Genomic DNA, 72,089 nt, shown 5'->3' with positions numbered 1-72,089 from the left:
GTTTTAAGCAGATAATACTTACTATACATACTGTATTACGATTCAGTTTTCATTTAAGATCCTATTGGGTCCTTCCATGTTGATCCATGTTTTAGTTTTAGTTTTTCCTGTCTTAGTTTTTCCAATGGCATATATTAATTCGGTTCTCTGTTATAGCATAATTTATTGAATAAGTCCCTCTCAATGAAAAGTTGGGTTTTTGCAAACAGTCTGCAAATGTAGCCTCTATACATATATCTTTACATTCCTATGTTCATGTTTCTGTATTATAAATTCATAGAAGGGGAATTTCTTGGTCTAAGAGTGTAACAGATTTGATGATATTTCCCTCCATAAAGTTTATACTTGTTTATAGCTCCATTGGTAGTCTGTAAGGAAGACTCAAACTAGCCTGCTCATAAGTAAAGGAACCAAAATCAAGACTTAGGAAGTTGTCCAAAGCAGACAAGACCATCAAGATACCAGGACTACTCACTGGATGGAGGATCTTCCAAAGGGGACTATAGGAGTTCAGGGCTGAATGAAGACAAGGAAGAGTAAAAGGTGTAAGGGTTGAGTGACTCAGGCCAGAAACCTGTAGCGGGCTGCCATGACAGAAGGAAAACATGCATTCAGCTAAGTTAATTAAACCAAGCTGTATTGTTTTTCTTGGCATTCTTTGCTTCCCCTCTATAACGAATCTTTCTGGAAAGCAGCCTTCACTCTGTCCCTGGTAGGAAACTGATATCTCACCTAGGAATTGGGCATAGATTTCCTCTTTTTTCCCTTGATTGGGGATTCACCCACCAGATTCTTTGGTATTTTTGTAACTGTTTTTTAATTTCATTTCACACATGCTAAAGAACATTTTTAATTTTTCATGTGTATTTTATTAAAGTGATTTATGGAAAACATGCTGAGCTGTGGCTTTTGGAAACAATAGGGGTAGAATATTGCCTGCTTCATAACCAAGAGCATGTTGATGAGTAAAATGGCAGGGCTTCCGAGGGCTGGCAAAGTGCATCATTGGAGAGGGTCCTTCTGAGCAACGCTGAAATGGATCTTATTGCATGATGAAATGATGGGAAAGACACCTCAAAACATGTATTTTCTCAAGCCCCACTGATAATTGACTCCTTGAAAATTCTCCTTCATGTACCTACTGCCTCGTCAAGAACCTACTGACAGAAATTACAAAGACTTGCAGTTTATGCTTTGTACACATGACCTAGAGTTGGTGAATGTTAATTTCCCTATTTTTTTTTTTTCATGAACATCTGTGAGTGAACAATAGAAACCACTCATTGCAACCTAGGAGCCCAGGCCGAGTGGGCCATGAAAGCCCAGGATTCTCCTATGAGGCAGGCCCATGCAATGGCTCCGAGGAAGCCCAAATGTGTAGTCAAGACCCCTGCATGGCTGCACAATGAAGTTCTCTGGGCCTTATGTCAATAATCTAAAACATAGCACCTCTTGTTTCAGAGGCAAAGCAGGATGGAATGGTGGAAGGGGTAGGAGAATGGGCAGTGAGGCGAAGGAAGGAAGCGGATAGCAGTGCTCCATGTTGCCAACTGGAGAAGTAGGAAGAGAGGAAAATGCTTCCCTGGGTTTAGTGATAAGATTACTTAGATTTTGCTAAGTGGTCTCTATTAAAAAAGAAAAACAAGTCCAAATTGGAGTCACTTGCCCCCAAGACTTACTTACAGATTCAATCCAACCCAGGAATCCCTTTCAAAAGTCGATTTGAAATTTCCTGATCAGCACTAGTGAGGTCAAGCTGATATACACCTTGCCTTTTGCTCCCTCCAAAACAATCTTGCCTAAACAACCCTTTGCTAAAAACCTCTTGCCCCATCTTCCTTCCTATAAAAACTTTCCATTTTGTACCACATTCAGGAGCTGGAATTGGAATGCTGCCCAATTCATGAATTGCTTAATAAATTGATTAGATCTTCAAATTCACTCAATTAAATTCTGTTTTTCAGGCAGTGGTTGAAGCAGGAGCCAGATGTCTCTGCTATAGCTCGTTCCTCTGTGGTTCTCATAGCCCTTCTTCCTCCTCTCCTTCATAGAGGACTGACACAAACAACACTTGACTCCAGAAGAGCCTCGCTCATATGCAGGTGCCATGAGGAGCCCAGGCCTACACTTTGCAGGTCACAGGGGTGGCTGCGGTGATTAAGGTGTCTCACCTCTGGGACTTCTGTCCCTAATAGGACTCTGTTGGGATGTGTCTCAGTCAAGAACCAGGTTTGAATTTCAGGCATGGATAAGATACATGCTATCCATTCATGACACCCCCTCAGCTCCCTCCTCTCCTGGATGCAGGCACCATCAATGCTCTGTTCCCTTTTCTCTCACTTCTTTTCTCTACTACCTTCTGCTCTCCCTGCCACAGAGGAGCATTCAAGGAGCCCACCCTGAGGGCTATCAATTTTTAAACTCCATCCAGGGGCCTAGTTAGAGAGCAGCAGGCAGCCACAATATAGGAGGCCACTCTGTGGACAGAACCCAGCTACTCAGAGGTGAGCTAGGGCCTACCCGCCAGCACACAGACCACATAGGGAGGCTCTGAGGGTCTCTGGAAGTAAGCAGGAAGCAGAGGACATGGATGGACCTTCATCATCTGGGGGTCTTAGAGAGGAAAACACTAACAATCATTAAATTGCTACAGTGCTTGATGCACACCTGGTTCTAAGCTCTTTGCACACATGACAAAGTTAAACCTCATGATGGATAGATAACCATCTCCTATCCCCACTTTACAGATGAAGAAATCATGACACCAAAATGAAGGTGACTTGCCTGAGATCTTCTAGCTACAAGTGGCTGGGTCTGTATGCTTAAGGACTTTATTAAGGAACATGAGATGGGACAGTCTTTGGAGTCAAACAGAAATGCATCTCCACCTGGATCCCACAACTTACTATATGTATAAACACATGTATATGATATACAACACATATGTGTTATAACGTTAAGATACATATGTATCTTTGCATTATAGCATACATGTGTTATATATTGTTTATAATATATTTTACCTGTGTGTGTGTGTGTATATATATACATATATATGTGTGTGTGTGTATATATATATATATATATATATATCTCAAAGAGTAGATACATTCCCACAGGTGTTGCGGTGGGAGGAGAGGCTGGATGGTAGACGAGAAGGCAAAGACGTTTGTCTTGCCCTGTGGTGTTGGGAGCTGTCTGCTAAGCAAAGTAACAACCAGGAGAAGCATCCATAGCCCACAGCCAGCCACTCACATGCCCGGGACACAGATGTGGGCTCTCCCCCACCTCCCAGACAAGGAAGAGTAGAAGGAGGGACAGGGAGACATGTTGAGACAATCAAGTTATTTCTGGGTAAGCCCAACTTCCTCTCTCTCTGCCAGGGCTGGCTCGTGTCTTGGAGGAGCTGAGTCTTCTCAGCAAACTAAAATAAACCCCCCAAATCCTGCGTTTCTGTAGGAGCCCACAGGCAGCAGGAAGCCAGAGCAGGCCTTCCAGAGCAGGCTTCCGCCCTCAGCGGCCCGTCCCCCGCCGAGCTTCCGGGAGCCCGGCCTTCCGCCTGCAGCCAGAGCCTCCTCGCGGGGCGGCCGCTCCTCATGGCCTCCAGAGGACGTCTGTCTTCCTGGCGCCTTTGATTCTGGGAGGTCCGTGCTCAGCTGCTCGGCCTGTGATAACGCCTTGTCACCAGAAACAAAGGAAGCTGCTTCATCTCTCCACGCAGCCACATTCCAAAGGGCGGCTCCGTGCTTCCGGGGGAGGCTTTGTTTCCTCAGGGGGCTTGAGTGACTCAGGTCTGCCGAGGCACCCAGGCTGGGACAGCCGGAAGGCTCAGGAGGGGGGACACCTGCCCCCAACTTCAGCTCGGCTGCCAGTCTGCCCTGTAACCTGATGTGAACCATTTTCCTTCCAGATGTTCGTTTCCCCACCTGGAGAATCAGGGAGGTAGGCAGCATCCATTCCTGCTCTTTATGCGGGCATTCCAGAGCCATGGTTCTCAAAGTCAGGCACCCGTGGGTCACCAAGGCCCACCCCCATCCTCAGAGCTACTGGTTCAGTTCACACAAAGTAGGTCATGAGAACTGTTGTTTTTTTTAAGGATTTTTTTTTTAAATGTATTTATTTGACAGAGAGAGATCACAGGCAGAGAGAGAGAGAGAGAGAGAGAGAGAGAGAGGAGGAAGCAGGCTCCCTGCTGAGCAGGGAGCCTGATGCAGGACTCGATCCCAGGACCCTGAGATCATGACCCGAGCCGAAGGCAGAGGCCTTAACCCACTGAGCCACCCAGGCACCCCCTTTTTAAGGATTTTTTAAATTTATTTGACAAAGAGGGAGATCACAAATAGGCAGAGAGAGAGGGGGAAGGGGGAAGCAGGCTCCCCACTGAGCAGAGAGCCCAATGTAGGGCTCGATCCCAGGACCCTGAGATCATGACATAAGCTGAAGGCAGTGGCTTAACCCACTGGGCCACCCAGGTGCCCTGAGAACTGGGGTTTTTAACAAGTTCCCAGGTGATGCTGATGTTATCAAAGACCTAACTTTGAGAACCAGCTCCAAGGAAACATCATGTATTTAAGAAAAACTAGACTTTTAAAATATGGATTCTAAGTTTGGGCTTGGCATCCTTGTTTGATTTTTGTCAGTTTCCAGTAGATTTTTACATGTTATCATATAAAATACAAATCTTGCCCTAATATATTCTGTTAATCTATATCTCTGCTTCACTTTCATACGTAGCTATAAACAAAAGAGATGTACAATTAATGGACTTTTCCATGAATTGGGCTGGCATTAGGTGTTAACACTGGGAAGATTGGCAGTGGCTACCCAGGCTTGAACACCCTGTGACAAGTTTCTGAAATACAAGTTAGGAGTATGCATAAGGAGAAATTGCATTTTTAAAAATTCAAAATTTTAATCCTTAACTGTCAAAGCAAATCATGATTATGTCTAGATTTTGAGTTTGTTGTAACCTGTGTGCATATTCAGAGCTTAGCATTCACTTAATCTCACTTGATCTTTATGCCAGCCCAGTGAGGGAAATGCTACTATTCTGGTCTATTAAGACCTTGGTGAAGTACAGTGAGGCTCAGAGGACCAACCCCTTGTGATAAAGAAAGATCTCAGTGCTGAGTTTGTCAGACTCTGGATCAGTGATTCTCAAAGTGTCCCTGACTAGCAGCATCAGCATCACCTGGGAATGAGTTAGAAATGCAACTATTCAAGCCTTACCCTGACCTATGGAATCAGGAAGTCTGCGGGGGGACAGAAGTCTGTCTTAAGAATAGGCCTTTCAGGTGATCCTGGCACATGCAGAAGTTTGAAAATTGCTGTCTGGAGATTAAGCCTTTAACCACTATGCAACCCACTTTTCTAAACGTGTATTCTGTGGGAAATCAGCTCATGCTTAGTCATGGTGCTTAAGGAATCATTAAGCCTTGTGTCCCTGAGCAGACTGAAGTTAAGTGCCAAGTCCACCATGGGCTTTCCGTACCCACCCGAACATGTCAATGAGTCCTTGTTTCCCCTGTGCCCTGCCAACCACACTTGGACCTTCCTCAGTGCTGTTTTCATTTGGTCCAGTTCCACAAATGGGTGTTTGAATTCGACTTGCCTTTGCCAGTGTAGATAAGATCCACATTCCTTCAGTCTACTTTAATTTATACATATGTAAGGATCAGTCTAGCAACTGATGCAGCTGTCATACAGAGCAAGCAATCTGGGGGAAAGAAAAGAGAACTGTTACAGACACATCCTCATTGTTAAACTGAAAATCGTCAGTGATGGCACCCTGATAAATTGATAAAGTAACTAAGAGCAGAAGGGAGACGACAAAAACAAACTCAGCAGATTCTATTAACCAAAAATTAATCTTTTTTTTTTAAGACTTTATTTATTTATTTGACAGACAGAGATCACAAGTAGGCAGAGAGGCAGGCTGAAAGAGAGAGAGGAAGAAGTAGGCTCCCTGCAGAGCAGAGAGCCCGATGCGGGACTCGATCCCAGGACTCTGGGATCATGACCTGAGCCGAAGGCAGAGGCTTAACCCACTGAGCCACCCAGGCACCCCCCAAAAATTAATCTTGAGAGACAAATACAAGGGAAATTTGGTAAAGATGGTGAACTCATATACTCTCATTTTATTTCCACCTCCCACTCCAAAATCTTGAAAAGTTGCACAAAAGGTATCTTACAAAATCAATAACAGAGTGAGAAAACAAATACATATCTCTATAGTAGGCAGAAACTATGAGGAATCCTTAAAAAACTAAAAGTAGGGGCACCTGGGTGGCTCAGTCGGTAGAGAATCTGACTTTCGGTTTTGGCTCGGGTCATGATCTCAGGGTCATGAGATTGAACCCTGCCTTTGGCTCCATGCTCAGCACATAGTCTGCTTGAGAGTCTTTCTCCCTCTTTCTCTCTCCCCTTCTCCCCCCAACCTATGCTCTCTCTAAAAACAACAACAACAAAAAAACAAAACAGTAAGAGTAAATGAGATTAGTCTTCAGAAGGACACTATGGGTCCAATTTACACAGGAGAGAACTTTTACCAAAGGTGGGTGCAGCTCCCCAGGTGTTTGAAGCCCAAAGGCGGTGAATGTGGGAGCAGGAAGGGAGTCTGGGAGATGAACAGGCAGATCATAGGGCAAAATAGGAACAACCAGCGCTGCAGACTCTGCCCCCCACTTCCCCACCCCCTGCTCCCTCCATCAGGTGACCGTGCCCAGTTGTATACCCCAGCCCATCAGTCAGAGTAGTGACCTGAGTGTCTGGAAATGTGCAGAAGAATAGTGGGTAATAATGAGTGGACACTTGGCCTGATGCCTGATCCTAGGTCTCTGCTGCTAGGTCCCAACAAATAGGTCCTAGCATACAGGAATACCAAATTCAAAGATGAGCAGATACCAAGAATCACCAGGCACCCAAGAAAGGCCAGTACCAGTACAGGGACAAAATACATGATTTGAGCATGTTCAGTCCTCCCCATAATAGCCTTTTATGATATTATGTGGTCAGTTCATCATTTTTCTTTCTTAAATATGAACTCTGTGGCATAGGCAAAGACACGTTAAAATAATTTTCCCCCAAGCAAGGGCAAATTCAAACTCCTCCCTGGCTGTCTTTCCAGGCATGGGACATCCAGATCTGATATGGGAAGTGAGAAGGAGGGAGAGAATTATGAGATCTGTCTTTCTCTTCCAAAGCCTGTTTGATGGAAACCATTTCATTTTTTTACAATTATAGTGAAATATAAGATCCAGGTTGTTTTTGTGTTACATTTTATTTTTACAGTCTGAAAAGTAACCACTGGAAATGAGAAATTGGATATGTAACTTGCCAAATTCTGAACAATCAAAGGGGGAAAATATTACTGGAATCAGCCCACTGAAATAAAAGAAGATAAAACAGGAATACTAGAAACATGATAAATACAAAACACAAATTAAGTATAGGACCAAACTTATCAGTTATCAGACTACATTAAAAAAAAAATAAGTAGGCTAAACTTATCTATGCAAACACCAACTACCTAAGAGTGCTTCAAAAGGCAAAATTCTTATGTACCTAAAGCAAAATGACACAGAAAGATTGACACTTTGACACTTAGGAAATATGCAAGGATCTAATAGATATATTTTATATCAGATATAGGAGGAAAAGTCTAAAAATGATAAATAGGAAAATATATTTGTATTCATAGTCCCAAATTAAGACATTATAGTCATGAATATTTGCATTTCCAAATGCTGGTTTTAGTACTGGTTTCAAATATTGAAGAAATTACACAAAAATACATAACACACTAGAAACAGTTATACTACATTGCACAAAATTTTGTAAATCAAGGAGATAGAAATAAGGATATTTATATTACTAGTAATATAATTAACAAACTTGACATACTAGTTACAAAGAAAGTCTTGTAAACCACAAAGAGATAAAACACGTTTTTAAAAAGTATTAATATGTTCGTGCGATATTTATAAACATTTGTCATGAACTAGGTCCAAGAACTTACACAAGCTCTATTTAAATAAAGCAGAAATTCCACCTACCTTATTTTCTGACCACAACATAATAAAATTAGCAAGTATAGACAAAGGATGACAAAAAAATTTAGTTACATGATAATTCTAAAACTACTCTATCAAAGGACCCGAACCCCAGACAAGGAGACTTTTTAAAAATATAAATTACTGTCCTCCACCTCCAGATCCCTTATCAATAATATAAGTCACAGTTGCTTTTATTGGACCTTGATGGGATACATAAACGTGAGGCTATTAAAAAGTTTCCAAAGCATAGGGGTGCCTGGGTGGCTCAGTGGGTTAAACCTCTGCCTTCGACTCAGGTCATGATCCCAGTGTCCTGGGATCCAGCCCCCCATAGGGCTCCCTGCTCGCTGGGGAGCCTGCTTCTTCCTCTGCCCCCATTCTTGCTCTCTATCTCAAATAAATAAATAAAATCTTTTAAAAAAAAGTTTCCAAAGCATAGAAAGCTTTTGTAAATTGTCTTGATTATAGAAGGCCAGCATCACATTGAAGCCTGAACTTAACAGTGATAACAATAGAAAGTATCCTTAGAAAAAGAAAAAAAAAGAAAGTATCCTTAGAGCGATTGTTTTTATGAATATAGATGTAACATTTATTAATGAAACATTTTTACATTAATCCCAGGAAATATTCAAAGAACAAAATACCATGAACTAGCCAGATTTATTCCAAGGGGTGTAGAAATAATTTATTAGCTTGAAATATGTTAATATAATTTATAACAACCATTCGTTAAAGGAAAAAAATCCCCAAATTATCTTATTTATTGCTTAAGTGGCAGATAATAAAATTCAAAAACTGCTCCTGTGTTTTCCCCACATTATAGAGAGTGTCTGGTAGAAATACCCTGTTTATACCATATTTACCTGGTAGGGATCTGTGGCTAAGTTGGGACTAAAATAAGGATGTCCACACTCAGTATCAAGTCTTAGTATTGCCATGGCCTCGCATTTTTAACTAGTCACAAAAGGAAGGAGAAATAAGGAAATCAAACAAGTATGGGAAAGGGAAAAAAACAAAACGCTTATTATATTTAGGTAAGACTCTCATGGTTCTCTGGAAAGTAATCTGTAAATATAACCAAAGGCCAGTTAACATCCCTACAATATGTCATTCCGAGTTTTCATCTAGAAGAATAACTGTCCAAATTAGCAACACAAATGCTGAGCTAAGGGTTCAGGCACAGACGGGTTATCTGAACAGATTTCACCCTCCCTCATCATGCCATAATGCCCATCAGTGTGTGGAGATGCTCTAGAGAAATGCCACGGAAGCACATGCAAAGACACATACGTGTAAAGATGTCTCCTTAAATGTACCGGAAAAGGAAGGATTAGCGAGGGAATGTGTTGTGACAACCTATGAACCATTTCAGGGGAAAATAGTGTTAAATTCATACCTCATACCGAAATGAATTCCAGATGGGCTAAATATTTTAATGTTTTAAAAAGGAAGAAATCATGAAGACAATAGAAGAAAATATAGTAGAAAGTTGTATGAAAATCTCTGGGTGTGAAAGTTCTTTCCAAGGATGCAAACCCAAATCTGAAATAAATGTAGGAAAAGATCAATACATGTTCATATATAAAAAAATCAAAATGTATGCTGAAATAAAACAAAAACCTGCTGGATACAAAGTTAAGAGATAAGGAAAACTAGGGGGAAGGGGCAGGCAGGAAGGCAATTGCCAAATACATATAAAAAGATTACTATAGTTATTACATGAAAAACTCATATAAAATATTAAGAAAAAGGTAAACAGCGATCTTTAAAAGTGGAGAGAGAATACAAACAGGCAATTTTAATAGAATAAAATGAAATGCAAATGACCAATAAATATGAAAATGCCTTAGTGAGATTGAATTAATAGCCCCAAATCAGCACAGCTTAAAAAAGAATCTTAAATGTTAACAAGGACTCTGGCCATTTTTGCCTATAAACCTCTGCTGCGAACAGCATTACAACCTACCTGCAGGATCACGGGCAGGAATTCAAAGCACATTTCCCGGACTCTGGGAACTCCAGCTTCAGGAAACTCTTCTAAAGTAATAATTCAGGAAACCACCATGGTACTCTTTTTCTTCACTGGAAAAGAAAAGGACACATTTTAAGTGCCTATCGATACAGGGTTAAGGGTATTGGGGAACCTCTGTTCTATAAAATATCACAAAGAAAATTACCTAGGATACACATCCATATTTACTAACATGAAAATCTACCCATAATGATTAAGTTAAAAATCTGATTAAAGGATAGCATGCATAATAGGATGAAAAAATGAGATGTGTGTGTGATGTGAAACATATGACCTCAGATGTTAATATTTCAATTTCGGCACATTCCTATTGATAGAAGGAAATACTTATTCATGTTAACATAAAATAGACAAGTTGGATGTAGAATATGATCTCTAGCCATCTCTCTCCCCTGAAAATTACCCTCTGTATACAATATGGATTTTTAGAGAAATCACTAAAATATTAACCGAAATTTTCTCTGGGTGGGGGGATTTAGAAAAAGTGTTATTTTCTCCCTTTCAGTTTGTATATAGTTCCTCAATTTTCCAAAGTGCACATGTGCCAATTCTCTAATTTGAGGGAAGCGTTAAAACAAAGGGTGGGCCGTCCTTCCTGGCACCAGCATGCACCCCCCACCCCCCACCGTAGAACCATGGCGTGATGCTGGGGGGACTGAGCAGGAGTCCATGAGTGGAGAGGGCAGGAGCACTGCCTGAGCCCACACTATGCTGGCACAGGTCTGGTGGCCTGTGCCAGGAAAGCATATGCCCACAGAGCTGACCCACATGGGGAGTCTTTTCCCAGAGAAGCCTGGCACCTCGGAAAGGATCCCTGAAGCATGCTTGGTAACAATCCTACTCTTCGGGGTCCAGCGCCTTAGGGATGTGAGCATTCAGGGTAAAATCTTTCATGTAATGGCAGGGTGACAGATTTATTTATTTATTTTGAGAGAGAGAGAGAACAGGGGGAGGGGCAGAGGGAGAGAATCTCTAAGCGGACTCCTTGCTGAATGTGGAGCTGGACACGGGGCTCCATGTGGGGCCTCGTAATGGGCAAAATCCCAGAACCCTGAGATCATGACCTGAGACTAAACCAAGAGTCAGCCCCTAACCTACTGAGCCACCCAGGTGCCCCAATTGGGATACTCAAATTCATCCCAAAAGATTGTTTTACGTGCCACATTATACAACTATGTACTCACATTACTTACTATATATATATTGTATGTGTGTGTGTGTGTGTGTGTGTGTGTGTGTGTGTGTATAACATGTATATTGTACATGCATGTATATTGTATAAAGAGAAATGTTCTGTTCATAGGCTCTGCTTATATTGCGGGGTTTTGCTAAAGTAATTTCTCTCTGCCATCCACCCATGGAGGTCCATCCTCTAGATCGGAGAGGGGTGCTGTAGGCAGAGTTCCTCCCGAGTGGGAGGCTCTTTGCAGGCCTGTCTGTGCCCCAGCTGCATGTCCACTTCCTTTCCTGAACACACGCCTGACCTGACCTGCCTGAGAGAACAAAGGCCAGGGTCTTACATCTTTTAGTTTCTGGAAGGTTGCTGGTGTTTGGTAGAGTGAGGCAATTCTCCCTTGCCAGAAGTCAAGGGAGTAAGTGAGGTAGAAGGAAGAACGGACATGAAGGAACTCATCCGGAAGTAGTCTTCAGCCCCGCCCCCACCCTGTTCCCAGGTCACATGGTCTAACTTCTGTCACAGCATTTTCACCACAGGCTATGAATCCTTGCATTTAAATCATGCCCCGGACACTGAGTTCCCTGATAGCCGTGGTCACCTCTGTAGCACAGGACCCAGCATGGGGCTTCATTCACCTTTGAGCCTAAAACTGTCCATTGAGTGAATGCATGAATGAATACGTAAATACAGAAACACACAGAGATCTTTTTAGAGCTAGTGATGCCCCTGCAAATAATTATCACTGTTCGTGCTGTGAATACTGGCCTACTTCACCAGATATTTGTCTGGCTACTTTTTCCTTGAGGAGAAGATGCCTAATTGCTGGTTTCAAAATGCCTCAGGATCTGGCCGGTCTTAGTGACAGACATGCCCTCGGGCTGGAGCCTGTGATGATCCTCTCCCTGGGGTGATGTGTGGTCAATGGTTTTAATTTTCCAGGGATGGTTTAATGACTTGTACTTCTTTACATGAGCTGTAGCGACACTAACCACCCATCATTAGTGGAGTTGAGATCCCTCTGGCCATGGTCTTATGGATTGTGATGGTCATGAGGATATTAGGAATGTGTGCTGGGGGGGAAAGGGTCTTGCATTCTATCATAGAGAAAGAGCAGCCAAAGAATGGCCAAGTCACTCGCAGCCACCTGCTTCCGGCTTCCCTGGAACTAATTAATCTCCTGGTGTCAGAAATCTGTTGGCCTTGAGCCATGTGCAGGGGAGGCTGGGGCCAGCTCAGTGAAGCAGGCAGAAGTGGTAGCCAGGAGCCAGCATGGGGAGTCGAGGCTTGGATAATGAAAAGAGAGAGTAAAGTTGAGAACCTGGAATATTTCGAGATTCTTGGACAGAGTAACAAGCGCAAATGGGTGGTGATGCTTGAGAGAAGGGTCCCTCCCAAGATTTTTTTTAACAGCCCCAAAAAGGAAAAAATAAGACCTATGCCAATGTAGGCCAAAATCATTGTCAATGTTTAAGACAGGCTATCAGGGAAATCTCTGTTGAAGGTGGGGTGGGTGGCAGGGAAAGGGAAGGGATAGCCATTGCTGGAAAGGTGCTCAGTGCCTTCATCTGTGCTGGGGATCCTTCCAGATCAAAGCACTCAATGTGCTTACAATGTACTCGGTTACAGATTCTTTCAACATAACGTATCAAGGGGAACATGGCATCAGAAAGTGTCCTAGAACAAAAATACCTATGTCGCATGACACACAAGTGCTTGGCATGACTTCAGCTCTCTGTCTTTGTTACTGTTATCAAATAAATTGGCAAGTCAAGAAATAAAGATATTTAAATAACTAGGTATTCTCTCCCCTGTCCAGCTTGTCTCCCACTCCCATCAAAGCCAGGACCCAGGGGTCTCTCATGCTGTGAGGCTAGAGTTTGTCTGAGGAGGCCGTAGACGGGAACACACTGGGTTATCTGTCAGCGTGGCCATGTGCGAAGAGCGGTTAATTGATCTGTGAAGTGTTTCCACTGCCTTCCCCAGATGGCATGGGCGTTTCTTCTACCTACAGACACAGTGCTAGTAAGGTACAGGAAGCCAAGTGTGACCCCATAACTGATGCCAGTCCAGGGACTCTGCCCACGTGGACCTCCACACCACCCCACCTGGGGACCCAGCAGAGGAGAGTGAAGGGGCCTTCCCACCAGAACTGTGAGGTGACCTTGAGCAAAACAGTAACCTCAAGCTGTTGAATCTCTCGGTTCAGCATCTGTAAAGTGAGAATAACAGGGTGGGTTTTAAGAGTGGACAGGTATACATCCCTTCACATAACATCTTGCCACGTCCACCGGCATTCCATTAGGCTGGCTGCTGGCAGAATTACTGTCATTACTGCCCTGACATTGTCATTCTTTGAACGGCAAGGTGACATAAAGTGTCATGTGCCCAAGGCAGCTTTGTTTATTGGCAACAAATATTTGAAAGACAATAAAAAAACAACTAGAACATTTTGGGATTAGAGTCCAAAAATAGAGAGCAATTTCAAACAGAGAAAAATAAAGTTAGAAAGAGGGTACTATGTATGAACAGATCGAGGTACAGAACAATCCTTTCTGAGGTGTATCAGTGTGAGTCAAGGCCAAGTATAAATAACATTTCTGGGACAGTCAAGGTTTTACTGCAAGACCAGTAAAGGGATTCAAGCGGGACTACTAAGGATATTAAGGAAAAGAAGGGATTGAATTTTATTATCAGTAAATTAGAACATTTTACCCGAGAGGGGTGGGTAATGGTGAAATCACTCCCTTTGCCCCTTTAAAAGTCACGAAATAGGACCGGAGTTCAAATAGACACATCAGAAACCACGAGAGTAAGAGCACTTAGGAGACTGGAGTGGTGGGATTTGACATGGAAGAGGCCCCCGGAAAGGGTTCCTATCCCAACCACAGGCCCATAAGACATCAATCCATGCCCAGGATGTGCTAGGAGACGCCCAGGGACAAGAGGGTCATCCACCCAGTCACTGAGCCCCCTGGAGGACAGACGACAATAATCCCCCACCTCCATGTGACCCGCATGGGGTGGGGTGGGGGGCTTATACCTTGTTTCCCCTGTGGGGTCTCATTTGATCTCACTTCAGCTCATTTTAAACTTCTAAAAGAAATCGTGTGAGGCCTCTGAGGTTGCAGGAGATCGGCTGGCTGGCTCAGGAGAGCAGAGAGTCACCAGCACAAATGGCCCCCTTGCCCTTCTTGAGACCTGCGCACAGACACTGGCGTGGGAATGAGTTGGCTCCAGTTCAAGTATAACCCACATAAGGCGGGATGGCTGAGCTGACCCGAAGAGTGGGGAGAGGGAGAAGAAACGTAGAAACGAACACCCTCCCTTTACAAAGTGCACTGGAAAAGAGTCTGTGAAAAGTAAATAGAGCCAGCTAAAGCGTGGGTGTGTTACAGGTGCACGGTTACCAACAGATGCACAGAAGTAATGTCACAACGCTACACATTTCGAGGAGCAGAGGATGGAAGGGGTTGCTTGTAGGGGAACCAAATCCTGCAGGTCTCCAGCAGAGCGTGCGGGGGCAGCTGGGTAAGGCACAAAGATGGATGGAGACTAGTGGAGGCAAAGCCCGGGATGTAGAGTTACGGCAGTGCCCTCAGAGCAATTACCAAGGGAAAGTGGAAAATCTCTGTGGGTTGGTTCTGGGCTTGGCATAACTCCAGGTCTCCGTGAGAAATGGCCACTTGGTATTATAAGCCTGTCTTAATATTTGACTCATTAATTATGAATGTGTATTACTTTAATTTAAAAATGATGTAGAACCAATTTGCTGTACTTCTAGGATAGAGATATGTCCTGTCTTTTCCTAGAGAAAATTTTAAAGAGAAATCCCTCAGGATACTATAAATACTATGCTTGCCATTTTTGACTCCCAGGAACATCATTGCTCATACCTCTTTGTTTTAAAAATATCTGTTTCATTATTATCTAGGTAGAGTAAGGCCACCAGATGAGGGGATGCCAGCCATTGACAAAGACAGTTAGTTATTTGCTGTTCCCAGAGGGGAGGACACCCACACAGGGCCACCCAGCATAGGGCCAGGGTTGATGAGGAAGGAGAAGTGGAGGGGAAAAGGGGGTTGGAGCCCTTCTTGTGGTTTCTGTCAGGAGGATTGGGCAGGCTGAATAATTTCAGCAGGCTGGGGGCAGGGGAGCTGCCCCAGTTGTCTAGTACTTGGCCCTGGAGTGATCAGGGCACACGGGTAGGGGCCCAGAGGATGGGAGGTGTTAAAGGGAGTGGGAAGTGGTTAACCCTAGGAGAGATAGGCCCTCACCAGGCCAGCAAGGCCCTAAGATATCCAAGCATCAGAGTAAAGAAAAACAAAAGACATGGTTAATATATCTTTTAAAACGGTTTTCTTCTGTTAAAACCCATCCAGTGCCCATTGCCTACGTCAGTAAAATAATATTAAAAACAAAGTAACCATTGCTAGATATCACGACCCCAGGTAGAGGCCCACAGAGGCCTTTAGCCCATTAACCATCATAGATGGGTTGGTGATAACAATCTTCTGTTTATTTGCCCAGCATTTCCCATCATCAGCCTCTCTGCCTCTGAGCCAGAACCACACACGGGGCCCATCTAGCGGGCGGCCCATCCTAGGCGCGCAGGATGAGTGATTCTTCTGGCCCCGGGCCTTGCAGAGCAAGCAACCTTCTGGTTTGACTTTAGTTAGCTCCGAAGAAGAGAACACACCCACGCCACCCAGGAGAGTTCAAGACATACCATCTCAAAAATTGCTATTTTGGCTATCAACTTTTTTGTGTTTTTGCTGTGCATGAGCTAAGTTCTGCTCCCAAGGCTTCCCAAGCCCTGGACGAGTAGAGGATGCATTCTGGGACCTTTACATAGTGGTCCCCATGAAAGCTACAGAGTCCCATCTGATGTTTTATCTGCGCGCTCTCATGTTACTTCAATCAATCGTTTGCAAGAAGGTCATCGGTAAAAGCCTAGAAATAAGAAATAGTGATGATACCGAGTGAGGGCCTCACTCCTGGAAAAGAAGCAGCTTTGCTTTGGGCCCTACCTAGCTTGGTGACGTCTTCATAGCCCGAATAAGTAAAAGAGTCCTCTGCCTTTAAAAAGAAAAAATCTGGGGTGCCTGGATGGCTCAGTGGGTTAAGCCTCTGCAGGGTCCTGGGATCAAGCCCTACATAGGGCTTTCTGCCCAGCATGAAGCCTGCTTCCCCCTCTCTCTCTGCCTGCCTCTCTGCCTACTTGCGATCTCTCTCTGTGTTAAATAAATAAATAAAATCTTTAAAAAAAATAAATAAAAATTTAAAAAAGAAAAAGAAAAAATCTGGAACCTACTAGTCCTTTTCATTTTTCCCAGTGAATGGTTGGCAGAAATCTTCCAAATTGTTTACTTAATAATTTGTTAAAAAGTATAGTTTTGCAGCTGGGCGATTTGTTTACTTTTTTCCCTCCGAGAATCAAGTGTTACATCCAGAGTTTGCTTGTTATGATGGAAGCCGTGTGGTCGATTTGGATTTTGATGAATGTCCCACTCCCCCACCCGAGGCTGTAGGAGACTTGCTTTGGAGGCCTGCCCTGGCTCCCCTCAACGTTGGCTGTCATGTCCCCTTTTCTGGCCCACTGTCTGGTTTCCGTGGCCTGCCATTGGGAAGTTTAAGGGTGCACAGGAAACAACCATGCGTGTCGGTCAGGTACACAGGGAGCTCTGGTGCTGCTCCCTTGGGGACAGCTGGCTGCCTAGGAAAAGTGAAATCAAATCAGTTTGTAACAAGCAAAGTCTAATGAACTGTGGCCTCTTTTAATCATAAACAGACCGTTTATCAGCTGAAAACATCACGTGGGCCAAAGAATCAGAGAACTTTTAGATGAATAATCCATATGGTTTTAGATGCAAGAGAGGGAGGAAGGGAGAGAAGGAGGAAGAGAGGGAGGGCGCCACTTGGCTTCCTGTGAGCTGATGTGTGTGCATGGAGTTCGGTCAGCTCTTCATCTCCCCATTCGGCCTCCTGGCCCCAGATAAAGCTGCCCTCACTCCACTTGGGATGGACAATTCACAGATGATTCTGAGTGATACAGAGGTATGATGGGGGAACACTCTGTCCAGACGAAAGCCCACAGGCGGGAGCTTCAGTACAGGTACCACCAATGCTGCCCAGTGGTGACATGCTCAGGGACGGCTGGCCTGGGGACAGGGGGAAGCATCCATGTTTCAGCTTTATGAAAGGTCCAGACATCCCTGTAAAAAGTTGGCTGCCTAGTGTGACTGGGAAAGACCGGAGACTTGGCCCTGGTAAGTTGGGTTTGGGGCTCTCTTCCTTTCATCTCTTTTTCTCCTGTGGGGAAGACACTAGAGATTGTGGACTTGGCTGAATCCATGGGAAGCAAGACACGGTGCGATTCAGGTGTGAGTCAACCGAGCTCACCCCCTGTGAAAACCTGCAGAGGAATTTTCACCTCGTGGCGTGTCAAGGTGAAAAGCCACTAAGGAAACCAGAGAGAGTGGTACCAGAAAGATGTTTTCTGCCTCAGGGAGCAAGCGGCTTCTCTTCAGCCTTTAGCACGAGGAGCCCCAGAAGTTTGTTTCTGAGCAGCCGATTCCTGGAGGGCAAGGGAGAGAGAGGCCTGTGGGCGCCCACTGCCTGTAGGTGCTCACCACGAGATCAGGAGTGTAGTGGGTGCACGAGGCCCCGTCCAGAGGGGAAAGGCCAGCCTGAAGAGAGAAATGACCCTCAGAGAGGTGTCACGGAAGACCCCCCAAACAAAGTACAAAAGTGAGCAGTGCAAAGACTGTAGCCAGCACTCCTGCTGTGCCGGGCAGGGAGAGGGGGAGACGCCACGTGGGCCCCAAGCTCTCCCCATGGCACCTTCTAGCCACCCCACTGACCTCAGCTGTAGGCCTTCACGTTTATGTCAGTGCTAGAAACAGTGGGGCCCTCGCTCAGGCGAACACATTTCTTCTCCCTTATAATTCTTTCTCTAGGGATCAAGTCACTGCCTGATCCCTTCCCCTTACACCACCAGCCAGCGCCCGGGCAGCCGGCTCTCCGTTCACCTATAAGAGCGCCCTCTGCTGGCCATGGCGTCTCCCGTTTGGCCAGCAAGCTGGCTGCTTTTCTGAAGACCCGAAGCTGGGGAGAGCACAAACCACTGATCCCTCACCCCATGCACGCGTCTTGCCTTGTGCCAAACAAGGGAAGAAACCGTCCTGCCTCTGCTTGAACACCTGCAGTGACAGGAAACTCATTAGCAGTCCATTCCATTGTTGTCAACTCAGACAATTGGAAATAATCTTCCTTACATTGAGCCAAGACCTGCCCTTTATTGCTCATTGGACTGGTCCTAACGCTGTCCTCTCAAGTCACCCTGAGCGAGCACAGTTCTGCTTCTTGTGACCACCCTTCAGGAATTTGAACCCAACCATCAGCTAATCCTAGTCCTTCCTTCCCTTCTTTCTAAACTCTCCTAAGTCCTCCTGCCATCTCAATGTGAGTTCATTTCACCAGCTGGATCCCTCCCTTCTGGACACAATTCACTCCTCAAACCCCCTATAAGTAGAGTCTGACCAGTGCACAACATGGATGTCAGTTCTCGGGTCTGGTGACTGGACGCAGAACACCCAGGTTAGGGGGGGGCGGTCACAACAGTTGATGTGACACAAACTATGTACTTCTTTTTTTTAAAGACGGGGGAGGTTAGGTTGGGAGAGGGGCAGATGGAGAGAGAGAATCTCAAGCAGAATACCCACTGAGCGTGGACCCTGACATGGACCTGATCTCACGACCCTGAGATCACGACCTAACCCAAAATCCACAGTCGGATGCTCAACTGACTGAGCCACCCAGGTGCCCCCTCACCTCACAACCTGTCCATTTCTGATACCGCTCAATTTTATGTTCAAATTTAATTCATTTTTATATATGCTGTTAATTAATCCCACCCATTAATCTGGGCAGCAAACATTTTTCTTTTTCTTTCTTTCTTTTTTTTTTTTTAAATTAGTTTCGGGGGTAGAATTCAGTGATCCATCAGTTGCATATAACACCCAGGGCTCATTACATCAAGTGCCCTTTGTAATGCCCATCACCCAGTTACCCCGTCCTCCCCGCAATGTCCCTCCAGCAACCCTAAGTTTGTTTCCTAGAGTTAAGAGTCTCTTATGGTTTGTCTCCCTCTGTGTTTTCATCTTATTTTATTTTTCCTTCCCTTCCCCTACGTTCATCTGTTTTGTCTCTTGAATTCCACATATGAGTGAAATCGTATGGTATTTGTCTTTCTCTGACTGATTTATTTCATTTTGTATAATACCCTCTAGTTCCATCCACATCATTGCAAATGGAAAGATTTCATTCTTTTTGATGGCTGAGTAATAACCCATTGTGTATGTATGTGTGTGTATCTATATCTATATACCTATATCTGTCTCACATCTTCTTTATCTATTCATCTGTTGGTGGACATCTGGGATCTTTCCATAATTTGTCCTTATTGTGGACATTGCTGCTATGAACATTGTGGTGCAGCTGCCCCTTTGGATCACTATGTTTGTATCCTTTGGATAAATACCTAGTAGTGCAGTCTCTGGGTCATAGGGTGGTTCTATTTTTATCTTTTTGAGGAACCTCCGTACTGTTTTCCAGAGTGGCTCGCAAACATTTAACTCCCACCATGTGCCAGCAGTTGCTACCACAGTCATTCAGTCTTGGTACATGTATTAAATCTCTTCCTGGTTTATTGTGTCCACAGTTCTCATGTGCCAAGATCGTTTGAGATGTGGACTGGTTTTCCATATTCAGTATATCTGTAACACCTTCCAGATCAGTTTGACGAGTGTGGCAGGCAACCTTTCTATGTCTTAGTGCTTCTGAATACCATGATCCGTCTTAATTATTTAAAAAGGCCGCACAGCTCCCAGAGAGCTCCCCTGGGGCTGCATTCATCACACCCCTTTGTGAAAGACGTTCAATCAGCTACCAAGGCTTTTATGCGGGGCCCATGAGGATGTTGTCCCGTCGTCTTTAGATTGATCAAAAAGCTTCCACATGCCACCTTGTCACATGCCTCATGAAAATCCAGAGACAACGAGCCCACCACATCCCAAATGGAGCCTAGAAAGTGCGTTCATGTTTCCTTGCTCTGCTGTGGGGTTTTTGACATATTTCCTTTAAGTGGCTCCTACTAGGGTTATTGCTCGGCTGACCAGGCTGGACACTGAGGTCTTGCTGCTGCATCCAGAGGCACAGTCACATTCTGGTTCAAACTTCTGTTTTATGCCCTTGACCCAGAAAGCAGGCTAGCACTGAAGCTTTGTCCCTGAGAGCACCCCTGGGAGGAGGGTGCTTTGTTTCTGTCCTATGCTTAGCAGTGCCTGGTCTTGGCTGAAATGTCTCGAGGCACAGCACCTCCCAGGTGTCCCCAGGGAGGCTATTTTAGTCTAATAATAGATGGCATTCTTAACAAGGACTTCCTGATATTAGTCATAAATTGTTCTGCACTGATTTCACACTATTATTCCTTCTTAAACCTTTTGTTTTTAACACAACTGAACACCCATCTTTTTGGTCTGTGCCCAAATATGTGTGTTATGTGTGTGATATCTATGCCAAAGACCTTATGCAAGATGGTTAGTATTTTATATATATTTTGTACTATGTACTATAATATTATATACCTATCAAAGTCAGAATTTTATCTCACCTTTAAATATCTTAAAGTGGTGGTTGAGGCCCAAAATGTGACCATGGAGAGGCAGAAACGTGTCTGAGAATCTGTGACCAGAAATCAAAAGTCTGCTCTATCCTGCTGTGTGACATTGGAGAATCACTATCGCACTCTGGGCCTCAGTTTTCTTGCTTATACAATGAATGGCTGGGATATCCCTCCTAAGTCTTCTGCAGTGTGTTTAGACGATCACTCACAGTACAGACCCATCGTGTCTGACACCTGTAATTTGTAATAGCAGCTTTTTTTTTTTTTTTTTTAGATTTTATTTATTTATTTGACAGAGAGAGATCACAAGTAGGCAGAGAGGCAGGCAGAGAGAGAGGGGGAAGCAGGCTCCCTGTGAGCAGAGAGCCCGATGTGGGACTCGATCCCAGAACCCTGGATCATGACCTGAGCCGAAGGCAGAGGCTTAACCCACTGAGCCACCCAGGCGCCCCTGTAATAGCAGCTTTTAATAGTACCGTTGTTCCTACTGGTACTGGAATAATAATGAGCACTCCTTGCTTATGTTTGTGACTGCAAAGTCAGCAATTTTCTTCATTCTTACAATCAGCCTAGGAGGTAGATATGCCATTCTCATTTATAGATGGGAAAGTCTGTGGTCTGTTGCACTCACATCTCTCACCGAGATGAACACACCATGATGTGACAGCTGGTAAGCCAGGTCTGTCCGAATCCATTACATTCTCCTGCCAGGGGATCCAGCATGGTGATCCTGAGTGGACAGACACAGAGAGCCTAGAACTAGTTCAATGTCCCACGTGGGAACCACAAGTGACCATAGAGTCTGTGACATGTGACCAGTCCAAATTCAAATGTATTGCGAGTACGAAATGCACAGTGTGTTTTGTGTAAATGGAAACTGTCTCGTGATAATCTTTTATATCGATAAGAGGTTGAAGTGAGAGTTTGGATGTATTGCGTTAAAGCAAATACGTCATAAACATTCATTTCATCCGCTTCAGTTTTTACTCTGTTTGTCGTGGCGACTAGACAACTGAACATGGTGGACAGGGCTCACACGTGGGGCTCTTGCTCTGCCGCCACTAGACGGTGCTGATGGAGAGCAGGTGTTTGGATCCCACCTCTGCTTTGTTGTTTTCATGGTAAGGAAGGCAGCAAAGGAAGTAATGCCCAAGGAAATATTTCCCCCAAAATCAGAAGGGAGCCTTATCCTCATGACTTAGTTTCCTCAGTCCTTTGTCAGGATTTTTTCACTATAAACATTTCAGAAATATGTAGGCCCCTGTCACTCCTCTCTGCCCGACCTTCCCCACCAAGCAGCCAGCGGCCACTCCATTACAGCCCCGCCATGCAGCAAATTCCACTCCCCGCCCCCCCATGCCATGTGTCATGAAGCAACTACCTGGAGATCAGGGCCTGGTCAGCCCTTCGCATATGGCCCCAGAGCCACCTGGCTGTCCAACAGTGATGAGGGAGTCAGTACAGGACCTAGGGCAAGAGTTTGGCATTTGTAGCCCAGTGTGGTTTCTGCCAAAGCCTTGGGAAGGATCCCAGTGTCTGGGGAAAGCCGGAATGGTTCTAGAAGTAGAAAGAATAGCGTGTCTCCTGGAGAGACTATGCGTGTTTCTGTATTTGCCCAAGGGCCCCCTTGGAGCTACTACAGAAAACCAGATAACCAGACTCACAGCCAATCACTCCTACTGTGTGTGGAAACTGCATAAAGTTTGGTGGGGGGCAGGGGTTCCTAATAAGAACAGTAATAATACTGAGGTATGTACGATTACAAAGTGGGAGAGATGATTCGTGGAAACAGTGCCTCACATAGCTAGAAGAAAACTCAGCTGGGTTAAGAAGATGGAGAGGGAGTGGTAATGATTCCTTGCTGCCCAAGTGAGGGAAGCAGAGCCAGAACTGGAGTAAAGGAGGGCATAAATTCATGATCAAGGTCATTCTGGTTGGGGGTCAGCTTCTCTGAGCCTACACCTTCTTAAATGTTGTGCCCTTGGTGGAACTCACCTGAGTTCCAGCGCTGACCAGGAGGGTCATTAAGGACCTACTTACATTAACTTATCTAATCCATGCAAAAGCACTGTGGTTCAAAAGGATTATCCCCATTTTATAGATAGAAGAAACTGAGCCTCCAGTGCCAAGTCACATGGCGATTAAGCTCGCACACATTCCCTGCCCTGCATGGCTCCCTCAATTTAGTCTCTACAATTTGCTTAAAAAGATTTCTGGGTTCTTTTCAAGCCTTAAAACAATGCTGGAGGGCACGTGGATGAATCTGGTTGGTCTCAGCTCTGCCACTTACTGGCTGTTTGACTTTAGGCCAATTCCTTAATTTCTTGCTTTTTAATCTGGATGACTTGTTTGTAGGATGAAATGGGAATACATTTCAGTACATCAAATGCTCAGCAAAGTGCCTGGCACAGCAGAGACAGTAAACACTGTCATAATCTGGAGGCAGGACAGGAAAAAAACCACACACACACACACACACACACACACACACACACGGTGATAAAGGGTGAGCCTGAGTTTTCCAGGCAGTAAGAGCCCCCCCGGGTAGCAGGAGTACAACCCTCAAGGCCTCTGGGAAGTACGAGAGGACCTCAGGATGCCTGCAGTGGAAGGAAAGGGGAGGGGCAGGAAAGGTGGAACCAAGAAGGTCTAGAACACCAGCTGAGGAAATCGTCATCATGAGCTGTGAAATGAGCACCATAGAAGGCTTTAAATGGAAGGCTAACGGTAACATTTGGGTTCTGGAACATGGATTGGTCTGGGAAAAGGCATCTCTGCCTGAGGGCTTGTCCAGACCTTGGTCCTTTGACCTGATTTACAGAGCCTCTTCTAACCCCAAAATCAGTTGGTCTAATCCTGGCCCCACAGATTATGCACTTGATCTTAGCCAAAAGGCCGAGAAGCGATTCTGGCCCCACAGATAATTCAGGGAATGCTGGGGGTCAGTGTATATCCCAGAATTTCCTTTCATGCATTCCAGGAAATAATCGTCTATCTACTTTCTTCTGTGGGGAGACAAGTAAGATTAGCTTTAAAATTGCTCCTGACCAGTCAATTGGCAGGTGCTTCTCCCACCAGCCCCCTCCCACCATCACTGGCTTCCACCACCCCCTGCCCTCGCCCCTTCAACCATCCTTGGCCCTGTTCATCAGCATTGGCCCATCCCCCCAGCAGGAGCTCGCTGCTCCATGCACTCCCACAGCTCTTTGCAGCTGGTGACTTTAGGGCCTCGTAGGACTTCTGATCTCTTTTTTGGACGCTGCTGCCTGGGATCATGGCCCCTTAAATGGAGATGGAAAACTTTGCTGCCCATAGCTGTGTTCCCCAGACCACCTCAAAAGTAAATAGGGGTTTAGCTGACCCTTAAAAGTTTGAGAGGCTGGGAGTGGGGTAGGTAGTGAAATGCCAGTGGCATATAGTAAACATATAAAACTGAATGTATACCAGCCTGTATTTCAAAGTATGCAGCCACCTCATGCCTCTGGGAATTTCTCACTGAACACATTTCTCCTAAGTGGTCCATGTGATTCTCCCCTCATTCCTCCTCCCCCCGCTAAAAAGCATCCATGCTCATCGCTCGCCTCCTCCACATCCATATCCTCTTTGATTTCCTAGACAACATCTTTTAGCTATCTCTTCCTTTTGCTCTTTCCAAATAACTTCCTGGGAGCCTCCTCTTTCACAACAAAGACTCTACTCTGTAGCAATAATGCTTTGCTAACTCAGGTTCAGAGATCAACAGAATGAATTTGGGTTTTGTCTGGTGTTTTTCGCTTTGCTGCACACTCAAAGACACAGACCAGTGCTTTACTTTGGACTGGATCTAGTAAGGGCCAGGGTGAGGCTACCAGCCAATATGTGTCCCATCCTGCATCCCGCTGGTGCCTTGGTCCCCAGGGATGTCACAGGGGACATTGCACCAGGACCCAGTGCTCCGAGGATGGGAGACAAGGAAAAGTGAGTCTCTTGTTTTCTGAGGCCGTTGGCTGTTACTGTGCCAAGACTCTTATATATCTCACTTTTGGTTATAGGAAGTCCACTGGCTCCATTTTTAATTTTTTAATTAATTAATTAATTTTTTTGAGAGAGAGAGAGAGAGAGTGGAGGGCAGGGTCAGAGGGAGAGGGAGAGAGAGACTTTTAAGCAGGCTCCACACTCAGCACCGAGCCTGACACAGGACTCGGTCTCACGACCCTGAGATGGTGGGCGAGGCTGAAATCAAGAGTCGGTCGCTTAACCCACGGAGCCACCCAGGCGCCCCAGGCAGCTGTGAGTGTTGTAACTAGAGTGACATGCCCCTGACATCTTCCAGATTTACTCTTAAAAAATATTTTTTCAGTTATAACTTGAGTTTATCATTTTATCATCAAATCGTTTAGTAGAAAATGCTACATTTGGGTCCCATCATGCATAATCACCCCAAAGAGAGGGTTCATTCCAGGAAACACCAAGGTCAGCAAAGCTCTTGGTAAACTTCCCGCTCACAAGATGAGCTGCCATGGCTGCTGAGCACCACGTGGTCGCCCTGAGACAGGCAGGCTGGAGGACAAGCACTGTTTCTCTCCGGGTCTGTTTCTGTGGCCTCCGTGTCTGGAGTCAAAGAAGAAGTGCTTCCGCTCCCTTTTCCTTCGAAGCTGCAGCCTCACGACATGTTGCCATGGATACCGTGGGGTAAGGGGGAGAAAACCTGTGGGTCCCTCTCTCCCCCCTTCTCATTATTGTAGCGTTGTCGTGTTATCCTCTCTTCTGCCCCTGAGATCACTGCCCGTTCTAGGCATCCTTTCTCATACTTGATGTCCCGCTTCAGTTCATGGTGCTATTGGTCACGTGGATGCTGCAGCCGGAATATGAAAACCGTAAATTGAGAGCAGAGCTCCAGGCTGGGGCAAACTGGACCTCTGTGTTTCCTATCTGCTCTGCCATCCTCATCAACGTCATCACCCTCTGAGACGCACAGTGCTCTAAGATCACCTTGCATTTTCATACCCATTTTTCTCACTTGCCAGTTATTTCCCTGGTTAGAAAGTCAAAGTAAAGGCAATTTCCCTCCATGTTATAGAGGGGATAATTCATGCTAAGCCCAGGCAAGTACCTTTCCAAACAAGAGCGTGGTAGGTTTGGTGTAGGCTATTTCAGCTTTTCCAGAATATAACAAAGAAAACACGTTTGCCTGTTGCTAAGGTGGTAATATAGTATATAGATATAATAGGAGGAGCTGTCATCTGTAACTCTGATGACACCAATAAGACTTCAGACGTCTCCCGAGGTATGTGATGGCTAGAAATGAACGTGACTAGTTGTCGGAACCACATACAAAGCTAATTATATAACTTGATAAAGGACATCCATGAAAAGCTCACAGTAACATCATACTTAGTGGTAAAATACTAGATATTTTTTCCCTAAGATCAGGAACAAAGCGAGGATGTCTGCACTTGCCACCTTTTTGAACATTGTACTGGAGGTTCTAGCAGGATGGCATTAGGCAAGAAAAGGAAATAAAAAGGATCCAGATGGGAAGAAAGAAATTTAACTATATGCAGATGTTATGATCTTGTGTACAGAAAGTCCTAAAGGATCTACTAAACACTATTAAAACTATTAGAAATGAATCCAGCAAAGTTTCTATATTCAAGATCAATATGCAAAAATCAATTGTATCTCTATTCACTGGCAATGAAAATCTGAAAATAAAATTAAATAATTCCATTTTAATAACATCAAGAAGGATAACATACTTAGGAATAAATTTTACAAAAGAAATGCAAGACCCACACACTGAAAACCACAAGATATCATTGAAATAAAGAATTAAATTAAATAACTGGAAAGACTTTCCCTATTTCCCATATTCATGGGTTGGAAGACTTAACATAGTTAAGAAGGCAATACTTCCAATAATTACAGATTAATGCAATTCTTATCAAAATCATAACTTCCTTTTTGAAGAAATGAACAGGCTGATCCTCATATTTATATGGAATTGCAAGGGGCTCTGAATAGTTGGAACTATCTTGAGAAAGAAAAACAAAAGGTAGACAAAGAGGTCAATGATCTAGAACTGAGAGTCTGTACGTAAATCCTCACACTTACTATTAACTGATAGGTGTCAAGGCCGCTCAGCAGGGTAAGGCATAATCTTCTCAGCACCTGGAGCTAAAACAACTGGATATCCATATGTGAAAGAATGAAGTTTAACTCTTACCTCATACCATATAGAAAAATTAACTCAAAACAGATCAAAGATACAAACGTATCTTTGTAAAAATCAAAGCTATACATTTCTTTGTAAGCATTAAAACTATAAAATTCTTAGATTAATGCATAGAGTTAATCTTGGATCACCTTGGATTTATCAATGAATTCTTAGATATGACACCAAAAGCACATGTAACAAAAGAAAAAAATTAATGTTAGACTTCATAAAAATTAAAAACTTGTGCATCAAAGGACGCTATCAAAAGAGTGAAAAGACAGCCAATACGGGAGACTTTATTTACAGATCATATATCAAATAAGGGTCTGGTATCCAAATAACCCAATAAAAAGTGGGCAGAGACTGATTGATTGATTGACTAATTGATTATTAAACAGACCACATGAATGGCCAATGAACTCATGAAAGTATGTTCAACATCATTTGAGAAATGCAACAAAAAACACTTCACTCTCACTGGGATCACTATAATAAAAAAGATGGGCAATAACAAGTGTTAACAAGGGTGTGGAGAAACTGAAGCCCTTACATATATTGTTGGTAAGAATGTGAAATGGTACAGCTCCTTTGGCAAACAGTTCGGCCATTTCTGAAAAAGTGAAACATACAGTTACCATTGACTCAGCAATTCCACACTTGGATATATGCCCAAGAGAATTTAAAACACGCCCACACAAAAACTGTACTTGAATGTTCATAATAGCATTGTTAATAACAGCTAGAAATTGAGAACAACCCAACTGTCCATTAACTGTTGAATGGATAAACAAAACATGGTATATACAGGCAATGGAATAGTACTTGGCAATGAAAAGTAATGAAATACTGATGTCCACTACAACACGGATGGATCTTGAAAACATGCCAAATGAAAGAAGCCAGACACCAGATACCACACACACACACACGTATGTGTGTGTGTGTGTGTGTGTGTGTGTGTATGAATGATGCTTTTACATTTATTTTCAGAATAGGTAAATCCATAGAGATAGAAAATCCTTGCCAAGGGTGGAGTTGGTTGAAGGTGGGGATGGGGAATGACTGTTAATGGGCATGGGTTTTCTTTTGAGAGTGATGAAATATTCTTGAATTAGATAGTGGTGATGATTGTACAACCTTATGAATATACTAAGAACTCCTTAATTGTACATTTTAAAAAGGGTGAATTTTATGATATGTGATTTATATATCAATAAAACTATTACTAAAAATATGTTGATTATTTTTTCAGTGTCACTAAATTCCATACTTGTTAAGGTTGAAATTTCTGCTTACTTTTTAAGGAAGATCTGGTCATGATCACCTAAGAAAAGATCCTTTTTCAATCTGGTGACTGGGTATCCTATATATGCCTGATGAGCAGAGTTCTCATTCCTGAAATGTTAGACTTACACTATCCTGCCGAAGGAGTGCAGATGTTGTGACCTCCATGGTTATGCAATTGTCCCCAGGTGGAGTTTCCCTTGTACATGACACGGCTTCCTTCTGTTACCACAAGTGAGGTATAATATGGAGGTTACCAAGGTTACCTGAATATTGGTAAGTCCAACATAAAATACATTTCCCAGAGGAGGATCTTTGGTCATGTTAGAAAACTCTTCCCAGTGATGGGTATTATGGAGGGCACGTATTGCATGGAGCCCTGGGTGTGGTACATAAACAATGAATTCTGGAACACTGAAAAGAAATTTTAAAAATAAATAAAAAATTAAAAACAAACAAACAAAAAAACTCTTCTCCCTCCCACCTCCCCCAGGTCCTGGAAAGTTTATTATTCAGGTTCAGAGGCTAAACTTTGCCATGAATATGGACTGTCCTTCTAGAAGCCCCACCTCCTCTGTCTCCTGTTTGGAGTGGGGCAGTGTCATTCCTGCTTAGCCAATGGCAGGAGCTGCAGAGCTGCGTGCCCCCGCTTCCAGCACAGCCCACTGTGTGTATGTTGAGACCTCAGCTTGCCTCTGCTGTCACCCCTGAGGTGGCAGCCCCCCTACTGGTAAAATATGGTTTCTGTCCACTTCACTAGCACTTTAGTTGCTAATTTCAGTCACAGAATGTACCCTGAGATAATACGTGAGAATAGATCCTGCCCCATCCAAACCCTGCTGCCTTGATGAGAGGCATCATGCATTTTAGTTCATAGATGAGGAAGCATTTACCCTGTGAACAGTTAATTAAAAAAAAAAAAACAACAACAACCTTTTTTTCTAGAACAGTTTCAGATTCACAGCAAAATTGGAGATTACAAAGATTTCCCATACATCCCTGGCTTCTACACAGACACAGTTTCCCCCATCATTAACATCCCCACCAAGTGGTACATTTCACGATCAATGAACCTACCGTGACACATCAGTATCACCCAAAGTCCATGGTTGACATTGGAGTTTGCTTTTGGTGTTGTGCATTCTATAGGTCTGGACAAATGCACGATAACACGGGTCCACCATTACCGTCTCATACAAAGTATTTTTTTTTTTTAAGATTTTATTTATTTATTTGACAGAGAGAGATCACAAGCAGGCAGAGAGGCAGACAGAGAGAGAGGAGGAAGCAGGCTCCCCGCTGAGCAGAGAGCCCGATGCGGGGCTCGATCCCAGGACCCTGAGATCATGACCTGAGCCGAAGGCAGCGGCTTAACCCACTGAGCCACCCAGGCGCCCCTCATACAAAGTATTTTAAGGGCCCTAATAAGTGTCTGCTATACCTACTCAACCACATCCCCTCCATCTCTGGCAACCACTATCTCTATAGTTTTGTCTCTTTAAGAGTGTCATATAGTTGAAATCATACAGTATGTAGCCTTTTGAGATTGGCTTTTTCACCCAGTGATTTGTGTTGAAGTTTCTTCCATGTGTTTTCATGGCTTGGTAGAGCATTTCTTTTTAATTCTAATTCTGAATAACTCACCTACTGAAGGACATCTCGGTTACTCCCAACTTTGGGCAATTATGAAACAGTCAAATTTTAATGGAGGTTATTCAAGGTTATTCCCAAAATGTCCCTCTCACTCCCCAACATCTCCCGATAGAGCAAGAGATAGAGGCTGTACTAGAGGTAGACACCTGGGACTAAGTCCGTTGTTACCTGCCAAGTGGGCCACGGTGGGAAAATACAGACAGAATCAACTATAGACATTTAATTCTTCTGGCTTTCTTGCTCTTTTTTCTAACCCTAGGGGTTCCCGTTACCAAGATGGCCAAAGTTGTCCCTACTGTAAGCAGAGAAATGCACTTTGGAAGGTTCTAAGCAAAGTGTGGCTGGATTGGCACGAGGCACCCCAAAGCTGCAAAGCTACAGAGAAAGCCTGGAGTCCTGGTACAAATCTTGCTGCCCGCTCCCTCAGCCTCACTTTCCTCAACAGATCTGCTTTCCAGCACCATGCAGCTGAGTCTGGATCCAACATCAGCCTCCCCACTCTGACTGCCCCTGCTCAGAGCTATGGTTTCTCCAACATAGGAGGCCTTTCTATGGAAACTCCCATGATTACTGCTGGGCTCCATATTCTGGCCGCAGAGCCACCCTGTGTCCCAGCACTCCATATATCCATTGACTCCCTGGTGGGTGAGTGCCAAGCTGACAGCATTCCCTCCAGAGGCGGGAGAGCATATGCCTCAATGTCTGTCTGGTTTCCTATTTTCTGAACAAAAACTCATTTTTCTGAGTGGGGTCACCTCTGGTGACAAGAAATAGGAGATAGCCCTGATCCTTCAATGATCCTCGATAGACATAAGTTGTTACGATTCATAAAGCGCTTTTGGTCCATTGTCACTCTTCATTCTCTAAAACTCCTTCAGGTCAGGGATGATGGAGCACCACAAGTGTCAGGTGACTTCCCTAGGGTCACCTGCAAAGTGGGATTAATCCAATGGGATTAATTTCTGTACCACCACTTTTGTTCAGAACCATAACCTCTGATCCAAAGTTACATCAACAGTGATTTTCCTCCATGATTGATATTAACACTCGGCTGTGTGATTTTCCCATCAATCCACCCACCTCCTTTAACCTGTCCCTCGATGAGCTATTTTATTTTCTTTTAATCACATAATTGCTCCTCCTAGGTTTAGTTCTAATTTCTCCTTAACTTTTGGAAAATAGGAAGAGAAAGAATGGATGTCAATTGAGGATTGATCCCAAACTGGGTGCAGCTTGGTGGGGCCATCCTGCCTGCCAAAGCAGCCATTGTTTTAACATGGACTTAACTTTCACAGGAGGTCTAGCTAGCCATGCGGCATTGGTCTGCTTGGTAGTGGACACCATTTCAGTTGTACTCTGAGGTCATGGTTAGCCCTTACCTTTCCGGCTTCTAGCTGTTTCTGAGTTTTCTTCAAAATCCTGGGCATTTACATCAGCTCAAAAATGTGATCTCTGCAGATTGCCCTGAACTTCCCCTCCTTCTGGGCAGTCCCTTCAGACTTTCCCTCCTTAGTATCCTGGAAGGTAACTTCACACTGACTTCCACCACTGAAGGTGAGAGGGGAGCATGGTGGGAGGGGTTGTGGGAGAGAGAAAGGGCCAAGTCTTCTGTATTAGAACTGCTTAGGGTCTGGCCCCAGCTCCCCTGGCTGCCCGCCTTGATGCTGGGTTAGCCAAGCAGTTTACTCACCTGTAAAATTAGAATAATATTGCCATCAGTAATACTTACCTTGGAAAAGTGTTGTTAAGGATTTTTAAAAAATATGTAGAAAGACCTAGAATTGTGCCTGGCACAAAACCATCATTAATGTTAATGAGATATGATTTTAAAAATGCCTTCTCCTCTAAATGCTAAAAATCCCTGTGAAAAGAACAGTTCATGGAAGGATTCTGAACAGCTGTTTGCTTTGAGGAGATGTACTAGGGAAAAAGTAAGACATTGTTCCCATTTTTATGAACAGCTTTTGTAAATAACATAGGCAATCCCTCCAAACCAATCCTTTCCACTTCCTCTAAATAGATTTTGTTATTAAAATATTTATGGATATTTACCTTATTTGTTGAAATATTCATTTTAGAGACCAAATACTTGAGATCTAATTCTACATGTTTATGAAGTATTTCCCGCATAATTTTAGAGGAGTTTGAGACAGTTTATATTAAAAGCCAGATTTATAATTCCAATTAATGATAGAGTGAGGCTGGATTTTTACATGGCATTAACATTTTTTGAAGGCTATAGGTTCTCTTATATAATTAATACACATAGTACATTCATAACTAACATTTTAATGAATTGCATAAAATCAACATAAAAAGCATTTTCCACCAGACAGTAAACTAAATCTAGTTTGCTCCATGACTTTAAGTAGCTTTGTGGCTTCACCAAGCCTTACTGCTCTGAACTTCAATTTCAGCCTGGAAAACCTAGGCATCTGAAAGAGTTCTGTGATGCCAATTATCCCTCCAAAATATTATGAGAATGAAAGTCATTAGTTGAAATTGTTACAAGGATTTCACATTGTGGTGTTTACGATCTTGTTCTGAGACATGTTGTTTTCATCTCTATGGTACTGTGCCTGCACATGTATGTGTACGTGTGTGTAATTTTAGGAAGGAGTTTGATCAAGAGTATAATTCCAGGGTATGCTTGTGTAGACATCTCTGGATTTGCTGTCAAACAATCTGATTCTCAATTTCTGCCCGTATGCCATAAGGCCAAGGACTTAGTCTCCTGAGCCAATAGTGCAAGGACTCTATCTCTACCCTTCTCTGTATGTCTACTCTGTCCCAGATTTCCTGTTTCTCCAAGGCCAGAGGGCCAAAGCTTGTTCATCTCCGTCTTTGCCACAGCTGGACAAGACAAGTACAACACACACGAGTTTTCTGGTGAAATGGAATTTCACTTTCTGTTTTTGTTTTTTTGTGTGTTTTTTTGTATCAATTTATATGCTCATATGGCTTTTCTTCCCTAGCCAGCTGATATGGTGGATTACACTGATGATTTTCAAATGTTAAACCAGCTTTGCATACGTGGAATAAATCCCACTTAGTCATGGTTTATAATTCATTTTATACATTACTGGATTTTCTTCGCTAATATTTTGTTGAGGGTTTTTTGTTGTTGTTGTTTCAAAAAAAGGGTATTCATCTGTAGCTTCCTTTCTTTCTTTCCTTTTCTGGTACTGTTTTGGTTTTGTATCAGTGTAATACTAACCTGGTATAATCGGCTGGGATGTATTCTCTTTTCCCCTGTTTTCTGGAAGAGGTTGTGTAAAGTTGATGTTAATTCCTCTTTAAACATTTGGTAGAATTCTCTAGGGAATCCATCTGAGTCTGGAGATTCTCTTCTGGGAGTTTTTAAATTATAAACTCAATTTCTTCCATGGTTATAGGAGTATTCAGATTGTCTGTTTTATCCTCATTGAGTTTTGCTAGCTTCTAGTTTTGAGGAACTGGTCTATTTCTTCTAAGTGATTGAATTTATGAGAGTAAAGCTGTTTATGGTATTTCATTCTTATCCTTTTAATGGCTTCAGGATCTGTAATGACATCCTCTGTTTCATTACCTATATTAGTGATTTGTGTCTTTTTTCTTTGTCAGCCTTGCTAGAGGCTTATCAATTTTACTGATTTTTTTTGAAGAAACTTTTTTGTTGTTCCACTGATTTTTCTCTTGTTTTCCAGTCTTAGATTTCATGAATTTCTGCTCTTTGTTATTACTTTTCTTCTGCTTGCTTTGGGTTTATTTTGCTTTATTTTCAAGTTGAGGTAGGAGGTTAAATTATTAATTTGAGGTTTCTCCTCTTTTCTAAACTCAAATTTTCAGACTACAAATTTCTCTCTATGCACTGCATTAACTACATCCCACGTATTTTGATGTGTTGTATTTTTACTTTGATTCAATTCTATGATTTATTTATTTATTTATTGTTAGGGATTTTATTTATTTATTTGTGAGAGAGAGACAAGCAGGGGGAGAGGCAGAGGCAGAGGGAAAAGCAGATTTCCCACTGAGTGGGGAACCAGATAGGGGTTTGATCCCAGGACATGGAGATCATGACCTGAGCTGAAGGCAGATGCTTAACCATCCGAGCCACCCAAGTGCCCCCAATTCTATGTATTTTTAAAAAATTTCCTCTGAGACATTTTCTTTGTCCCATGGGTTATTTACAAGTGTGTTGTTTAATTTTCAAGTTCTTGAAGGTTTTCTTCTTTTCTGTTAATTGGTTTCTAGTTTGATTTTCATTATGCTCAGAGAATGTACTCAGTATGATTCTAATTCTTTGAAATTTGTAAGGTTTGTTTCTGACTCTATCTTGGTTAAATTTCAATGGACACTTTATGTGTCCAAGAATGTGTATTCTGCTGTTAGATTGAATAGAATGATCTATAAATGTCAGGCAAATCCTGTCTGTTGGTGGTGGTGTTCCATTCTGGTTTTCTGACTAGTGGTTCTATCAGTTGCTGAGAGAGAAGGGTTAAGTCTCCAGCTATAATTGTGGACTTGTCTGTTTCTCCTTTCAGCTCCAATAGTTTTTGGTTCATGTATTCTGGGGCTTTCTTGTTGGTTGCATGAACATTTAGGATCATTATGACCTCCTGGTGGGTAAATGTCTTTATCACTAAACAATGTCCTTTTTTGTCTTTATTCTTTGTTTTCCTCTGAAGTCTACCTTACTCAATATAGCCATCCCTGGTTTCTTTATTAATTGTTTTCATGATATATCTTTATTTATCTTTTTATTTTCTACCTATTTAGGTCATTGGATTTGATGTTTGTAGTCATTATATTTGTATATATATTACGACAACATATTTTTGACCACATTGTTAAATCCACTCTGTCAATTTCTATCTTTCAATCGGTATTTAGATCATTTGCATTTAAGACAATCATTGCTGTGACAGGACTTAAATCTATCATTTTGTTGTTTTCTCTATTTTCCGTTCCTTTGTTTATTTCTACTTGCCTTCCTTTGGTTACTCGAACAATATTTTAGGATCCCATCTTAATTCATTTATAGTTGTGGGGTTTCTTTTTTTTTTTTTAAATTGAGAGAAGCTGCCATCTAAATATCATGAGCTTTTTCTGTGGGAAAGACTCATTCCAGACACTGCATGTGATTAAGGCAAAATCACAGCATCCAAGCCCCAGGTTTCCCTGGAGTAGAGCTCCATAATTGGGTGCATGGGTCTTTCCACCCTTCAGCATGAGGAACCTTTGACAGAACTCCGTGCCTAAAGCAATGGAACCTCTGGATGACAATAATCACTGGGAACAACCTTTAGGGGCCAAGAAGGAATTTCCCAAATTTATCATGGGAGGGAGATATCCAAGAGGGAAGATAGAATTTCCCACATTTTTCAAAATGGGTGCTCCAAATTTAGCTCTATAAAGCTGTGTTTTGCCTTATTTTGTACCTCAAGCTGGTGAAAATTCCCAGAATGCTAATTCTTCTCTTTCTTAGCCAAAAATGTCTATCTTAACTGCAACCTTTCCCATAGTGATGTTTTGAATCCAGATTATCTGCCTTAGTTGGGGGAGAAGAATGGTGACAACTTTGACCACCCACTTCTATGCCCCACATGATATGAGAATGCTCGATCACAAGTCCTGAGGCGAGTGTTTTCCCCCAAGATGCTCAGAGCCTTCACACACACAATCTCATTAGTCCTCGAATTTAAGATCAAGGTCTTTATCTCTCATGTATGATTGGGAACAACGGATACTTGCTCAAAGTACATGCTAAGCCAGTAGTTGAATTAGTAGTTGATCTCCCTACTTGAATATATGAGATAATTGGCTCTATCAGCAGATGACCGCAATGTTGATTATTTCTGCTAATTAATTTAAAAACAAACCAGGATTTCTGCCCTCTCAGAAAGAAGCATGAAGTCTGCTTCAGGGAGATCTTGCTCATTCATAGTTTATTTAGTATGCTATGTAATGATGTGTGTGATACACGATGATAACAGCTTACCTCATCCTAAGGATTTGGGGACTCTCACAGAGATTTTTCATTGGATTTGTCCATTCATTACTTCCCTCATTCATTAAATGATCCCTGTCAAATGCCACCGGAGCCCAGAAGTGCTCCCAAACCAGGAGTTGCAGAGGTGAATGTGGTAGTCTGGTGAAGAAGGCATCCAGGGGAGCAATGAGAGACTCAAGAACACGTGTTATTGAAAAAAGAACTATGAAAAGCTAAGGCAGAGGAAACGGGGGCTGGAGAAAACTTTTCAGAAGTGGCTGCCCTTATTTAGAAATTTGGCAGGCATCCGAGAGAGTAAAAGCTATTCTAAGCAGAGAGTGTTCAGATCGAAGGAAGTTAAGTGCAAAGACACTGATGTGAGCGCTAATGTGCATCCATGAAAGGCGAGGAATTCGGTGTGGCTGGAGACCAGGAAGGCAAGTGTAGATTTATGGGAAATGAGACCAAAGAAAGCTGAGGCCAGATTTTGAGCCTCTGCCTCCTCCAAGGCAGTGCGCTGGAGTCAGACCCAGCTTCCATGCCAGTGCTGCCTTGTTTTGGGATTTCTGGCTGTCCCCTCCTCCCAGCCACCCAAATAGTTCTCCAAGGTGTCTAAGGCATTAGACAAAGAATGGATTTACAAAGCCATAAAAACACCAAGACAATGTCATCTAATAGCTTGGTTTTGTGTCTGGATTTAAAATCCACCAAGGGGTGCCTTGAAGCCACTTTGCTCTGGTTTTAGGATCTGGTGAAGCTTAAGAAATTTGCTGGCGACCAGGCTGTGCAGAGTAATTGTTTGCCAACATCTGCTTCCAAGGTACCTGGAGCTGCTGCCTTCAGCAGTCAGACTTCCCACTGCTTTCTTACAAATATCTTGGGAGCACGTTCCCAGGGTCACAGCCTAGTGTTGGGGTGCTGACATATCAATCTTGGAATAGGTTAATTGTGTCCACTGATAGCACTAGATTCCCTCACTCTTACCAAACTCTTCCCTGGGAGAAAAATGCCTGGGATCATTATCTAAGATGGGTATCTTTGTCTTCTCCCTCTTTTTTAAATTCTCTTTTTATTTCCTCCAAAGAAGATGATTTATTGAATACAGTAGCCAAAAACTGGAAAACTCTAATACTGTGTCTATTAAACCAGAACCAATGGACTTACCACTTCTGTTTAGAAAGCTGTCTACACCTAAGCTGGGTAAGAGCTGTGTTGACAGTCCTGGGATGAATGAGGAAAGTGTTATAGAGATTCAAACTGTGTACTTAAAGTTTTTCACATTTATCTACGGATAGACTTTTGATGTCCGCACACTATGTTGTACACACCTTACACCTAAAAACACACACATCACACAGATCTGCATCACAAAATGTGTGCAAGCAGCTTCCTATTTTCAGAGGGCTATTACAATGTTACCATTATGCACCTCCTTCGTGAGAAGAGGAGGGGGCTGGATCAGCACCCCAGCACTTGCGACCATGTATGCTCATATGGTAGACCCGGGGCCCTGATAAGTGGCCCTTGGAGGCAGTCATTGTATTCTTCATTCACAAGCGAGGAAACAAGGCTCAGTGAGGCTAAGTGATTGGCTTAAAGTTACACAGAAGGTGACCTACGTACGTCTGATTCTCCAGCCCATTCCCTATAATACACCAGACCAGACTGTCCCCAACAGACAATTGGATCAAAGAAAAATATGAAGGAGCCTGATTTCTGCAAAGAGGTGTAATCATCTCTTCTATCTCCCAGGCTCATCATTCATAAATGTATTCATTCATCCAATAAACTTTTATATGCAGAGTCTACTGGATGCCAGACAATGTTCATTTTGATAAGTCCATCACAGCCTAAAATGAAGATTATCAAGAAGCAGCCCCAGCTCCTCCCCATTTTTGTTTCATTTATATCTCACATGCCAAAAAGCAGAGATAATCCTGCAAGTCAGGAACTCAAACAAATAAGAAATTAGGAGTATTGTGCTGTCACCTCAATTATCTCCTCAGAGATATCTTTTCCCACTTCTAAGTATGTGTACTAGTTTCCTACGGCTGTCATAACAAAGTACCCCTGATTGTGTAGCTTAAAATAGCAGATATGTATTTTCTCAAGGTTCAGGAGTCCAGGGTCAAAAATCAAGGTGTCCACAGAGCCACACCCCCTCCAAAACCTCTAGAGGAGGATCCTTCCTTACCTCTTCCAGCTTCTGGTGGTTGCCATCAATCCTTGGCATTCCTTGGCTTATGGCAGAATAATTTCTATCTCTGTCTTCACATGGCCTTCTTCTCTATGTACATCTCTGTGTGTGCTCTCCTCTTCTTATAAAGATACCAATCATTTTGGATTTAAGACCCACCCTAATTCATTATAACCTCATCTTAACTAATCACATCTTCATTTCCAAATAAGTTCACATTCTGAGGTTCCAGGTAGATATGATTCTGGAGGGAAATTAGAGTAGGAAAGAAGTCAGAGAACATCTAGATTGGCCTCCCATGCATTCACTTCTTACCAATATGACTATTACTTACTTTCCCAAAATTTGTGCCTTGATATCCACTTTTCTCATATTGTACCTCTTGGCCTAACAAAAGTCTTGGTTACAAAATCCTTGGAATCACTCTCTTGCTCTATGTATCAAAGCCTTTAGGCAAGTCCTCTTCAGACCTATACCCAGGACAATAGACCCAGTACTATAGGACTCTTACTTAGCCATGAGAGGATAAAAGCCAGGGAGCAAGATGAGATCTGGAGTCAGATTAACATGGATTAATTTTCAGCTCTATTACTAGCTAATGACATGTTGGGACAGTTACTTAGTTTCCATAAACTTCAGTTTCCTCATCTGTAATATGGAGAATGTGTAATTCACAGGGTAATTAAGAGGATTAAATTAGGTCCTAATTTAATATTATTAAATGATAGCTATTATTAATAGTAGTAGAGTGAAAGAGGCACAAGACCCATGAGGAAGCTACAGTAAACTCTACCACTTGGTCCACTAGGAAGAGTATGACTCAAATGGAAGGAAATAGGAACTCTCTTCCACATTCAAATTGCTCCAGAAAATGGTAGGGTCTTCCGTCCACTGGAGCCAGGTGACTCATTGCTCTGTTTTACCTGCAATAAGAGGTTGAAAGAGAACTATATTAGGAACTCAGAATGCTTAACAGCTCTATCCTTGGCCTTGAGTACTACTTTTCTGGCACTTCATAGAATTCCTCCAGGTTTTGCTTTCAACTATCCCCATATTCCTTTCTTCTTTCTGTTTCCCTTTCTGTTGAAAGAGTAAAACTAAATGACTTGCTTAAATGATTCTGAAAAAGGAAGAAGAAAAGAAGCAATGTATTAAACATGTAAAATTCATATTATAAAGCTATAATAATTACAAAAATGTGGTTATTATGGACTGAATTGTGTCCCCCCAAATTCCTATGCTGAAGTCCTAAACTCTCAGTACTTGAACTGTATTTATAGATGGAGCCTGTAAAGAGGTAATTGAGTTAAGATGAGACTGTTAGAATGGTCTCCTTACAAGAAGAGTAATCTGATTGTTATCCTTAAAGCCTGACTGGTTTCATTACAAGAAGAGGAAATTTGGACACACATGAAGAGACACTAGGGATGTGTGCACACAGAGGAGATGCCATGCAAAGACACAGCAAGTAGGTGGTCATCTGTAAGCCAAGGAGAAAGGTGTCAGGAGAAACCAAACCTGCTTAACCTTGATCTTGGATCTGTAGCCTCCAGAACTGTGAGAAAATAAATCTCAGTAGTTTAAGCCACCCAGTCTATGGTATTTTGTTATAACAAACCAAGTAAACAAATACAGTGGTGTTGACATGATAAAAGACAAAGAGTTAAGATTTTTTTTAAAGATTTTATTTATTTATTTGACAGAGAGAGAGAGTACAAGCAGCAGTGAGAGGGAGAGAAGCAGGCTCCCCACTCAGCAGGGAGCCCGATGTGGGGCTTAATTCTAGGACCCTGGGATCATGACCTGAGCCGAAGGCAGATGCTTAACCAACTGAGTCACCCAGATGCCTTGAAATAGCTAAGATTAAAAAATAATTATATATCTACATGTAACCATAAAGTTTGATAATTAAATATAAAAACACACCATTTAACCAATATATGCCACAAGTCTGGTAATAATTCTAATAAAAGATATACAAAACCTCTATGCAAAAATCCCTAAAATATTACAGAGAGACATTTACATAACATGTAAATAAATGGAAAGGTCTACTATGTTCATGGATTAGAAGACTCAGTATCATAAAGATTTTACTTCTCTTTTGAATTGACCTACAATTTAAGGCAATCTACAAAAACCAAGTAGTGTTTCACAAGCTGAAAGAAAATATATATGAAAATGCAAGAAGGCCAAGAGTAGCCAAGGTAATTTTAATAGAAGAACCAAGTGAGAGGAATCCCTAAGTATCAAGTGTTACAAAACTTCAATAAGTAAGAATTTGTAATATTAGGGGAGAATATACAAGGGATAAATGGAAAAATAGCTTGTAAATAGACTCAATTAAATATGGGTACTTAATTTATGATAAAATGGAGTTGCAGAGCAATGGTAAAGAATGCCTTTTCAGGGGCGCCTGGGTGGCTCAGTGGGTTAAACCTCGGGTCACAGTCCCAGGGTCCTGGGATCAAGCCCCGCATCGGGCTCTCTGCTTAGCAGGGAGCCTGCTTCCTCCTCTCTCTCTCTCTCTCTCTCTCTGCATGTCTCTCTGCCTACTTGTGATCTCTGTCTGTCAAATAAAAAAGTAAAATCTTAAAAAAGAAAAAAAAAGAATGCCTTTTCATGTAACGGTGCCAGATCTACTGGCAGGTCCTTTGGGGGGGGGCAAACCTTCCTTACATCATAGACACACACACACACACACACACACACACACACACACTTCCCAGGTGGATTATGGCTGTAGATATAAGAAATAAAGTCTTCAGGTGATAAGAAAAGATAATATCACATAATTTTGGAGATGCAAATATTCCTTAAATGGGAGCTAAAAGCACCAATCATAAAGTAAAAGACTGATATGATAAATAGGACCTCATGCAATTTAAGAATGCCTGCTCATTGCAATGTACAATTAGGAAAATGAAAGGGCAAGTCATGGAACAGAAGCAGATAGTTGGCCGTAAAACAAAACAGAAAAAGGCTCATATCAGAATATACAAATTAGTAAGAAATAAGGCATAGAACACACCAAAAAAGGGCATAAGACTTGAACAGATACTTCACAAAAGAGAATATCCAAATGACGAACATACACAAATTGTGAACAGCATTAGTCACCAGACAAGTGCAAATAAAAACCACAGTGAGATATACGTACCAGAGGTTGGATAGAATGTGGAACAACTTGACATCTCTTTCACTACTGGTAGGAGTATAAATTCGTATAAATCACTTTATAAATCTATGTGTGACATTCTATGATAGCACTTAGACACAGATATTAAGTGAAATGAACTACTCCATATGTGTCTATATGGATAGATCTCAAAAATATTTCTGAGACAATAGGCAAGATGAAGAATAAAGCTTACAGAACAATATTGTTTAAATTACCCACACATAGAGACCCCAATAGTATATATTGGTCATGAAGCTATACGTTTGTAAGAATATAAAAAACAACGACTGGAAAACACACCACGCTCATAGCAATGGTTGCCACCGATGAAAGGTAAAGAAGTAAGACAGAGGTGAGTGGTTAAAAAATATTTTAGTTTAGGGGGCACCTGAGTGGTGCAGTCGGTTGAGCATCTGACTCGGTTTTGGCTCAGGTCACGATCTTAGCGTCTTGGGATGGAGCCCTAAGTCGGGCTCCCCACTCAGGGGGGAGTCTGCTTGAGATTCTCTCTCTCTCCCTCTGACCCTCTCTCTGTGCTCTCTCTCTTTCTCTCTCTCTAAAATAATAAATAAATCTTTAAAACAGTAGTTTATTTGAGAATATCTGCTCTCCTTAAAAACAAAAGAATATTGAAAACAGTTGTTAATCTTGGATCAGAGGAATGTGTTTACTTTTCAATTCTTAGACCTTTGCTTTGAACTTTTCCTTCAAAATATGCAAAGGAATAAGCAGAACTAGCTCCAGGTTTCTTGACACCTCTGGGATTCCCCATCCCATTCCCCTTCCACTAACTCTCCCCATCCCCATCTGAAACCTTTGCTCCGATCTTTTCTCTCCAGCATCTATTCTTTGGTGTAGAGCTGGGCCCCTGCCTTCTGGATGCGGCTCTGTGGTGAACAGTTTGGTCAGATGGTCCAAATAGTCTCTGCTCCCCAGCCTGGCCTGAGCTTTTGTGGCCTGTCACCCCTCGTTAGACCCAGGTTTCCAGGGCTTCTCCTCTACAGGAAAGAAATCAGTTCAACCAAGCAGCTTCCTCCAGCTCTCCACACTCTGCTCAGAGGAAGTCCGAGTGTGCGTGGGCTTCTCTGTGGGTGCTGCTGCTTCCATGTGGGACTGGGTCAGGTTGGACATAAGCATAGTGTGGGGCCACCCAGATCCAAATGCTGAATATCACTCCTTACAAGTCTCATTTCTCAGCTGTATTGAGGTGCATTCTCATCAGAAGAAAGATAACCTGTCTGTGGGCCTTGCTTCATCCTGGGGCACAGAAGCCCAGGTGAAGTGAGGCTAACTTATCCCCCTCTGTCCTCCAGTGTGAGGCTTCATGAGGCATCCTTGCCCCTTATTCGCTTCTCAGTGAAACGGGGACATAGGATGCTCTCTACTTGGGCCTTTCTTCTGGTACTAGAGGACGGGTTAGATGCGTGACAGCTTGGTGCTCCCCTGATCCATTGATTCTTGACATGGTAGAGGCCCCCACAGGAGGCTTTTAAAACCAGAACTCTTGAGTAACTCCCAGATTTGGAGAATCGAACTGCCATAGGAAGTGAACAGAAACTCTGGAAGGAAGTGGCCCCACAAAGGTCAGAAAGGAAAAGGGGTGGGGAACAGATCACAAAGAAATTTCTCTCAGCTGGAGTCTGAAACTTGCACAAGTGGGTAAGTGAAAAATAATGCCTGAAAGATAAACTCCGACCGGAGGTTTGAGATACTAGCACTTGCACCTGACGGGCATGAAAACCATAGGCATTTTCCGAGCAGTGGAGAGCCACCGCTCAATGCTTACTGAGCTGAGTAGGCTACAGCGAGACAGGCTACCTTCTAGGGGCATTGAGTACATAGGTAGCGGCTGGGGCACTCCGGGTGTGCCTGCTTGTCTCTGCCCTCTGAGGACTACAGCTCTGAAAAAGTGCTCATCGTCCTTAAGCCAGGTTCTGGATGGGTGTTCTTTGCCTTTGTCCTTTCTTGCATTCCACGTTTTTGTTCCACTTTCTTTTAATCATTTTATGACATTTTTAATGATGCAGAGGCAGAGATTGCTAAGTACTCATGCCCGAAGTGGTCTCAAGCTACAGAGTAGTGAGCAAGTCAGAGAAACCCACCTGCAATGTCTTCAGGACTGTCTGGGGGTGCAGGGTGCACAGGGAACCCCAAGCAGCTTATGCCCTTTGCCCCACTCTCTTGCTTTCTAGGAAGTGTCCTATAGAAATTCCCACGGATGCACGGCAGTCTGTCTATGGTGTTACTCATCGCAGTAGTGTTTATAGGAAGGGATGCGTTAGATAAATTATAAACCATCATATGACAGAATTGTGAGCCAGCTGTAAGACACATTTTTTCTAAGAAACTTGAATAACGTGGGGAAAATATGTCTGTTGAAATAAGTAAAAAATCAACTGTATATAAATAAAACTATAAATATATAAAAAATTATGTATACATGACGTCATGTATACATGATGACCCAACTTTATTAACTATATTATGTGAAGTGTGCTTCTACTAACGACTGGAAGAAGATATGCTTTCATGTTAACGTATTTATCTAAATTGTGGAAATTTAAAGACATTTAATTTTCTGCTTTACCCTTTTCTATATTTTCCACTTTATGCTTTTCTATATTTTCAAGACTTCCTACAACTGAACTTGTATTCATTCCATAATCAGCTGCTGATCTGTTTTAAGGGAAGAAACAGAGAAAGAAAAAAGGGAGAGAAAAAGGAAAATAGATCAACAAAGCCTGATGTTCTTCAGAAAGGGAAAAAAATCCTTTTATTATGTCCTGCATTATGCATGCAGATCACAGGTTGGGTTGGGGAGAAAGATGTGTGCCAGGTTGTCCAAGAGAGGCTGAGCTCAGAGGCTCAAGGTCAGGTCGGCCCCCACCCCAAAGGCATTTCAAGATGAGGAGTTCTTCCCAGTCTGCAGGGGTCCTGGCCAGCACTGGGCTGGGAGGCCGGCCTCCAGGTATCATGCCCAGCCCTGCCCCTACATCTGTGTGATAACTGGGAGCCAGTTCCTAACCCTCAGAATCTCAAATGTCCATTCCACATATGGCAAATTAAGACCCTGAGACCCTCTTGCACTGTCTCACAGCTATGAGATTCTCTTGGTTAAGAGATTTGCAGCCTTCCTTGCAGCGTGCATGGCTTTCTCCTGGACCCAAGTGTCCGATCCAGCTGTCTTCACCACCCAGGTTATAGTCCGGCTCCTAATGCTGGTGTTGTCAAGGAGGCCAAAGATCAGAAAGGGGGGATTTACTTTCTTCTTGCTCAGCTATGAACGACGCCATTCTGAATAATAAACTGGGGATAATTATTTTCAACCCCGCTGGAGCCCAGGGCACCACCACCTGCTTGATTTCCCCTCGGGGAGGAGGGGGGTGTAAGGTGATCCCCTAAGGCTCCAATCACTTCCATGTGCCCGCTGATGAGTGCCACCTACTTTCTGCATTTTGTCACTTTCCTCTGTCTCTTCATGGATTCTTTTCCAGGGACTCTGTTCTGTCCCTTCTACCCTAACCCATGCTCTGGGGTGAGCGTCTGTCCCATCTGTGTTGTCTCAGAAAGTCCAGAGGCAGTTGCTGCACTCAGATTCCGGGGCTCTGCCCCACACTGAATGGGGTTGGGTTTCCAGTCACCCCACAAAGGAGCCACCACTCTCTGTCCTTTTGGCTGGCCCTTGGATTACCAAAAGACGGGAATCCACAAAACCACCTGCTTTCCTGATGAGGCCATGAGAAGGATCAATTGGGTTTTCCCGGGTAAAAGAGCTCTGAGACTTGCGAGGTCTTGCGCAGGGGTTAGCTGTAGTTATTATTAGCCGGGAGATGTTGATGACTCACAGGATACAATTAGAGACTAATTCCCTGCTAAATCCCATGGCCCTGGCCACAGCTGTGGTGAAGACAGGCCCCAGGGCAGCCGGCATGACCACGGAATAGAGAGACCGTGCAGGGGGAGGCAAGGGAGGACAGGCAGGGCGCAGGCTGAGGGGAGGCATGAGGGTGGCCATTCGCAGCTGTGCCTGACCTGCACCACGCCTCCCGTCTGTGCAAGCTCCTGGCCAGGTGCACCCACGGCGCCTGCAAGGGATGGGCTTAGGTGGCCCGATCCTGGAGGTGTGTGTGTTTGTAAACTCTCAGTTGGAGGGTTTCTATCCCAGTTTTGGTTTAGAGTGGAGCGCAGACTTTAAGATCTGCTGTGAGCCGGCTGGAGAGGTGACGTGGGTGTCACTTTGAATCCGGCATGCCTGGTCTTTGAGGAGGTAATCTAACCTTCCATGTGACTCAGTTTCCTCATTGTAATAAGAGAACTGGCCTGACGGGATGGTAGTCTGTTGAAAACGAATTAATCCATGGAAGCCCCCTTGCCTGGGATCTGGCACAGAAGAAATATTAAGTGTCGTGATTACCATGATGCACACAATTTCAATTTAGAGCCATCTAAGAAGGTCTTTAACTACAGTCCAAGAGCCTGCAGTTCTCTTGTTCTTGGAACAGTTGCTGTGCCTTCCTGTCACTGATGGGCACAGAGCAGGTAACCAAATTAGCCAGGAGACACGAGGGAGATCTTGCAGGCACTGTGCCCAGAGCATGAACAATGAACAGTGGCGCTGGTGACCCCACCCCCTGTGGCCCCGGGCTAGGAAGGGCTTCATAGGGTGCCCATGGAAAAGCCAGATGCAAGGCAGGAGGAGCCGGTGGGCCAGACACCACCAGGCTCGGTGCTCAAGGGGAGTCCAGCCAGCACGGCAGATTTGCAACCCAAAAAACAACCTCCCTGCTCCGTCCTTGCCCCCTGACTTCTCTGGACCTCACACTCAGGTTCTGAGAGGACTGAAGTGAACCAAGACAAGGGTGAGCTTTGCAGGAAGCATTGCTTTAACCGAGTTGAGCATGTCTCCCTGGGGAGGGGCTGCGCAAGCTTCTTCTTGCTCTCAAGCCTCTGGAAAGGGTGAGACACAGTCTTAGCCAAACCGGTTTTCGGTTTTCTCCCCGCATTACTAAGCCCTAGGCGGAGGACAATGGGTTAGAAAGGCCAGGCACAAAGGATGGAGAAACCTTCCCTGTCAGCTCTGGTGGAAGAATCTGGAATGGTTTTCTGAGTTCTAGCTGGGCTTTTGTTGGGAGTCAGACATAAAAAACTTCAAGTAAAGGGAAGGGGGAAGGGCATTCCAGGAAGAGGCATGAGGAGAGGAAGGATCCAGAACATACTCAGGGAATATTTATTCATTCCTTTGCATATACGAGCACCTAATAAATGCTAGGTGCATGTGGAGATAAGTGAGCAATGGCCTCTCCATTCAAGGAGTTCCTACAAAGCAGGCAGAAACTCAGGAGAACAGGGGACAGAGGGCGCCATGGAATCACACTGTCATACTGAAGCCTGCAGGGACTTCAGGCCACAGGACCAACTGTCTGGGTTGGCTCAGTATTGACCCAGCTTTAGCATCCCAAGCCCCACATCGTGGAGAAACCCCTCAGACACCTTCAAACCAGTACAATGATTCTCCCTACTTGGGGCTTGGGGTTATGGGCTGAATTGTGTCCCCCCAAATTCCTACATTGAACTTCTAGCTCCCAGTACCTTAGAATGAGGTTGTGTTAGAGATAAGGTCTTCAAAGAAATGACTAAAGTAAGGTTGTTAGGGTTAGGCTCTAGGCCAAAATGACCAGTGTCCTTATAAGACAAGGAGGTCAGGACACAGTACACATACAGGAGACCCCATGTGATGACACTGGGAGAAGGCAGCCATCTCGAAGCCAAGCACAGGGACCTGGGACAGACCCTCTCCTCACAGCTCTCGGAGGGACCCAACCTTGCCCACACCTCGATCTCGGTCTTTCCAGCCTTCAGAACTGGGAGACAATAAATATATCTCTTGTTTAAGCCTCCGCCCCAGACCACGGTGTTTTGTTATGGCAACCCTTGCAAACTCATGCACTTGGAGAGAGGCAGCCCCAAGACAAGAGAAGGGCCATTTGTCCAAGGGCCCCAGCCTGTAAGAGAGCATGCACGTGGTGTTGTGGTTTAGTGAAATACTGGAGTAGGTGGTTAGGCATTAGATACAGGCAGAACTCCAATAATGAAGGCCATATGTGCAAAACCGGGGACTTTGGGAATTGTCTTCGGGATAGGGATTCTGGAATGGGATGTGGGGCCTGAGACATCTGAGGGGGTTTGAGTTTCAGCCGATTCCCCTGCTGGGGCAATGGGCCTAGAGAGACCCAAAAGAGAGACCCAGCTGCCGCCCATGGAGCGGAGCGGCTCAGAATCCCACAGCAAGGGCTCCGCTTCCAGCTTTGTCTCTTCCTGACGGGCGCTTTAGGCAAGTTCCTCCTAACAGAACCAGGAGGCGTTGCCTTCATGGCCCACAACTCTGGCAGGAGCAGGGTCCCAACACGGGGTTTGCATGTGGAAAGTGAGGACAGAACCCCAGCAGGGAACTCCCCTCTCTTCTAAGGAAGTGCAGGGGGAGGGTGTCATGGTGGTACTTCTGCTCTGGGAACCCCACCTTCTTCCGGGTGAAGGGATGCCCCAACATCAGGGCATGCATGCTCGGGGGCCCACAGCTGAAGCACCACGCAGGTGCAAGCCTTTGGGGACGGCTAGCTCAGCCACAGGTGCACAGCAGAGAAAGGAGGGGAAGGTCAACTGTCCTGCCACTCTGGCCCCCTGGAAGCTGAGCATATGCAGAGGACAGCTGCTCATGGGGAAAGTTCTTTGACCTTCATTCTTGGCTTGGAAAAGAAAAATTGTTGAAACGGGTAGGGAAAATGGTAACTTTGAGAAAGGTTAGAGAGAAAAAAATAGAGATGTTACCCAAGATGTTTCCAGGCCAGACCCTTTCAGGTGGCACAGAGTCTCATACCTGGGATTCTGGAAAGCCGCTCTTGTCCCATTCACTTGGTGGCCTGTGCGGGGACCCTAGTAAATGTGCGGGGCTTCCAGTTCAGGTCAGAGGGTGGGCAGCTGTCAGAGACAACTCTGATCACAGTGCATTAAAGACCAAGCTCTGCCACTTGTGCTCCTAAGTGGTTGGGAATCCACTTGGAAGGGTCTGTCTGGGCCTCGATGAGTCCTTAAAGGCCATCTGACTTCATGCTGAGTGGTGCCTAGATCATTTAGTACTAGAATAGCTAAGTTTTCAATGACCAGCTTGCAGATTTACCAAAAGCATTTTAAAAATTATTTACTGAAGCCTTCAGTGATTTATATTGGATGGATGGGCAGGGCCTATGGGGGATGTAGGAGTTGGGGCTCCAGGGACCCAGGATCTCCATAGTTTCCTGCTACCTCCAGTCCCTCACCCTCTGAGTCACTTGGTGCAGGTGGGACCATGTGCTGAGGGTCCCTTCATATTCCTCCGTTGGAGATTTCCTCCACACCCCAGTGCCCCCCAGGATCCCCACTGTGGCACAAATGGAACATCCCTGGCGATATTGATAAGCTGATAAAATCATCACGTGCTGTAAGAACTACCAAACACTCTATCAAGAGCCCAAAGGAACACGTTGCTGACAAATCTGTGTTTGATATGTTCACTGAATTAGTCATTAGGAAAATTGATTCATTATGTAACTGGCTTTTCCTGCAGTGGAGGAGAAGCTAGGCGCAGCCCAAAGAAAGAGACCAAGAGATCTGCAAGGCTGCAGTGGGGAGCGGGGCCTAGAGATAGGAGACAGCAGCACCAGGAGAGAGCAGGGTAGGAAGGAGGGAGAGGCATTTGTTTCTTAGTGCCTGAGGATACTAGCCTTTACTAGTCACAAAGAATCAAGAAAAGTCTTCCCATCCTTTTCCTCATTTGATCTTCACACCATCTGGTGAGGCCAGACCAGTCTCTTCATTGCATTTGCAGACGAATAAACAGGCCTAGAGATGTGGTTTTCCAAGATGATCAAGTGAATGCTTCCTGAACCTTAGAGCTCAAAGCCAATTCTTTAAATGCTAAGCTCCATGTTCTGGTCTGTCTCAGAGACAAATGAACAGTAGAGGATAGAGAGGAGCCGGAGATCGTCTAACTCACCGCTGTGTTCTCCCTGCCCTCTATGTGGTAGGTATACAGTAGATGTATCTTGACTAAATTCAGGATTTAAAATGATTCTGGTGCTAACAAGGACGATAATAATAAAAATAGCTAATATATTTGAGCATGCAGGAATTATCTCATTTAGTGTTCAACCATATGTGATACATCATATTATTAAATCCCTCGGCAGAGGTGGTTTAGAAAAATCAACAGGCTTCAGGCAGAGCCAAGAGACCTTGTAATGAAGCATGGGAAGCCAAGAGAAAATGCTTGACCAAGCAATGCTCTTCCCTAGGCAAACTGTGGAGTGTAGCTTGATTGCGTAACAGGAAACCGCGTCTGTAACTTAACCCCTGGGTCCTCGGTTTGTACTCAGATTCTTGGGCCACGTGGTTCAAATATTTACAGAAATTCTAAGTCACTAACTGTGCCTATGAGGTCTGTAGGGGAGGCTGCGAGGGAGGGCTCTCCTCCTACTCTAATTCCGTTGTGCATTACCTCCGTCCTGGAGACAAGTGTCTGCTCTCTCATTCCAGCCTGCCCAGGACACCGCAACCGGGGTGATCCGTTCTAAGAGCGGCACAGATCATAGCACGCTCCACTCAAACCTGCTGTGAGACTCCCAGATAGCTGGGAGGGTCTCAAACCCAAGCCTGCCCTGGAATTGCCTACCGGGCTTGTTAAAACACAGGTTGCTGGGCCCCACGCCCAGAGTTTCTGATTCAGTAAGGCTGGGGTGGGGAGAAGAATTTGTATTTCTTGTAAGTTCCCAGGTTATGCTGATGCCTCCCATGCTACGGGGCCGGAGACTGCCCTTTGCAAAGCATGGCTCTAAGTGAAAGCATACGGCCTCTACCTGACATTTGAGCACACTCTTAATCAGGGGGCTGTCCATGTCTCCCGCATTTCTTCCAAGCATCTCTTTCTGCACATTCAGCTGTTGTTAATCGGGACTGCCATGCGTGTTCCTGCCTCTGCATATCCACTCATCCTGTGCCTGCCAGGAATGCCTGTACCCCTCCACCTTCCTCCAGGACCCTGAGATCATGATCTGAGCCAAAATCAAGAATCGAACGCTCAGCTGACTGAGCCAGCCAGGGGCCTGTGTCTGTCCACTCTCATCATACACAGATCCTCCCCAGTCTACCTGCTCCAGAAAGCCCTCTCAGTGGGACATGTTCATTCCTTCCTTGCTTTTGGAATAGGCTATCAGCCCCTTTCTTCTGGCGCTTGTAAAATTTCTGTCCTACGTATCTCTGTCTCTTGTGCCCTGCTAGAACATAGGCTCCCACAGAGGCTGGGCGGCACGCTGGTTGAATGCACAGGCTTTGGACGCTGGCTAAACTGTGTTCAAGTCTCTCTTCTGCTACCCACTATCTGTGTGAACCACTGTGGTCAGCTCAGCCTATGAAGGCCTTGGGTTCCTCATTTGTAGGATGAGAAAAAGAAATACAGTGTGCAGTGGTTTCTAGACCTGCCTGAAAATGCACTGACACTCCTCTTATGTGTACATGGTCTGTCTCAGTACCCCACTTGTAGCAAATTGAATACAGTGGAAATGATGCTACATGGTTCCAAAATGAGGTCATGAGAGGCCATACAGCTTCTGCCGGGTTCTCTTGGGAGGTTTTCTCTTGGAATCCAGCCACTCTTCATGAGCAAGCCAATACATATGTTCCAGCTGACAGCTCAGCTGAGGTCCCATCCAATCCCTCATCAACAGCCAGACAGTGACCCTCAAGGTGACTCCTACCCTCCTAGATGAGCCTGGGCTCCCAGCACTACAAGAATGAATGATGCAATGACTGGCATTGCTTCACGCCCCTAGGTTTGGGGAGATTTGTGCAGCAACAGCAGATGACTACTTTATGTGCTTATTTTAAAAGTTAAAGGAGGGGCGCCTGTGTGGCTCAGTGGGTTAAAGCCTCTGCCTTCGGCTCAGGTCATGATCTCAGCGTCCTGGGATTGAGCCCCGCATCGGGCTCTCTGCTCAGCAGGGAGCCTGCCTCCACCTCTCTCTCTGCCTGCCTCTCTGCCTACTTGTGATCCCTGTCTGTCAAATAAATAAATAAATTCTTAAAAAAAAAAGAATACTTCTAAAAAATAAATAAATAAATAAATAAAATCTTAAAAAAAAAAAGTTAAAGGAGACAATGAAAGAATTTTGAGTATGACCCAGCATACAGTAAACACACTGAGAGGAGTCGTCCTGTGGCTGATGGGCTTGACCATCCCACCAATCATACCCACATTAGAATTTCAGGATTTGCCCATATGTGCTCTTCCAAATTGCCTAGGTTGACCAGATGTTTAGATCCATGGTCCACGTGCTCCAGGCTTCTCTTAAACTCAGGGCAAGGCAGCAGTTCACTTGGCAGTTGGTCCTACTGGAGACCTAGGACAAACATGACATTGTCTGTGCCCATCTTGTCTCTAAGAGGGAAATGTCTGCAGAGGCAGTGCCATGGTATCAGGGCTCTGGGAACAGATGTGCTTCTTCACCCAGCTTCCTGGACAATTGTCCGGAAACTACCCTGTCTGTGATCATACTTCTCAAAGTGCCATCACAAATTTCACAGTGTGCAGTTGCAGGACATGGGCCCATACTTCTTGACACCTCCCACCATGAATCTGGATCTGACCATCGCATGGAAGTGATGCCCTCTGACTTCTGGGGATCAGCCAAAGAAGGTCTGGAAACTTTAGCCTTCATCTCTTCCATTAAGCTCCCTTGAGGTTATCCTTCTCTGGTCCCTACATATTAGGATTTTCTAGAGAAAAAAGAACTAGATATATAGACATATATGTAAACACATATATATAGAGAGAGAGACAGAAAGAGATGTAATGTTAAGGAACTGGCTCATACTATTGTAAAGGCTGGCAAATCCAAAATCAGAGTAGACTAGCAGGCTGAAGATCCAGGGAAGAACTGATGTCACACTCTTGAGTTTCAGGGCAGTTTGAAGGCAGAATTCCTTCTTTGGGGGTGTGTGTGTGGGGGGGTGGGGTCAGTCTCCCCCCCCCTTGAGGCCTTCAACTGATGAGATGTGACCCACCCACATTATGGAGGGTACTCTGCTTTATTGAGTTTACTGATTTAAATGTTAATCTCATCTAAAGGAAAAAAAAAAACACTGCTCAGTGACATCTAGACTAGCATTTGACAAAATATCTGTGCACGGTGGCTTAGTCAGGTTGACACATAAAATTAACCATCCCAAGTGCTCTCTCCTGCGATCCAGCTTCCGTGCTGCAAGCCACCCAAACCACATGGTGAGGAGGAGGCACTGTGGTCAGCTGGCACAGCAGATCCTAGCCTGTCAGCCACCCAGCTCAGGGGTCAGACGTTGAGTGAAGGCACCTCCAGGTGAGCCCAGTCCAGCCCCCAGCTGCAAGCATCACTCCCGGCCATTCAAGTCTTCTAGGGTGTGGCCCCAGAGATCATGAAGGGGAGAAAAGTGACTCCCTTCTGCTCTGTTCAAACATGACCTATGTAATGTATGAGATAGCAAAATGGGGGTGGTTTCAAGTCACTGCATTTTGGGGTTGATTGTTAGAGAGTAACACATAACTGGAATGCTAAAATCTTTAGGAGGAAAATTCTGATGTAACCCTCAAATTAGCTAAGGGAGGATTTTGTTCGTATCGCTGAAAGCCACAGCTCCCCAAACAGTCCTCATTAAACTGAATCATAAGGCTTCTCATCTCTTCCTGTCTCATCTTTCTTTGTTTTTCTTACCCAGAAATCCAGCCTTCTCTGAACCATCCCAAGAGATCTCAATTGTCAAGCATTAACTCCCCCGTCCCCCTCATTTCATTTGCTTATGCGCTGTTGAACCCTCCACAAACCAGGTCTGTAGGATGGATCAGTTTAAAGCTTAAAGAATCCAATTAGGTAAAGGCTATAGAATCTTATTTGATAAATAACTTAGCAGAGAACATGTTGTGCATTGCTCTATTAATGAAAAGAAAGAGATGTCATAATTATTGGAGTTAGTGAGGGATTCTTTCCCTCTACTAGGGCTCTCCTGTGAATTTCACAGTCAGCCCTGAGCTGGCCCAGAGCCCACCTGTAATGAGGGACACTGGGAACATATAAAAATAATAAGATTGCTTTGCAGGGAAATGCATTTCTGTAGGAAGAAAAGAAAATGCAAGAGGCTGTTTGTTTCCCAGTTCCCACTGCCCGGGCTGGTGTAAAGAGCCTTTACGGAAAGAAAGGGAGGGTACGGATAGAAAACCTGGCTCTCCGGGACGCCTGGGTGGCTCAGTTGGTTAAGCAGCTGCCTTCGGCTCAGGTCATGACCCCAGTGTCCTGGGATCGAGTCCCACATCAGGCTCCTTGCTCATCAGGGAGCCTGCTTCTCCCTCTGCCTCTGCCTGCCATTCTATCTGCCTGTGCTTCCTCTCTCTCTCTGACAAATAAATAAATAAAAATCTTTAAAAAAAAAAAAAAAAGAAAACCTGGCTCTCCGAATTCTGACACAGAAGGGTTCACCTAGGCTCTTCTCTTTAAGTGTTTCTAGGAAATGCACTTAGAAAACTCTCATTACAATCTTGGTGTATCTAACATATGAAAACATCAATGAAATAATTGAAAAAATGCAGTAGGCAAAGTAATGCTCCTTTCTAGTTGGGCATAAACAAGTCACAATCCAGCTGAGAGAAGCAGGGGTGACTGTCAAATGGATTGCAGGAAGGGGAATCCTGACTCCACTTTTTTCTCTGTGGCGATCGCAGAACCCCGAGTTCTGGTCCAGACTCTGTTCTTGGTGCCATTTACTAAGACAGGCAGAAGGGCAAGCTATGGAAAGGGCGTAGATACTCTGATCAAGAACTTGAGTGCATAAAGCTGAATTTCAAATGCCTTGGGTGACAGAACCAAGATCCCTAAATTAACTCCACTGACCCAAAAAAATGGGGAAAATTTAGCGAAATGAAAATGGAAAGAGAAGACTTTGGGATTGAACCCGGCTCCCAGCCCCTCCTGCGGAGGAGATTAGAGAGAACTTGAAAGCCTTAGGCATCCATCAACCATGCTTCTGAGGGTTGCCTGGAAGGTTCTGAGAACCTGGGGTATGTAGATCCACTGTAGGCCTGTAAATAAATGCATGTGGGTTCTCCTCCACACTGCTCAGGGACCAGCATTTCCACACCCACAGGGACAGTAGGTCCCAGTGGCCGGATACAGGGCAGCCCTGAGCCCCTGGGCGTGCACCCACGCATAAGAGCTGCCCAGACCTAGCTTCCTAGCCAGACCTACCATCTCTCCTGTCTTAGTTACTAGCTCAGTTTTAAGGCATAGCTTGGTTTTGGGTTTTATTTTTTCTTTTTGGGTTTTTGGGTTTTTTTTTTTTTTTTTTTTTTTTTTTGCATTTAACTGTCTTTTTTTTTCCTTCGAGAGCGGGCTCAGAAACACCAAGCTAACACAGATTCCTCTGAATTTCCTACATATTGTTGAGTTGTCTCTGGGGATCTTAGGAGAAAGAATCCTAAGGGTTTTTTCGGAGTCGGGGGGAGCACTCTCAAAGATTAAAAAAATATATGTCTTACACTTTTTTTTTTTGGTAATGAATCAATTGTTCTTAGAGTCAGATGCATACCACCTATCTACCTTCTGGGTTGAAAAAGTGGCTTTTGAACACAGGGTCACCTGGAATCTGACAGAACAGGACATGCTTTCAAATTTCAATAAACCAGGGAAGGAGGGAACTTGGATTTCAGGGACTTAAAGGAAATGGCAGGAACCTGCCTGTGAACTCTTAATTATTGTATTGAATGTTGAAACTCAACGATTATTTTTAATGAGCTAAGGTAATGGATCCAAGGTTTGAAAATACCAAAATTGCTTAACTGGGAATAAAGGCATAGTGCACATTTGAAAGGCAATTATTGATTTCTGCTCTGGGTTTCTTACAAAAAAGGTCTTGGGCATACGGACCTCGGGACAGGGGCTGAGGTGGGCTCTCCTCCCTAGAGACCCTTCTCTTTTAAGGAAGGTTCACAGTGAGGTCTGAGGAAGACTTGCTTTTTAGACATTGATCTGGATGCCAGGTGGAAGGCAGTGGGAATGGGGGCACGGGGTGAGAGCGGGGAGTTGCCCGAGGTCTCCTGCAATTTGATCACAGGAGGGTGGATATTCCTCTCTGCAACCACCGCCCCCCCCCGCCACAACCCGTCTGGCTGAGGCTCCCTGGTGCAGCCAGAGGGGCTTCTCCAGGAATGCTGCTGTCTGGGCAAGGCTAAGTACTGGGCACACAGTGAGGGCACATGGTGGTGTTTTCAAAAAGAGGTTCAAGTATTACATGATCTGGGCCCTCAACAATGGGATTTGAACTCATGGAGAAATCACACCTCAGTTGGGGGAAGAGCAAAGGGGACCCTGTGGGACTGACACTGGGAAGACTCAAACCACAAGACAAGGGGTAGATCCGCCTGGAGAGGGGACTGCACACCGACTGGGAAAGTCCTAGAATGTCAGATCGAAGGACCTGTCATGTTTTCCGGTTTGGGGAGCAGTTAATAGTGTTTAGGGGAGAGTCCGAGAGAACAGAACAGTGATTGGGCATCTGCTCCCTGCCTGCCCCCTCCCTCAGTCTGCAGCCCGGGGTGGGGGAGGGGTTGGGGTGGGGGATAGGGAGGGAAGAGTCCCTGCCTCCCTTGGTGACCTGGAACAGCATCACGTGAGCTGACGTGTGTGAGGTGCATGTAAGGGTTTTTTAGGAGGCGGTGGGGGCATTCTCACATAAGCATGGGACCAGGCACACACAGTAGGACCTGGTGTACCTGTCAAATAATAGAAAACCTTGGCTTGAGAAGGATTTAACAGGCAAAGGGGAACTGAAGGGAAAGACTGAAGGGGGGAAAATGAAGCTACTGCAGCAGATGTGGTCCAAGGAAGGAGAGGCTAAGGTAGGGTGGCAGGGAGAGCAGGCAGGATGGCGGGGCTAGGGCTCCTGGCTTCACAGCCACGTGATGGCCAGCAGGTGGGGGGTGGCGTCTGTGGTCAACTCGTTCCGTGGGCATGCTGAGCGCCTCCTGCATGCCAAGAACCAAGTGATGGGTAGGGAGACCGGGGGATGCAGCAGAAACAAAACAGTGCTTCTCCAAAGCAATTTTCTTGTTTCTTACCTTTGATCTATTCCTCTCTATCTCTGTAGATGGCTCAGTGAACAAAGGCCAGATTTTAGTAAGTCTGAGGTGTCACGGGGGATGGGGCTCGAGGTGGCAATAGAAAATGTGAGACGGGATACTGGAGGCAAAATGGGGCCAGAGAGCAGATTTAAGAGACTTACGTGGACCGAATGCAGTAGCTGAGCCCTGCAAGGTGGAAGAGGAGGGAGGAGGGAGAAGAGGGCTGCAGAGACAGTCAAGGTTGGGACTAAACCCTTTATTCTCTTCTCTAGCTTCAAGCGCAGCTCCGTAAAGGGACAGGACAGCGCTCTGCCCTGCGGGCCAGCAGCCACTTTCAGTTGGCTCAGTGGGCTGAACGGGCCCTCCTGCGAGGATCTCCTCTGCAAACACCCTCAGTCTCAGCAGCTCTAAGCTGTCCATCCCGCCATGGCCCACACACATTTCCCTGCTTGGCAGCCGCCAAAGTAATTATCTTAATTATTTTAATTAAATAATTTTCTTAATTTTTAAACAAAACACACCTGTGTGTTTAAATGCATGTAATCCCCGGCGTATATATTGGTTGACTTAGAGGGTTCTGTTAATATCCATGTTCAAAGTCATTCAGGACTCCAACGAGAAACATGTATCCTCCATCCCCACCCCTCTCCACCCCGCTCAGGCAACAGGGACATCGACCAAAACTGTTAGTGTTAGATGTATAGCTGGAAAGAGCAATGGAGAATCAGTTCAGGACCAAAAAAAAAGCAGAACAAGGAGAAGCATTGGTTCAGCAAGGTTCCGCTTTCTCTTCTAGACACTGGCTGCACCAGAAGGAGCCCTGTCCCATTACATTTTCTGTCCTTGCCTCTCTGCACCTGAAGGTCACATCTCCCATAGGGTGTCCCTCGGCCCAGCTTGGGAAGGAAGCCCTCAATTCCTAGACCCCCCACCCCAATCCTGACCCCAGTAAAGATGCCACAGGTGGGATCAGGGAAGGAGAGAGAAGATCCTGTAAAACAGGGTCTCTGTGCTTTTAGGAAGGGGGAATGATGCCAGGATATCTGAAAACAGCAACATTCACTGAGAATATCCAAGGAGCTCTTCATAGGCACCCAGGACCATGGGTGGAGCCAAGGACCAAAGGTCCTCACTGGCCCGGCACAGAGGCCTCCAGGAAGACCTGAAGCAGTCTGAGCTTTTGGGAAGCAGTATGTGAGCCTTCCAGAGAATCCCGAGGAAAGTCTGTGCTCCTGGGAGGCAGTCGTATTCAAGCAGATCTTTTAAATTCATTGAGGCATGATTTGACAAATGCCATGGCCTCATTTACTCGGTGTCTTTCTGATTCCCTTCTTATAGAACCCCCAGCCTCTGCCAACCTCTGAGTCATTCTGCGAGACCAAGTCAGTAATGCAAATGCCACGTAGAGATCAGTATTGCCCTCCCCCAAAAGCTGGTGGTCCCAGTTGGGCTGCTAGGACCCAGGACATCCCCTGGGCACCCTGGAAGCTTCACGACCTGGGCAGAGGGGAAGAGAGAGTCACAGACCTAGGACACAGGCCCTGCAACCTCTGACCCCGAGTAGAGGAGGGTTTCTGTGGTCTCCCTAGGGAGCCTGGACCAGAGGCAAATGTCCCTCCACCAGACACCTTACCTGAAGGTTCTTCATCATAGCTGAGTGAGGGCCAGCTCTCAGCTTCCCAGAGGAAGAAGCTTCTGGGCTATTTTCCTGATCCATGGCAAATGTAACCAGCTTTCTTCTTAGGGCCCATGGAAAGGGGAGTTTGCTCTGGTGAGTATAATTGGGGCTGGCAAGTCCAAAATATACAAGACAGGCCGGCAGAATGGAAATTCCCATAGGAGTTGGTGTTGCAGTCTTGAGTTCAAAGGCAACCTGGAGACAGACACTTTCCTCTTCAGAGGACCTCAATCTTTTCTCTTAAGTTCTTCAACTGATTAGATAAGACCCACCCATATTATGGAGAATAATGTGTTCTATTTAGTCTACTGATTTAAACATTAACCACACCCAAAAAATACCTTCATAGCAACATCTAGATTAGTATTTGACGAAACAAATGGGGACCATCAGGTTAACAACTAAAATTAACAATCACAATTTCCATTTCCTTGTATGTGAAAGGGACTAATAATCGAACCCTCTTCCTACAGTTGTTGGGACAATGGAAAGGGCTACTCGGTAAAGTGCTGAGACAAGTGCTGACACACGTCTGTACTGGGCAAGCATGAGCAGGCTTCATCCGCTCCCATCATCCTAGTGGAGATGTGGGGGGAGTTGCCAATATACTGGATTACAGCTGTGCATGCACTAATGTAGGGTCATTTGAGGGGTCCCTAAGGTCAGTAAGTGGGGGATACTTCGGTGCACAAGTTGGCCTGTCTCCCCAGCACAACCTTTTATGAATCCCGCTTCTGCCACTTCAAATTCTCTGTCTCTCCCGAAAGTAGCCAGGGCTGTCCCTCCCTTGCTCCTTGTACCTCTCTCCCCCAATGGCCAAGCCTCCATGGGGCTTTCCCATGGCATGGGTGGTTGTGCAGGCAGGGCACTGTGCTCTTCTCATGCTCCCACAGTTTCATTGCACAACATCTTGCTCCTTTTCATGTCTGTTTTCTACCTATTCCCCAAAGTCCTCAAAGTCAAGGACATGGTGGTTATGGGCAAAGGCTGGGGCATCAGCAGATGCTAGTGGGCTCTGCCACCTAATGACTAAATGGCCTTTGGACTTGACTCAACTTCACTGAGCCTCAGGTGCTCCATCTGTAAAATGGGAGTAACGTCGACCATGGGGGACTGTGGGAAGAATAAAGGAGGCAGATGTATAAAGCAAGTGGTTGATAATCAATGGCTGTTGTTACTCATCTCAGCAGCCCCTGCACGCTGCTCAGGCCCCAGCATGTGCTCGCAAATGCCTCATTTATGTTCAACAAATCTGTCTTGGAAAAGTGGAAGGTACATCTTTGCCCTGTACTGGGTGCTTGGAACAAGTGGAAAGTCTGTGTGGGGAGCACACAGGTTTCCTTGGACCTACTAGCCTTGACCTTATCCACCTGCCTACTTACCATTGCCAGGTAAGGTATGCAGCTGTGTTTTCTGATTTCCCCATGGGCCCGTGCATTCCCTTCACAGATAACTTGCCTTTGCCTTGTTCCTCCTGAGCTTTGTCAATAACCCTGAGAGGTTGATATTCTTATTCTCCCCATTTCACAGATGGAAAAACTGGGGTCTAAAATACCGAAGGCCCTGCTGGAGGCCACGTGGCTAGCTACTCACAGTGTGGTCTCACTTCTGCTCTTCAACACTGCCTTCCCTCAGAGAACAGGGTTGCCAGGCCCCATGTGAACGACAGCATGACAGGGCCAGCGAGGCGGAAACTCCTAACCTGGTCTCTGTGTTCTGAGGGCCCAGGGTGGGATGCTGTGGATGCCTGGAGGACCATGTGCTGGTTCCTGGGGTACAAGGGACACGACACTCCCTGCCCACCCTCCCAGTGCTCCAAAATCTGGCCACCTTCCTGGGGAGGATAGCACGTGGTAGAAGAGGGAATTTCTGATGAGACCTGTTTCATCAGAAGGAGAGTGTTCCTGACTTGGGCATTTTGCAAGCAAGGAGTGCACAGAAGTTCCAAATTATGAAACTTTATTAGTTAATGCCTTCATAATACTTCTAGCTTTCAAAAGTTCCATTCTTGCATAGTTGGTTGACTTTAGAGAATTTTATAATCACTCAGTTCTTTGTTTTTTCTTCTACGTGTCACCTTCTCCTTCCCTTCTCTTTCCTTCTTTTGTTCCATTTCTTACCTTTTTCTCTTTTATATTTCTGTTCCTCCCCTTTCTCCTGTATCTCTCTCTGTCTCTCTCTCTCTTCTCCTGCCCCTCTACTGCATGTGATTGAGTCAGGAAGGAGGCAAGTGTGAAATTCATTTTCCTGTATCAGAGCTGAGGCCTCAAACTAGTAGAGAATAATGTTGGGACAAAGAGACCTATAAGGACTTAGGGCTTATCAAAGGCAGTGGACTTCCTGTTTATACAGCTCTCCTTCCTTGGGGAGGCCCGGGAGCGCCCAGCCAGCTGTGGCCTGGGCAAGCCGCCTAGCTCCAAAGCCCAGGGTCCCACCAGTTGGTGTCAAGCCCAGTCTCTTCTCCTTGATCCCCGGCCTGCTGGAATCCCCAGTGCCGGGGCCTCCCCTGTGCTCCCCACACCTGAATGCTTCTGAGCATGCGTGGCTTTCAGAGCCTGGGCCTGCACTTGACAGGAGGCTGTGCAGGCATTTCTGCCTCCATGAGCTGTCCACTGGGTAACATGGTGGCCTGGTCTTCTGGCTCTTCTGTCCTGGAGCTAGGACCCCTCGTCTCTACACTGGGCAATCATTCATCCATCCAGGCCTCACACATCATGACATACCTACTATGTGCTCTGCACTGGTGTTCTAGGGCCCTTGTGACACTGATGGAAAATGATAAGGCTCTGTCCTTACACCCTTATGCCCACAAACAGACAATGAAAAAAAAAATAAAAAAAAAAACAAATTATCAAAGAAATGCCTTTGCACCCAAATTGCCTAAACGGTGTGGGGGAAAGGGCTGGACCTGGAGAGGGTGGTCTGCCTGGTGTGATCCGGAAGACCTCTCTGAGGGGGTTTCCTTAAGTTGAGGATGAAGAGGGGGCAGCTGTGGGAAGATGAGGGGATAGTGCTCCAGGCAAAGGAAACAGTCAATGCAAACGTCCTGAGGCAGGAGCAAGCTGGGCTTGGTCAAGGAACACAGAAAATGCTGGGGACGCTGGATGGCAGGAAATGGGGAGAGGGTGGTTTGGATGAACACTGGAAGGTAACCAGAGGCAGAGCTCCTTGGGCCTGTGGGCTCTGGACACACACACACACACACACATACACAAGGAGAATTTTACTTGGGGAAAAAAGGTTTGAAAGAATTTATGTTTTAAACATCAAACTAGCTGGTAGGAGCTCTTGATCACCCAGCGGGGCTGGGTAGAAGGTGTGGTGCCGTCGGGAACCCTATTGTTCATCACACATCATGTAGCTAGAGCCGGGGCGATGTAGTAGATACTGTGGAACTGAGCCCCAAGCTACACAGATGCTGCAAATGTGATCTTCTTGCTTTTTCTGTGGACTTGGGCTGCCCGTGAGCAGAAGAGAATGGACGGATGCAAGAGGGGGCAAAGTCTGACGTGCTCCAGCTGTCCCTCGGGTGTTGTCCTGAGAGCCTCCCCTGCAAGCGTTTGCTCCTGGCCCGTCTGGGATGGACAATGCCTGTCTTCAGTCTTTCAGGCCAGGGCACATATAGCTTCTGGCACTTTCCTACCTTCATATCTGTTGGTGCCCTTCCAGTGGGTGTCCACCTCACTGTGGGGACTCACGAAGGCTTTGGTAGAGTCTCTGGTGGTGGATAGAGTGGTTAGATGGGCAGCAAGAACAAGGTACTATCCTGGGGGAATTGCCCATGTAGGGGCCCAATGGAAGGGGCTGAGTCTCATTCAGGAAAAGATTCTTCCTGAATAGCAAACATTTAAAAGGGTCCCAACACAACCCTGAGCCAGTCACAGAGCCCTCAGGTGACCTACAGCAAGATGCTTGCCCCAAATGGACCCCCTCCCCCAGGCTGGCAACTGATTCCCTGGGGACCCAAGAAGGGATCTTTCTTCCTCAGACATCAAGTGGTAATGTCTCTGTACATGGGGTGAACTTTGACGGCAGATCCCCAGACTCCAGATTTTCTGTGAACAGAGACAAGGACCTGGGTAAGAGGCCTTCACTACCCCAAGGCAGAGCAAGTGGGGCCTCAGGCAGCCTGGGCCACACAGGAGAGGATGGACACAATAAACCCTGAAGACCAGGAGAAGAGCCCAGGCCAGCCCGGGACACAAAGCCCCCCTGGGAACACTTGCCCTGTGAAAAAGAAACTGGAGTGGTCATACCATAACCCCCTTACTGGGCTCAATTATTGGTCTCTCTATAGAGTAGCATTTATAATTATAATGAAAATTATCTCCGAATTTTGAGCACTTCTTGGCTGCTTATTATGCTAAACATTTTAAATACATTATCTCATTTATTTCTCTCCACAGGCAATACTCTTGTCAATGACAAGGTTGGGAAATGGAGAGTTTAGGTGACCTGTCTGGGGTCACACAGGCCAAGTCTGCCTGGAACTCAGGTCCGCCCAGGTCTAACTGTAGAAGTACGCAGACTACAGTTTAAACATCTCACTCGGGAGTGGGGATCGAGTCATGCTCAGCAAATCCTTTTGGTGTCATCCTAACTACTGAGTTAGAATCCACATCTGAGCAGTTTTATGCACAGATGCCGGGGCGGGGTCAGCCGTGTGTCCCCGTTGGGGTTGAAACTCGGCCTGGAGGGAGCCACCCCAGGGAGCCCCCTGACCGTGCAGCACCCTGAATGCTGCCTCTCCTTGTTCATTACCTTTGCAGTTGACTTGTACTAAACAGTGACCCGGGCTTGTTAGACAGAATGCAGACATCATGGGAAAATGGAATCTGAAAGGGAAAGTAAGTGTAGCGATCGGGGTCCCAGCAGAGAACAGATGGCATGCTCACATGAGGATCCTTTCAGAAGAGGTTAATAAGGAGACTCCTTACAAAGGCACAGGCAGGACACAGGGTCACCAACCTCTGAGCAGGGAGAGGGAACAGTCACTAGATGCAACTTCAGGGGGTACCCCTGGACAGAGCTACAACCTTCAGAAACCAGGACTGACCCGGTCTGAAGGTTCCAGGGAATGGACATCCTGAGCCTACCTCTCCCAACATCTTTACTTCCCGCTGGTGATGCAGGTAGCAGTGCTGGCCCGGCATCGGACCCCGGGGCAGAAATCAGGCCCCAAAACACTTCTGGAGGGCGACAGAAGATACTCCACACAGTCCCCCAGAATCCCATCCCATGAAGTAACCTCTTTTGGTGGCAGTGTCTCTACACACGGTCTCAGGGACCGAGTCTCCAGGACACGCACTAAACCCTGATTGTTCCTTCAGATCGAAACCCCTGCAGCTGCCTCTGCCCTCAGTTCCATGGGGAACGGAGAGGAATGGACATGCTGGGTACACTCTGGGCATCCCATGAACTGAATGAGAGCAAGGGAGATCTGACTGAGGGGTGAGAGGAGACAGCAACACGGAGGCTGGGGTCACAGCCTGGAAGTGCCAAATGGGCAGGATGCCTGTGTCATCAGGGCTCCAACACCGCTCCCTGCACTCCGCCCTGGAGGCCCCTCCCCCCACTCCAGGTTGGCCCCTCACTGTCCCTGCACACTCCCTGAGACTGCTCTGTGCAGCCAGATGACGAGACAGGCAAGAGCAGGTGTGATAGCGTGTGGGGCCCACTGAGAGAGCTTGGGTTTGAGGTGGTTTTTTAATGATCCCTCTGGCCTAGCTGAGGGGCTGGGTGGAGGCAAGGGTGGGGGGCAGGGCTGAGGAATCACAGGTGGCTCTGGGTTTTTGGGTGACACCATGTGGCTTACCGAGGTAGAAAACTAGGAGGGGAATTACCTGACCCGGGGAAGGTGGGTGTGAAAATGAGGACTTCGGTTTTGTTTAGGCAAAGCTTGAGATGCCTTTAATATACAAGCAGGTGATTGAATCGATGAGTTCACAGCTCACTGAGAAGTCAGGAAGGTATGTGGGATTCTCAGCATCTTGATATCAGCTTTTGGACCTCAGCGCTGCTCAGCCCTGAGGATTTTAGTGGCTGGGGCTGAGGTAGATTCACCTTCTTCTGCACTGGGTGGAATCATTCCCTATCTTCTTTCTTTCTGTCTATCTGTCTATCTATCCTCTATCTATCTATCTATCTATCTATCTATCTATTATCTACTATCTATCTACTATCTATCTATCTATCTACTATCTAATATCTATTACTATCTAATATCTATCTAATACTATCTATCTATCTATCTATCTATCTACTATCTAATATCTGTCTTCTATCTATCTATCTATCTATCTATCTAATTTTCGAGGTCCAAAGAAGGTGGAATGGGAAGCCTGGGAGGGGAGGACATACCAAATGGGTCCAGGATGCCTAGTTTCTGGGCACTCAGGGTCAGTGCTCACTGCCTAGCCCCAAGAAGGGCAGTCTGACCAGGGCTCCTGACCAGGGCCTCTCTGGCCAACCTCGAGAAAAGTGCAAGGTCAGCCCCACTCAACCCCACAGAGCCTTTTATTCCACAAGGTGAGAGAGAAGATCCTTCAAGAAGCCGGTGGATCCTGAGTGACAGTAATGGGATCAGATTTCACATGCCCTGTGGTGCCCAAGTTCATGTGACCCTTCCTCCCTCTCCCACCCATCTGTTTGGTTTTGTGGAGGGCCTGTTAGAAGTGATGTGAAGGTGTGCTAGGGGATAAAAACAGAGTTCAAGGAAAAACAGATGAACATAGGGGAAGGGAAGGAAAAATAAAATAAGATAAAAACAGAGAGGGAGGCAAACCATAAGCGAGTCTTAAGTATAGAGGACAAACTGAGAGGGTACGGTAACCGGGTGATGGGTATGTTGGGTCAGCACAAGGTGTTTATGTAAGTGATGAGTCATCAGATTCTATTCCTGAAACCAGTACTACACTGTATGTTAACTAACTTGAATTTAAATGAAAAAATGACAACAACAACAACAACAACAAATAAACAGAGTGCAAAGAGATGAGGCACCGGAGTGTGAGCAGGCTGAGCTCTGGAAACACTGGAGCAGGCCGATGGGGGCTGGCATGGGCCTGGGAGCCTGGGCAGGGCACTGTACCCCTCCAAGGAGGTACTGGGGAGATACTTGAATCAGAAATCAAGATGCTACCCGCCCTGGTCTTCATGTCACCTGGATGACACAGACTCACTCTCAGGTGTGCTGAGACCAACCAATGGACGATACAGCACAAAAAACTCAGCTCCATTTAAGGGAAAATTTCACAATAATCAAAACTGGAAGAAATGCCCTAGACTCCCCTAGGAGACAGGGAGCTCCCTGCACCAGAGGGGCGGGATGCATGCAGAGGGGGAGACCAAGAGGCAGAATAAACACTCCAGAAGAGGAATGTGTCTCTCAACCTTGCAATCTCACAGATCTCTTGCCCTACCACTCCTGGAACAGGACACGGGCACTGTCCGCACATCATCTGAAGCTTTTCAATTTTTAGGCTGAATGTGCCAAGCTCCAGAGCACAGGCTCTCTCTCACCCTGTGGTCCTGGACCTGTGGCATCTTATCACTGGGGACCTGTTAGAGATGCACCTGCTTAGGCCTCTCCCAGGCATGGGGAAACGGAAGCTCTGGGGCTACAGCCAGGAAATCTATGTCCTAAGAAGTTTTGGGCAATTCTCTTAATCCCTTAAATTTGAGAACCACTGGTCCAAAGCAATGATTTCCCAGCACCAGATTACTCATGGGGCTGGGGGATAGAATGCTGTTGGCATGCACCCGACTCCCAAGACTGATTTCTCTGCTCACAGCCAGGGAATCCTGTGGCCCAGGCCTTCCCCTTCTGCACTTCTCTACTTGCTTTTCATGCCTGCTTTTCTCTATTTCTTTTACTAAATCCCCTTCTTGGATTTGCCTTCTTCTCTTTTCTTTCACATACTCACTGAAAACGTGCTAAGGCAATAATCTCCTTTCCAAACATCTATGGGAAGAAAATGCCAAACAAGATCGATGCTGTGAGCCAGTCCTTCGGGGGTTGGGCACAAGCATGCTAAAAATCGTGGATTCCAGTTTTTCCTAATGCTTCAGTCTATAGTTCTGGGGGGGTTGCAGTGTTCGGTCTTCAAATTGCTAAACTCAATTGTTTTATTTTTTTAATAAAATAAATGCTATGCTTTATGTAATGTATTAACATACATTGCAAATGCAACCACATGAAGGTGTTTAGAGAAATACAAGCTTGCCTCGTTACTCAAATGATAATAAGGGCATATGGGCCATGGTAACAAACAAAAATGGGGACTACTTTGTAACTAGTTAACAGGTCACAGCTTTGCTGCCTCTACTGCTTGGGGTAGTGAGTTAGGTTTACACCAGAGAAAAGGTAAACAAACTCAGACCTGGCTATTGGAAGGGAGAGGACTTTCAGAGAGCTGAGACCTTGGAATGGTGAGCTGTCCTCAGGTGTCCCAGTGGGGAGGGCTGGGCGTGGTGTGGAGGGAAGGGTCTGCCTCATAGGGGATACAGAGGCCGTCTGGGGTGGGAAGGAAACTGGGTGGGGCAGGAATGGTTAACAGGGAGGCTTCCCAGGGGAGGGGAGGGTCCAGCTGAAGGGTGAGTGGCATGGTGGGACAGAAGGTCTGGGGAAGTGGCCTTGGACAAAGGAAAGGTGCCCTTGAGGACCCTGGAGGAGGCAGGAGGAAGCCCCTGTGACTGAGGATGGGGAAGGAAATTGGAGGTGGAGTGGGGTGCCCTGGGAAGCTCTTGGAGGGTTTCAGATAAAGGAGTGGCGAGACCCATGCAGAAGGTTTTATTTGGTCCCTACAAAAAGCTCAGCTCACTCTTTACTGGGCACAGTGGGGGAATGCCAAAGCAAGACAACACGGATGACTGTGCTCCAGAATCTAACACATTGCTCCCATGAAGGCGCTTTTCTGTCTTCTGATCGACTCCAAAATCCACTGACTCCAAAATTCTAATAGTTGAAGGCAATTTAAAGGCCCTTCTCACATTGTTTAAAGTTAAATGTTTGATATTATATTATAAATTCTGCTTTCATCCCTTTTGTTTGTTTGGCTTTTTTCCAGACTCTCATGAAAGCTCTGCATATCTTTTCTCACCATGGATGACTTCCACTGGCCACGTCCAGAAAGTCGGTCAGACCCTGTGTTTCCGTTTCTGGGTTCTGGGAAATGCCAGGGTCTATGAACCTGACCTTCACTGCACCAAGCATGGGGGGGACATACCCAGAGTCACAGATCAAGGCTGGCACTGCTCCCATAAGCTAGCAGCAGCCCCTTTGGCTAATCAACTGTTTGGGTTTGGCTAAGATGAGATTCCTTATAAATGTCTCTACTTCCTGCCACAATGCCACACCCAAACCTGCCGAAGATACCCTTTCTGTCTTGTTTTGTTTCACTTTGGAGCTGAAGGGTGTGAACATGTGAACAAAAACCTTGGGAAAGGAGCATTTTAGTGCTGGGAACCTTACAGATTTGTTCCACTTTGATCTGATTTCTGTAAAAGAGCTCCTGATGTGTGGGAGTGGGGAGAGAAGAGGAAACTGAAATGATTTCCAAGCTGCATTGGACATTTCTGTACATCCTTTGAAACAACCTCTGGGTGGGGACTAGGCTCAAGAGTGGGTGTGCGGGAACCCTGGCGAAGGACGCCACCCATCTTATTTTACTTGGAAACCTTATTTATTAATTAATTTGTTTGTGGGCAGGAGGCCATCTGGCTGCTTGGAGAAGGGACCTGTCTTCGCCACATGGACACCGCTGGCGCTGGGGCCCCCTGGCAGGACAGCTGGTGGAATGAATTTGCTGAAACTGGACCAATTGGGATGCAAGGATGATGGGCAGGCTGAACTCCCAAGGACACATATGTTCAAGCCTGGGGAGGTTGGTGGTTTGTGAGCTATCAGCAAAATGAAGAAATAGTGAAATCCAGACATAAGATTTTCAGTTCACAGGTAAAGGAGCAAAAATGGTTTTCAAACCATGTCCTGGGCAGCAGACTTATAATCAGATGTGCTCTGTATGCCAGAACCACACCGGGATGGGCAGCCCTAAGGAGCTCCTGGGTCCAGCCCGGAGATGTGGCTGTCCCAACCTTTCAGAAGCTGCAGGTCTGGGAAAGCTGTAGCATGTGGCAATTATATAACCTCAGGCATTTGTTTCAATATTCTGGTCAACAAGGGATTAAAATTTCTTGCATCGAATTAGCTGTGGCCTGAGAATGGAGACTTAGGAGTTAGACATCTCTATGAAATTGGGTGGAGCTGATGACTTTTGCCGATGGAACCAGGGCCAAGGGGAATAGGGTTCAAAGCCCCAGATGAGTGTGGCATCTCCTGGGAAGGCTGAGCTTGGAGCTATGGGGGACCCAGAAGAGGGCAAAAGGAGGGGAGGCAGCAGGCTGAGCCTGGGGTGGGTGGACCCTGGGCCTGTGTGCCCAGAGGCCAAGACCAGACCCCTAAGCACAGGAATTTGGAATGATTCCTGAACCCTGACTTCATGACAACGTCCCACCCTTGAGTGCTTCCAGCACCCCAGGAGGAGCACCATGGGAAATGGGCCTGGGGAGAAGCTGGAATGAGGGGCCTGAGATCCTTTTTCCCAGCTTGGCTTCCAGCAAAGGCAGGTCAACACATACAGCTGAATGACAAACATTGCCAGGAGCACTTCACTAAGACTGGGTCGGATTATAAATGGAGGAAGTGCCAGGCAGCCCTGAGAGGGGTGGGAAAGAGCCACATGCTGGTGGGCTTTGACAGCAAAGCCCTAACTTAGCACCCAACTTACCTGGCCACGAAGTCCCAGTTGCTAGCCTTCAAACCAAAACCATGCAGAGACGGAGAGGATGGGGGTCCATGTCGGCTATAGATCCTGGGTGGCCCTAAATGGTCACTCACTTTCTCCTGAGTATGTCAGGTTGAATGAAATCATGGATCTAGAGAAACCAGCTCTGAACTTGGCACCTGGTTGGTTCTTGGGGAACGTTACCATCATTTTTATGGTTATTATCCCTATTCTTCCTTATTAGCCTCCAGCACCCTCCTTCATGCCCACTGGCCAGGCTGGAGTCTAACTCCCTTTTTCCAACCCAAGAATGTTTTTTATATACCTACCCTCCTACACCCATGACAGCTCATGAGGGGGGTTGTCGGCCAACAATGTCAAACCCAGGAGACACTTCTGCTCACCTCATGTGCCAGATTCGGTGACTTATGTCACCACTGAGCCCCAGGACAGCCCCCAGCCCAGCAGCCGGTGGAGGGACTCCCTCCGGTCACCATTGCCCCTCCCTCCCCAGACGCCTCCTGTCTGGCCCTCAGTGGGAAGTCCGAGACACACGGGAAGGAAGGATAACTAGTGATATGGATGGCTCGATACAAAATGTGGAGGCTCCAGTTTCTAATGCTTCTGTGTACGTGCCTTAGGAAAGTGTTTAACTCGGCTGCTTTCTCATCTCCCCTGAAGGAAGCACGGAGTGGCAGTTAGTGCGTTTCATGCCTGGCATGTGGAGAGGAGGGACGTCACGGATGCCGAGCTGCTCTCCTTCCCTGCACTCAGGCAACAGCCCTGTCCTGCCCCCAGGGCAGTCCAGAGCTGGCCCTTGTCCCCGTGAAGTGATCCACAGAGGAGGAACTGCAGATGAGCTCCGGGCTCGGGCAGGCTCAGGGACTTCTGCAGGTCTCCCGTATGGCCTGTGATGGGGTGGGCTCTGACAGCAGGCCCCATGATCCTTGTCTTCCTGGGCTGGCCTCCCTGCCTCTTGCCTGGTGTACAGAGAGGATGAGGAGCCCAAGGCCAGGCTGGGAATTCAGATGCCTCAGAGAGCGTCTCCAGTTTGGGTGAAGAGAGGAAGGCCAGGGGAGGAAGGGGGACATGGACCCAAGGCTTGTCTAGGCTTTGCCAGAAGGAGAGGAGGAGGCAGAAGAGGAAGAGGGGCTGGGAGGAACAGGAACTTTTGCCCTTCTGGTACGAGCCTAGCAGATTTCATACACTTTTTTCATTATTTGATGAGGTAGCCAAAGGATTTGTTTTTTGAAATAGGACATTCTGAGAGAGAAAGGGTGCTGTTAGTCATTTTGCTGGGGCAACAGGTAGCCCTGGGACTGTCCAGGCACATTGGAATGCCTGGTCACTCTTTAATGACTTTGAAAGGGCATCTGAACGGGATCATGGTACCCCTGATTGTCCAAGGAATGACCCTTTCAGATTCCTCTCTTTGAGAATTTTGGGTTCAAGTCCCCCTTTTCTATGACTCCAGGTGCCACGCCCTGGCTCCCTGTGGCCGTGGTGCTGATCCAGGGCACAGGTCCACAATGACCAATCTGGGGAGGTCAGCAGGGGAGCCTCATGAGCTCTGCCACAAAGGAAATGGGCTCTCTCACAAGGCCACTTGAGAACACAGGCCTTGGCAGCTACAGGGACAGTGCCTTGTGGGTGAGATCTTGTTATTCCGGAAAACCACAGAGTGAGAACCATGCCTTTCCTGGGATGGCTCATACTCGGCCATTTCCAAGAAAGTGCATTGATTGAGCCTGGGGGTCCAAGATAGCTGTGCTTGGATTCCAGAACTGTGGTCCAGGCATGCACCTCGGCTTTGGGGGCTCCCCGGAACCTCTCTGAGTCTCCCCTGCCTTATCTGTGCTGGGATCAGCAGCATATTTACACTGCCTAGCAGTCAGGTGCCTTCCTTGTGAGGAGCTGCCTTCAGTCCCAGTACGGAGGCACAGAGCAGGAGGCTCAGTATGGGGCAGGGATTGTGGCTGTGCTGTTTTGGTTCTGAAATATCACCATTTCCTTGTAAAGCCTACAGCTGTTTAGGAAAGAAAAAAAGATGCCATTAGATGTCTACTGTGCTTGTAAAATGTACGCTGATTTTAGAAACACTTGTGTGTTTTTTTTAAAACCTCTGATTAAATCAAAGAAATCTGGTGTCCTCTTCCAACTTCCGTCCTACTCAGGGAGGCAAGCCACGTTCATCATTGGGTTTCATGTGCCTAAGAGCAGTACATTTTATGGGGATAGACCACAATAAAAATTGGATTTGACATTATAAAACACATACACGTACACACACACTTGTGTACAAATTGTTCTAGTAAGTGTGACATATGCCAGTGTTTTCTATACCATTCTCTTCTTTATTTTTGGTGCTATTTCGCTTTTAAACACTGCTGCTTCTGACAGTCTCTACGGATTTCGTAGGCTGAGCTTGCTGAGCGTTTCCTCTGGGGGGGACTGCCATTTAACTGTCAAGGGTATCCCTTTGAACCATATGGGGCCGACCCTGCCCTGTGCCCGGCAGCCCCCGCCCACCACCTCTGCCCAGGGAGCTCTGCAAACTGCACGAATGGTTTGCCAGGACCACTGGAGCCAAATAGTCCAGAATCAGTAGGGCCTCCCACGTCCCAGCCTTGAGATGTGGATACTTCATGGCTGCTTAGGACGTCTGTCTCTGTGTTCATCACACAGGAGAGGGGTGTTATCTCCTGGGACTGTGGGGAATGCCGAAGAAGGAGGCATCTGAAAAACACCTCTGTAGGCTGGCAGGCAGAGACTGATCCCGAAATGTCAGCTGGATGGAAAGCACCTGATTAAGGTGTGTGCTTGTCCTCCCTGGGAACTCTGTCCTGCCTGCTTAAGGAGAAGTACAGTGAATGCATTAGCCTCCAGTTCCCCTTGGCTGCCTGAGCACAGGGGCAGGCCCCCACAGAGGAAGAACTGGAAAGAGCTGGTCCCTGGCAGGCCTCATTCCCAGGTGCCAAGGTCTGGACATGGCGCTCCAGGGTTCCCACAGTGGCCGGAAGGAGAGCCG

General features: G+C 45.6%; 1 pseudogene; it reads right to left on the bottom strand.

Moving 5' to 3' along the window:
• Positions 1–23,693: 23,693 nt before the first annotated feature.
• On the bottom strand, positions 23,694–23,852 carry LOC125085401 (uncharacterized; annotated as a pseudogene).
• Between the last annotated feature and the right edge of the window lie 48,237 nt (positions 23,853–72,089).

This window comes from Lutra lutra, chromosome 14 (assembly GCF_902655055.1).
Source record: "Lutra lutra chromosome 14, mLutLut1.2, whole genome shotgun sequence".
Classification (NCBI taxonomy): domain Eukaryota; kingdom Metazoa; phylum Chordata; class Mammalia; order Carnivora; family Mustelidae; genus Lutra; species Lutra lutra.
Note: the sequence above shows the minus strand (reverse complement) of the source record. Positions and strands in the feature narration are given on the sequence as shown.